Below are 71,257 nucleotides of genomic sequence, written 5' to 3'. Positions count from 1 at the left end.
ATTCATTGTTACCAAAATGAACTCAGCCACAACCCAGTAGGATTTTATTGCACCAATAGGTGGTTTTGTTCACATTTCACAAGGCCTTTATGATTAGTATTTAGTTCAACTGTTTTACGCTGTATGTGGCTTACTTTGCAAAACTCGGCTTTAGTAACTTCTTCATATAGTCATGGCTGTCTTGACAGTTGCCTTTTTTTGTTTTTTTAGACAAATTTTAAGGATGTATGTGGTATTTCATTTCACACAACACGACAAATTTGTTACATCCAACCGGACCGTACTTGCCATACCAGTGTTTCATTAAAGCAAATGGAACATCTGAAAATTTTCCTAAAGTATTATTCTTTAGGAAAGTTTTCACATGTGCCAGGACACTTTACTGATATATTGCTATGCCATAATGCAGAACCGTTGAGATATATATTAAAAAATTATAAAGGTGGAGATAGATTGGTAGAGTTATATAGTAGAGTAAAAAGACAGAGGGTGTTGGCTGTTCTTCTAACAGGTTGAAACGTGAACCAAATTAGAGTTGGTAAGAATTACATAGTGGGCAGTTGAATGTGTTTTTTGTCTTTTTGTGAAGCCATTGTTTGGAACCAAGCCTTGGGAGTGTTTTGGCTTTGTGGGAGCCGATGCAAAGATTGGGAGAATGAGTAACACTATAACAACGAGAATGTGAGATGGAACCATTAAATTTAGATGTGATAACAATAATATATGTGACTATTTCAACAAATAAAATTTATATCCCGACCAAAAAAATAAATAAAATTTATATTAAGATGTTATTTTTTATTGCAACAAATAAAATATAAAATAAATAAATTATATTTTAATTTACGATATATGATAGATAGATTATTTTATATAACTATTAAAAATATGTTAAATAACTATGTTTGTTAAAAATATTAGTAAAATAGATTTTTATTTAAAATATTACATGTATAATTACATACCATTTAAAATATTTCATGTATATAACGGTAGATACATATATTTCATAATGAATTTATAATCATGTTATATTTATTTGTTTATAAGAGCAGGTAAAAAAAAGTAAATTTGGTTTAATCAAGATAAATATGAGCATTTTCAATATATATAAATACAGCAATTATTTTTTATTATTATTTTATATGTTATTTATTTATATTTTAATATGTTCTATTATTAAGGTCATTAATATTTTTTAAAAGATTTTTTATTTTTATTTATTAAAACTCAAATTTTATAAAAAGTGATATATTTAATGTGTACAAGTTATTTTGACCCATTTTAAACACTCTTGTAATTTGTATTAATTGAATTAATTGATTATTAACCTATTTTTGTTTTAAATCTTTGAATTTGGTAAAAATCATACACTCTAAGTTTAACTTATTCTAAAGAATTATTTGTAAAATCGAATGCTAAGTTGATGCTAAAATGAATTAAATTTGGAACTCTTGTTTACCTCAATGAAGACTTGCAAAAACATGTCTACCAAACAAAATAATATGTTTTGTGTTGTTCATAAGTCAGCGTTCAAGTCCAAATAAATGTGATGTTAATTGTATAACATTGTTGTGAAATCAATTTATTTGAATTTGTAGAAGTTTATAATTTGATCCGAAACAATGTTAGGATAGTTTTCCATCTGACGAACATATAGATTTACATATTAAAATTCTAGTTTTACCATTGCCGACCACCATCATCCATGTGTTACTGCCACGTTGGAGGCCGAACGGCTCAGCGCTAGTCGTTCCTGGTTTTTCGCGGCTCCTCCAAGTCGTTTTTGCTTTTTTGTCGCTTGGCGTCTCATTTTTTTTCACACTGAACCGCCTCTTATTTCGCCTATGTTCTGCTTCCCTTTGACGGTTGGTTTTGCCGTTTCAGTCTCTTTATCTGTTTCTAGATCTGGTTCACTGAGTTGCCGTGGTTCTTCTTCCTTGTTGCTGCTCCTCCTCCATGATAAGAGGTTTTGGCTTGCAAAGGTCCTCCTTGGCTAATGGTACACCATCATTTCTACTTCTACCTAAGCTTTGTAGTTTGACCGTAGTTTTTCCTCACTTTTTCTTCTACTTGAGTCTCTTTCCTCCAAATATCATTTTGTGTCTCTTAACCATTTACTAGAATGTCTCTAGCATGATAATCCAAGTATGGGTGAACACGGGTCGAGTTGGTTCGGATTTAGGGTGAAATTAGAACCGAACCAATTGAATTGTAATTGGTTCGATTTGGTTCGGATTTACATATTTTTGTGTATGTACTCGAACCAAACCAAATTGATTAAGAACGGATTGGTTCGGGTCGGATAATTAGGTACCCGATGAAACAAAAATTCATAAAAAAAATGAAACTTTTATCTTAAAAATTCTGTAAGTACAATAAACATGTAAAATCAATAGAAATAATCTAATCATGTTAAACACCAAATATATTAAAAATTAAACACATTAAAATTAAAATATATTAAACACTAAAGACATTAAAATCCAAACATGTAAAACACCAAACACATTAAAAGTTAAATATAAAAATACAATAAAGAGAAACTCAAAATCATTAAAAGACACACACATATATATATATATATATATAATTTTTATTTTTTTATTTAATTAATATATGGTCGGATCTGCGGGTTGGTTCGGATTCCGCACCCTCAGAACCGTTATTCGGACCAATTACTCTTGGTTCTAAAACCAATTTAATTGATTTGGTTCGGGTTTGAACGAATAATCGGGTACCCAATATCCGTGCTCACCCCTAAATCTATGACGGGATCAATTATCACAAAACCAAGACCTTTACATGTTCAACAATTTCATCATTTCAAATATCAATTTCATGTATATATATCATAAAAACAAAAATAAAAGTCACATATATAATTACTCAAAATATTATATATTCTAATATTAGCAAAATCATATAAAAAATCATTCTCTCTCACACACATATTCGCTGCCAAGAATAACAAAAACTTGAAAAAAAAATGATTTGTTTTATTTTTGCTGACAGAAAATGGAAAAATAAAAAAATAATTTTATCTCGTTTTTGTTGATTATGTTTGCGTTACCTTTTAAAAATTATTTTTGTATTTATTGACTACGAAAATGATACTAAATATATAAATTAGTAAATTTTTATATTTTGAATTAAATTAAATTGACAAATAATTTTTTTTAAATTAAAAAATCTCTATTTTAATTAACATGCATTATAATGTAATAGTAGATAAAAGGAAATTATTTTTTAGTGGTTAAAAAAATTATGTGGTATTTATATGGTGATTAAAATGAGCCCAGTAACTCGGCTATTTTCCACTTTAACTACCCATCTAAGCAGCTACTACTTTTAGATGTTTTTGTCTTTTCATCTACTATGTGCTTAATTTATATTTGGCTTAAATTCATGTAAGTTATAAACTTGTATATTAATATTAATTTTGATATATAAAAAAAGTATGTCAAATCATTTTTAATTATATTACATCAGCCATTAACTATATAAAAATACATATTTAATATTTATGAAAAAGTTTAATTATCTGGTCATAACAAATTTGATTCTTTTTCTATACTAAATATGATTATTCAGGTGATAATAATTTTATTAAAAAATTAAATAAAATATATATATATTTATATATATAGTAGCTGATTATTTATCTTTATAAAATATTTTTGTATGTAATATACACAAATATAATAACTATATTTTTGTCACATATTTTATTTTATTTGAAATCAAAATAAATATAATTAATAATAATAAATTTAATCTAATGATTATTCCAATAAAAATTATTCAATTTTATAATATTACAACAATATCATATATTTTTTTTAATTAATAAATTTTTTACAGTCTTTTTATTTAGTAAAGTCTTTTTACTATATTTGTGCCCAATAATTTCAACCACATTAAATTGTAAAATTTTATCCAATTTTCATTACTTATCTATTATGTTTTCAGGCCTGTATTTTAATAGGTCATCAGCTCCCAGCTGATTTACTACAACAGTTGTCTGTAAAGCCGCACAGCCCGCACTATATGAATTGCCTTTTATCGTCTTTTTACGGTCATTTCATGGACATTAACGACATTACACACCTAATAACACGACAAAATTCTTATGGGTTACCGAACCGTACCTGGCACATTGCTATGCCAATAAAGCGGCTGGCACATGTGAAATTCTTCCTATTCTTTATGTAGCACAAAAACCAATCAAGAGAACCACCTACTTGTTCACCTACTTTTTTGTCTTTTTCTCCCTATAATTTCCTCCATTATTTTATCCGTATTTGCACAACCATCAATAAAGTATAGTAGTATTATTCGTTATTATTATAAGATCAATCAAAACATCTTCAAGACACACTAATCAAATTAATTGTGAGGAAGACTAAGTCAATATCTTCTAGTTTGTCGCAAACTGCTACCATTTCTCACTAACTTGGTCCTTGTAAAAGTAATAATCTAATATCCTAAAGCATCCACTCAGAAGGATCAAGGTAGGTTCCCATCTCATTATATCAGCAAGTTCATGAAGGAGAAATTTGACAATAAAGCATGAATTTGTGTTGCCAAAAAAAATTGATGTTCTTAATGTTAAGAAGATTGTATTAGTAGCAATAACTTGTAGTTCTTGAGACATGAATAAGGTGAACAGAGAAGTAATTTACATTATTTTTCTTTTCTGTTTCATGAATTACCAATTTGCCATAAAAAGATAAACGTTGAACCATTCAACATTGCTGAACATAATCATAGTAAAAGTTTAGATTAATACTCAAAGTCTGAATATACATTTAGAAAGATATTACTGACATATTATTATGTAAGCAGTTCGAGCCGTTTATTATCTTATGTCCTTTGAGTGCATTTCTTATTTAAATTGAAAGAGGCAGCCACGTAATAATGGTAGGTGTGAAAGTGGCATCATGTGGAAGAAAAAATCAAAAGCGTTCTACTAGATTATCACTATGTGTATTAATGTATTATCATTATCACAAGGGACAAAAACAAAAGCCAAGTTATTAGTAGTTGCTTTGTTTTGGAGGAATTTTAAATTTTTGTATGTGGAGACAAGGTCTCACAAATCATTGAAATCAACGAAAACTATATGTTTAATTATTTATTAAATTATTATTTTATCTGCAAATGGTTTTAATTATCATGAAACACCGTTCAAAGAAGTGTTAAAAAAAAAATAAAGATGTGTGGGACGAAATTTCCTAAATATAATACTAAGGAAATAATTATCATAATTAGCAGACAACCAACAATCAACTATATTAGTTTATGAAATTTGATAAAATTAATTTTAAATTAAAAGATTTTAATGCTTTAAAATTCTCTTTTAATTAGATTTTAGTTTGATTTAATTTAATAAATTTATTATATTACAAAAATGTTTAATAACAAAGAAAATCAGTCAAAAACAACCATAACTTTTCTTATTTAGTATTTATTAATTATTGCAATAATTAATTAATGCTAAATAAGACATGTTCTGACTATTTTTTTTGTCTACCTAGCATTACTTAAGGTACTACCTCAGCAAATTTTATTATCATTAATAAAAAAAGTGATAGAAAGACTAAGGTAGTTAACTTAAAATATTTAAAAAATAAATTAAATTAAAAATTTTGTTATGATAGGGAGTTATTCATTTTTGAATTTGGATGATCATGCCAAGGTATAATTCGTTCTTCCAATGTATTAGGAATATAGCACAATTTGTATATCCAAATCAATTATTTGTCACACCTAATTTGTCAAATACAAAAATCTTCATTCAATCACTAAAAAAATATATTAATTTTTTCGTGATTTTTGTTACATTTAAAAATATTTTGAAGATATCTTTGTTACTTTGGAAAATACTTCTACGATTGCTTTGATAATTCTAAAGTATTTTTGGTAATTTCGGTTCATTAATCTCTAACCCTAGACCAATTATTGATTCTGAAATGTGCTGCAAACACTAATCCAAATTCACAAGGTGGCAAAACTACTGCAATGTTTAACATGATTCCAAATCTATTCCATTAACACATACAAGCTCCTACATCACAATTGTGCATTCAATTTTAAACTTGAACAAACAAGAGAGAGATAGAAATAGCAATTTTTTCTAGCTGATGCCTAATGGCCTTTAGCTGCATAATGTGTCTGCTTAGCTGAATAAACTGTCTGCATAATAATAGTGAGAACCACCACCAAAGTGGCGGCGACAACGGCAATGAATTTCCACACGGTAGGGATATGATCGCGTATCAAAATCCTGAAGCCATTTCGCCCATAGTACACAACATTCTCAAGAAGATGCCTGCAGTTATGCCCAGTGATTATAGGCCATTTGCAGAACGCTTCCGTGACTAACGTAGGTCGTTTCTCCTTATTAAGTTTCTCACAGACTTCGCTATAACTCGAATCCATGTGTTCAGCACCAGCACAGATTGTGCGAAACATTGTCATAAGTTCTTTCTTGCTTTTCTTAGGCATATTATTTACTATCACTCCCTTTTTTAGGAGCAGGTCAAGGTCGTGCTCGCAGCATATCAAACTTTTGAAGAAGAAAGCATATGAAGTGTACTTACCTCTTACCCAAATCCTGCTCTGTTCCCAAGCAATCAAGTTTCTCCATCTCACATCAGTTGTTTCCTTAATATGCAGAGGCTGTATTTTTAGTTCCTTTTCAGCAGCTTGGAAGATTATATTAAAATCAAATATATCAACAAGCTCATCATAGTTAGCATTGACATTGGGATTGACATTACCGCTAGGGTTACCGTTAAGGACATTGTTAGTTGTTGCTGCTGTAATGGTTATCCCTGCAGCTTGAAGCCTCGTGGCGCATCGTTTAGCTCTGGGCGTGCTTCTCTCAATCGACTGGTTTCGAAGCTGTTTTCTCCAATTGTGGACAAGTGCATTAATTCAAGCAAATGAGCGAAGCCACTTTGATCTTGTGAATCGTAACCAAAGGCTTTGCTCATGAGGTTGGCCACACGGTGGTCCTCACCTACTTCCCGATGGTTGACAGGGAAGAGATTCATGTACAACCTCTTGAGAACAACGAAAGGGATCTGATTTTCCAGCATGGAGATATCATTCAGCACACACTTGATCGCTTTCGTTGTCTCCAGGAATGGATCTCTGGAAAAGTTAGGTTGCAGATCCCTGTACTGGCCAAGCTTGTGGAGAAGCTCTAGCAAGAAACAACCATCCACCTGTTACAATAGTATGTAGTAGAGTAATTAGTTATTAGGGTGCCTTTAGAAATTCGTGAAGAAGCAACTAACTCATTATTACCATCATGATTTTCGCGAGGTCGTGGGGATGTAACTCCATGTTCCCGCCGTAGGAAGCGCGAACCACACTGTCCAGCTTGAGAATGTCGTTGCCCAAATTTTCCAGCGTCGAGGCGGCATTTTTGGTTGTTTGTCTTGATCTGTTGTTGGTGTTGGTTTGATCACTATCACTACGCTCAAGTAATTCCCTCATGTAACGCAATTTAGGTTCTTCCACGAGGAGGATTTGCCTTGTGGCTCCCCTGTGTAAGGGTCCAATGGATACCACTTTTGGCTTGTAAGATTCTTCTTTGGGCTCTCGAATCTCTTCTGGGATTCTTGAAATGCTGCATGCTTTAACTTCTCCGTGGTCAATAGATCCCAGAATCACTTTAACGGGAACTATCCAGTCAGATGTCATCTTGAATTTGAACAACAATACGAAAAAGAAACTAACAGAGAATATGATTTTTCTTCCAAGGATCCAAAAACCACGAAGAAATAAAGAAAGGGTCACAAGTCACAACAAGTCAATCTGAAGTCAATGTGGAGAGAGAAACACCAGGTGACCAAAAGAAAGAAAGAAAACGAGGTCCTTCAATTTTGCCAAGTATATTTTTCGTCCCAAAAAGATTTTATTACAGTGAGATTTTTGAATTTTAAGAAGTTATTCTATTAAAATTAATTAAATTAAATTTTTATAATTCAAATTTAGATTAATTAAAATTTATATACATTTTATAAGGATTAATAAATAATGTTTATTAATTAAAAAATAGTAAAAATTTATTAATTTAATTTAAATAATTAAAATTTTAGTTTAATTTAATATGAAAATATTTAATAATATAAAATTATTTATATTTTAATTAAAATATTTAATTAATTATTATCAATATTTTTAATAATATAAAATAATATTTAATACTATAAAATTATTTATTTTTTATAATTAAATACTAACTAAATTTCAATAAAAATACTAACCCTCTAAATATCCTTATTTATAAAATTCTTGCACGTCTCTTTTCCGAGGTAGGCATCAGAGTAGTCCCTGAAGTTGTCCTCGAGGATCAAAGTAATCCCTGAAGTTAAAAATTTGTCTGGATCGTCCCTGAAGTTGATCTCCGGTACTCATAGTGGTCCTTCCGGTGAATTTCGTCCACCTGGCGCAACCGGAAAGCTGAGGTGGCATCGTTGGTGACACGTTAGCACGCCAAAACGACGTCGTTTCATGGGTGGCGCCAAAAAGACATAAAACGTCGTCGTTTTATGCGGAAAAAACCCCACCCTCAACGTTTCACTAACGTCTCGTCTCCCACACTCAAACACACAAACACAACACAAAGCAGAGCTCCCTTCTTCTCCGTTACCCTCTTCACTGGCGCCAGTGCTGTTGCCTTCACCAGAGAGTATTTGGGTGGAGAACATAAGCTCCAGAGGATCGCATTCATCATCTGCATCAGGCAGGGAGTTGTGAAGACAGGTTTCTCTGATAAAGGTACGCCAAAAAAATTTAAATGTGTGGTGAAGCTCTGTTTTTTGAATTTTGTTGTTAATCTATTCTTCAGAAGGGGAAAAAACGTTTTCTTGGAGTGTTTTGTCTAGGAATGCATGCTTGTGTTTTGAGGTATTGGCTAGGGTTTGATCGGGAGGAGGTTTCTTAGTGGCTAGGCTAAGTAAGGGGGTTTTTGTTAAGATGAAAACTTGTTTTTTTTTGTCCAAGGGTTTACTGCTGTTGTAGTTTTAGTTATGGAGGTAGTAAGTTGGTAATGTGGTTGAAGTTCAGGGAGGCTGATATAAGATAAAAAAAATTTTAAATTGCAGATGGGTGATGATTTGCTTACCATCCTATTTCACCATGGAGGATCATTCATCACTGATGATAGAGGTGTGACTTACAATGGTGGAGATGTCTCTGAGTTGCCAGGACTTGATCCAGACAAACTGGACGTCTTCTTTGTCCGAGACTACCACAAGGATCTTGGATATGACAAGGTCACTCAAACATGGTGGCTGGTTCCTAATAGGGCGTTGCAAAATGGTCTAAGGGCTCTAACAAATGACAAGGAGCTAATGGAGATGTGCTACCTTGGTCAGCAGAACAAGGGGGTTGTTCATGTTTACTATGAGCATGGAGTCTCAGAACCTCTTTACATTGAGGAAGCAGAGGCAGTTTCATCTAAAGGGAAGGAGGAGGTCTTGGTGATACAGGATTTGAATCCCACCCCAAACCCCACCACCAATGATAATGCAGAGCCAATTCCCACCACAGCAGCATCTACTACAACCTCTGCACCAATTCACAGCACTATTCCCACTGAAAAACCAGACTCAACTACAAAGCTTTCACCTATTTCAGTTACTGTTAGTAAACCAGCCAAAAAAATACACCACCACCCCACTGCAACTCCTATGCCAAATCCCAATCTACCCCCAAAAACAGTGACTCAACCCAGTAAAACCAAGCCAAAAAACCCACCCAAAAAAATGTCGTTACCAACTGAAATGCCTAAACCATGGTCGAAATCAAAAGAGAGCAAGAAGTCTGCTGTACCAAGGAGAGGGACTAGGAATGTAAAATCTGCAGCACCAAAACCATGTGGAAGGAGGCCATTAACAAGAGCAGCTGCTAGTGGAGCTAGTGTAAGAGGTAATGGTAAAGGAAAACAGCCCCAAACAGAACATGTTGCATTGTCTAGTTCAGAGGATTCCTCAGAGAGTGAAGCGAGTGATGGTTGTGAGGAGGATGAACCATATCGGCTTGATGATGATTTAGTGTCTAGTGAGGAAGATGTGGGTGTGGAGAGATTAGCAGGAAAGAAAAAGATAGATGTGAAGGAGAGAACCAGGAAAGCTAAGAAAACTTCTAAACAAAAGAGGGATGTAATGGTTGAGGATGATGGTCCCGTGTGTGCTGACTCAGGCTCTGAGGATGATGCACATTTTTTTGGACCAGTTCCTAGGTTCGGGTCCATGGGAGCATATGATGATGCCCAAGATGAAGGTTATGAGGAATCTGATGGTGGAGACTCATGGCACTCAGAAGAACTGAAGACTCCTCCAAATTCTGAGGATGAATTGGAGGAGGTTGATTCGGATGAGGTTTTCCCTGTGTTCAGAGATGGAGGTAGGTTTGGGGAGCTTAGGCTTGCTGTTGGAATGACTTTTACTACAAAGATGGAGTTCAAAGAGGCTGTGCGTGAATATTGTATACAGGAGGGTCGGAGGATTTGGTTTAAAAAGAATGATAATGTGAGGATGAGAGCAGTGTGTAAGGATGAAAACTGTGGATGGCTTGTCTATGCTGCTAACAACATTGAGAACAATTACTGGCAGATCAAGACGTTCAATGATGATCACACTTGTGCAAGGGAAACCAAAAATAGGTTGGCTAATAGGAAGTGGCTGGCGGGGAAATTGGTAAAGAAGCTACGAAAATATCCTAACTTAAGACACTGTGAGGCTGCTCAGTATTTTAAGACAAAATGTGACTTGGAACTAAGCAAGTGTTCACTGACTAGGGCCTTAAGAGATGCTAGGGCTGTTGTGTATGGTGATGCTGCTGCCCAGTATGGGATGGTAAGGGATTATGGGCTGACACTGCTTAGGAGTAACCCAGGCTCTACTGTCACAGTTGGAGTTATCCCTCAGCCCAACCCTGATGATGAACCAATATTTGAAAAGATGTACATCTGCTTGGATGCCTGTAAGAAGGGATTTTTGGCTGGCTGCAGACCGCTCATAGGCTTGGATGGAGCTTTTCTGAAGACCCAGCATGGTGGCCAGATCTTGTCTGCAATTGGACAAGATGCAAACAATCACATATATGTGATTGCATATGCAATTGTCCCTATTGAAAATACTGAAAACTGGAGGTGGTTCTTAGAATTACTTCATCAAGACTTGGGAGATTATAAGCAAAACAAGCTCTGTTTCATTTCAGATATGCAGAAGGTACGTTTTATCCATTTTTTATTTAAATTTTGTTGTTGTATAATTTGTATAGGCTGCTCTGATATTAACATGACTAATTGCATGGAGTACATAACTTGTATAGGCTGCTCTGCTGCTCTGATATAATTTGTCTAGGCTGGTCCATGTTTTCTTTGTTTTGTTGTTGTATAATTTTGTTTTACATATGGTGAACTGCTGAACTGCTGTGTTATAATGAACTGTTGTGTTGTTGTATAATTTTGCTGTAATGTACAAATGCTTTGACTAAATAGATGGACTACTGCTGGGTGAACTGGTATATATATATTGAACTGATATGTACTGCAACGAACAGGGACTAAATTGATGTCACTTATGAAACTTCAGGGACTAAGTTGATGTCACGTATAAAACTTAGGGGATCAAATTGATGTCACTTATGGAACTAAAGGGATCACTTTGATGCTCGATAACTTGTATGTAACTGTTTTCTTTTCTGAAATCAGGGCCTAATCCATGCTGTTAAGGAAGTTTTTCCTGGTGTCCATCACAGATTCTGTGTGTGGCACTTATGGAAGAACTTCAATAAGCAGTGGAAAGATCTCCAGTTGAGAGGGTTGCTATGGGAGTGTGCAAGGTGCACCAGCCAAGATGGGTTCCTAGAGAGTATAAAAAAGATTGAGAGGGTTAACAAGGAAGCTTGGGAGTATTTGAACAAGTGGCCTAGAGATTCTTGGAGTCGGGCTTTCTTCAGCAACGCACCTAAAATAGACAATATCTGCAACAATGCTTGTGAAGTCTTCAACTCAAGGATCAAAGAAGCTAGAGCCAAACCTATCATTACACTGTTAGAGGAAGTCAGACTGTATGCAATGAGGTCAATCGCTAGGAACAAAGTGAAGCTTAATTCCAACACTGGTCTTCTGCCACCTATACAGCGCAGCAGATTGGAAAAAGTAAGGAAGGAGTCAAAGAGTTGGGTCCCGATGTGGTCTGGTGACTCTGAGTACGAGAAATTCGAGGTTCACGGGTGGCCGACAAACATGGTTGTTGATCTGGGAAAGAGGCTCTGCACATGTGGTTTTTGGCAATTGAGTGGTGAGATACTTTTACTAGTTTCTTCCTTTGTTATTTTTTTTCTTGACTGTTGGCTTAATATTGGTAATCTTTGGACTTATGATAATGTTATTTAGGGATGCCGTGTGTGCATGCTTGTGCTGCATTGGCAAGGGTTGGTAGAAGACCAGAGGAGTTTTGTCATCAGTGGTTGACAATGGAGGCATATAATAACACATATGCCTTCCATATCAACCCAATCCCAGGTCAAGCCCTATGGGAAAAGTCACCACATAACAGACCACAAGCACCTAAATTCAAAAAGAAACCAGGTCCACTTACGAAAAAAAGAAGAAAGGATGCAGATGAGGAGCCAAGTGGGGGTAAAAAGGAGAGAAAGAAGATGAAAAGAATCTATCAAAAGGGTCACTGTCGTTATTGTGGTGAATTGGGACACACCAAGAGAAACTGCAGAAAGAGAGCTGCTGATGAGGTGGCTGCTGCAACTGCTAAGGCTGCTGCAGCAGCTAAGGCTCCTGCTGCAGAGGCTGCTGCTGTCCAACCTCCAGCTGCTAATGGTGGTGAAGCCAGCGTTGTCCCAGAAGCCCCCACCGAAATTCAACTTGAAGCCACTCAACCACCATTGTCACAAACCGATGACTCTCAAGAGGTTACAAATTTATATCACATTCAATCTTATTATCTGCATGTTCTTCTCCACTTTTAGTAACTATTATACATGTCTTCACTAATAGGTCTTGCCTCCTCCTGTGAGGCCACCAAAACTGCCTCCCAAAAGGAAGTCATCCAAACAAGAAAAGGCAACTCCAGGAAGCAGCTTTCAAGCAGCAACCACTCCACCTGCTGCCACCCCACCAGCAACCACTCAACCCACAACTCTTCCTCCGGTTCATCCTATGCAAGGTGCATCACAGGGGACCGTAACAAGACTTTTTAACTTCATGAAGTTTGTTCCGAATCCTGGATTCAGACCACCAAGAAACCAAAAATGAAGACTAGGTTTATTATGTTTAGGAGAACATTATTTTGTTTAACTTTTTTGATGAAGCAGTGTACTTTCTGCATTTAGAACCCAAGTGTTGGGGATCTTTTTTGTTCAAAACTTGTGTTCTCAATATGTTGAGAACTGCTGACAGATTTGCACAATATTGCCATGGCTCTTCCTTGCCTATTTTGTATATGTTTACTGCATTAATATATGATTAAAGATTATTATGGCCTCATTGATTAGAGGATTCCATTAGTCCTGCAGGAACAGTTATTTCTACATATAACCTCTACTTTATTCATATTCCAAATTACTCTTGGATAGTCATGTAAAACAATTTAATCTGCATTCCTTTCAACCAAAATGACAAGTTAAATTACATTAACAGAACAACATATGCATATCACATTTCACTTAGTTTTTGGCTACATACAATTGACTCTGCTGCCTATCCAATCTTAAGACAAGCACAACAACTGTAACCAGCAGCAGCAGCATACATGTAAACAAGAAAATTCCCCCCATTTTCAGAACTCTAACTTCAGACTCTAGTCTTCCAAGTTTCCAAGCAATCTTCATCTTCCACTCTTCGTTGTCATTTGAGGAGCTTGTTCTACCATCACATGTCACCGCATCTTCTTCCAGAATTTTGTCCACCCAAAGAAACAACCCACACCACCTCTTTCCTGCAGTCTAAACCCAGGAAAGTGAATCAACCAACCTCTAGATTTACCACAAGGAACAGCATCAAGCACTTACATTGTAGTTTGGGCAACCCACAAACGGTCTCCCTGGATTAGAATCCGTCGCTGACCATCGCAGCACTGGCCTCGCCCCGCATGCACACCATTCTGGCAGACGTGCATCTCTGTTTCTATTCATCTTCCTCATGATGCTTCCAAATGATCTTGGGTTGTTGGAGCTCCCAGCTGCGTTGCTTGCGCTAGCCATCAACACTGGTATTCGATGATGAAGACAACACTCAAGACTCACCTCTAGTGCGACGGAGAGGATCGGAGAGAAGACAAGAAAAGCGTGTGCGACGGAGAAGAAAGGAGAATAGAGTCAATTTGGGGGTTAGGGTTTTTAAAGTTAAATTAGGGACCAAATTGACTCCAAAACGTTTACTAGGCCACGTCAGCTAGCCGTTGGGCTGCTAACGTGTCACCAACGACGCCACCTCAGCTTTTCGGTTGCGCCAGCTGGACGAAGTTCACCGGAAGGAACACTATGAGTACCGGAGATCAACTTCAGGGACGATCCAGACAAATTTTTAACTTCAGGGATTACTTTGATCCTCGAGGACAACTTCAGGGACTACTCTGATGCCTACCTCCTCTTTTCCAAACCAAATCTTAATCCGAACTTTCTAAATTACCAACACACCAATCAATAAAAAAAAAGGAAAAGGATCGAGAGAGAAACAAAGGAGGAGAAGAGGACGAGGAGAAAAGGGAAGGGCGGCGCTGGCGGATGAAGGACTGCTGCTCGCCGCCGCCGTTGCAGAGAGGGGAGCCAGAGGAGGAGAGAGAAAGTGACACGAGAGGAAGAGAGAGAGACGAACGAGGAGAAAGATGGATCGAGAGAAAGGCAGCGCCGCTGTCGTCGCTGGAGTTGTTGACAGCCGCTGTGACAGTGCATGGAGAGAGGGCTTTCGAAGGGAGAGAAAGAGTTCGCAGAGGAGAGAGAAACACGACTAAACACGAACAAAGAGGGGAGGAAGAACTTGCCGGAGAAGGAGACCTCGTTGTCGTGCCTCTGGTCGTTGGAAACGGCGTTGATTTCGTCGGAAACCACCATCGGACCCACTGTCGCTTGTTCAACCCTGCCCCTGTTTTGGGTTTCCCTTTGTTTGCCGAAGCCCCTGTTGCCATGGTGGTTGCTACTGGAGTTGGTTGATGCCGTCGTTGCTACTGCTGGAACCACTGTGCTTCCGCTTGTCCGAAATTGCTATCGGACCAAAACTGTCGCCAGCTCCACCTTGTTGCTGCCCCAATCCAAATTCTGTGCTCTTTTATTCCATTCTACGTTGACCTTCCTCACCTTTTAACTTGGCACTCCGAGTTTGGTGTCTTCGGTCCCTTATGACCAATTTGTGAGTAGGCTTTACATTTATAATTGTTTGATTTTGCATCTATAATTATTTTGATATACATTTATTATGATCTTTGAATTATATTCACTATATTTGTCTTAAATGATTTTAATTTGATTAGAAAAAATTGATTTATCGGAGTTGAATAATTTGTTTTTGTGAAGCTTATATTTACGAACTTTACATGAAGCCATATATATTTTTTTATGAAGCTTTGTATTATTCTAAAATATTCGATTTTGCTTGAATATTTTTTTTGAAACATTGAAGTATAGATAGTTAGATACTCATTTACATACTTTGAAATTGTGAAATACGTTTGAAATTTTTTATGATTAAAAAAATATGATGAGAAAAGATTCAATTAGAAAGTATTATTTGATTTGATTTCATACCGCATAATGTGAAAGATTAAAGAATTTGTTGCGTTTGAAATGATATGTTTTAAAGAAAACCATAGTTAATGAGAGTCATGATTTTAAGTTAGAAACATCTTACTCAGACCTTAGCTAGCATGGGCATTGCTAGCGCCACAGGTTCGATCTGTTATTTTGTATGGACACACGAGAGAAAAAGGCTACCCTTAGAGGTGGAGCAGCCCAAGTGTCCATTAGCTATTTGATTTGATTTTTGTATTGAGAACTCCCTTATTGATTCACTTATTAAGTATCAACTACTATTTTTTTATTAAAATTACTTTGATAATAATGTTTATATAGTCTCATGTGGATTATAGATGTATTGTCTAATCACTGAGTTACAAAACTCACTTCGTTTTGCTAAAAATATTTTTCAGGAATAAATACACTAATATGTGAGCCTTTTCTATTCAAGAATAATGATCTGCAATGGGTAGCTATTCTTTGTTGAATTCGTAGACGCTATATGCTCCATATATCACAGGTAAGATCCAACCATATTTATTTATTTTAATTTTTTTGTTAAAAATGTGTGACTATTCATTCTTCAAATTGTAGATATATTAAAAATATTTGTAACTTTCTTATTTAACTTATATTCGAATATGTTAGGCTTGCTAGGGACTATTTTCCTAAGTGCCAATCATAGCTCTTTTGGGGCCGTGACATCCCTGAACTTGCAATTGAGCTTCGAACTCGTCCTTGAACTTAAAATTGTCCCAAATTTATCCCTAATCGTAACAATGGTTGTCCCTGATGCGCTTTCTGTCCATCGCTTGTCATCAGAAAGTTGAGCTGGGCTGATTCCTGCCAAGCTGACACTATAATAGCTAGCTGACATGGCAAGGGAAACTTTACTTTTACAATTTGGTCTCTTTCCCCGTTTAAGACCTTAATCCCCAAATTATTTTCACCGGATTCTCTTCCTCACTCTCTTATTCTTCTTCTTCAACTACTCTCACCTTCCTAAATTAATCAACACTGCAACAATAATAACATCACCTTCAATACTTGCATGCTCATAAAATTCATCGCTGATCCTGTTCCTGACATAGACATAGCAACCTAAACAGAAACAATCAGAAAAAACCAACAATTACAGAATAAACAAAAAAGCAAAAAATTAACCATTATAGCTATGTTAAAATAGAATCAGCAGCAACAATTACTCAAAATGTTAAACAATAATGATTGTATAACTAAAAAAAAAAAACTCACATTGGCCGCACGCAGAAGGGGAAAACCGATCGAGCCAGAGGAGAGAAGAGGGAGGTAGATGGAGACAGAGAGGAGACAAGAGAAGAGCATAGACGCGCGAGCAATGGTGGCGACGAGTGGAGGGGGAGTTGCCGTGAGTGATGGATAATAAGAGCGACCAGTAGAGAGGGAGGTAGCAGCGAGCAGTGAGGGTAAGAAACGAGACGATGCGGTGGCGTAGATGGACCGGCGATGGCACCGCGACTAGATGGAGGTTGGCGAGAGGCGATGACAGGGAAGGTTGAGGCTTTGTGCTCTGCCTCTGTTGTGTTTGAGTGCTGTGAGTGTGAGAGACTAGGTTGGGGAGGGGAGGGAGCGGCGCGACGTCGAGAGGGAGGCCAGCGAGAGGCGGCGACAGAGAAGTTGAGGAAAGCTCTGCCTTTGCAGTGTGGTTAGTGTGTGAGTGTGAGAAAGTAAGGTTGGGGAGAGGGTCTCGAGGACCATTAGAGTTTTTTTTTTTATATATATAAATACAAAACGACGTTGTTTCAGTGCCAACGTGGTAGGAATCATGCCAGTTCAGCTTTTCAAATCCAATGACAAGCAATGAACAAAAAATACTTTAAAAATGACCGTTGTTAAATTCAGGGACAAAATGAAATCGAAACTCAATTGCAAATTTCCGAACCACTTTGAGATTTAACTCTTTATTTAGTTATTAATTTACCTTCAAACAACAAAAAATAAAAGGTTGCTGTTTGATAGAAATCATGGAGGGAAAAATTACAAAAGCATATATACTTGTAGATTCACTCCAATGATAAGTCATCTATTCTATAATAAACCAAGCCCATATAAATAGTTTAATTTTAAAAATTAGTAGTTACATATATTTATTTATGTATCCCTACCTAATAATAATTTAATTTATTGGGATAAATGATGATTTGATGATATAGTACAAACAAAATTTATAGCTCGATAATTGCATGAGAAAAATAAATCCATTGTTTCGTGCCAAAAAATATGTGGTAGCATGCATGAAATCTAAAATCTAAAATCCATTGTTTCTATTTTGTAACAGTTTTCTGTTTTCTTTTCTTTTTTTTTTTTCTGTTTTGTAACAGTTTTCTGTTTACTTTTTCCTTCTTAGCTTCTCTTTTATTTGCTATAAATAGCAACCCTTGATAGTATGTAACAGATTGATTCCATATTGAATTGCTGTTTTGTAACAGTTTTCTGTTTACTTTTTCCTTCTTAGCTTCTGTTAAGACTTAAGAGTTATTTCCTATAAATAGCAACCCTTGATAGTATGCAACAGATAGATTCCATATTGAATGCAATTCAGTATTACCCATCATATGATTTTGCATAACAACTCCGCTAGAGAGATAATGGGAAATCTAAACAATGTGAACAATGAACTGCAGATTTAGCCCAATACATGTAAAAAATAAAAAATATTCCACAAATTACCTAAATAAAAAAATCTATTTAGTTATTCCAAAAGAAATAATAATTCCAAATCCTAATTTACCAAAGCATTTCACTCCAATATCCTCTTCTTTTCCAACTGGCTGTCACCCCCACCTTCATCCCACTTCACTGTCGCTGCTTGAGAAAAAAAATATCATTCACTTTATGACTGTAACGATATCACCACCACACAAAACACAATAAATAATTAAAATATGTAACACTAAGCAATTATATATCATAATAAGGACACTGCAAATTGCCAACACTTACCTGTGCTTGAGAAAACCAGAGATTTTGAGTGCATTGCAATCTACCCACAACCACTTCCTGAGTCACCTTTCTTTCTTTCTTTTCTTTGTTGTGATCTCATCATCTCCTGAACTTGAGCCTCAATCATGGCTGCAAAACATCAGGGTAGAGCTTATCTCTCTTCCTATGTTGATGCTGTTTTGAACAAGCTGTCTTCACTTGATGTCAACTCAACCCCAGAAGCAAAAAAGTTAGCTGACCAGAAGTTGTTTCAAAGATTGAAAGCGAGTCTCCGTGCCACTCGACCTGTGCTTGATGATGCTGAGCAGAAGCAGATCCGAGACCAAGAAGTCAACAAGTGGCTTGTTGATCTCCAAGATGCTCTTTATATGGCTGATGACTTGCTCGATGAACTCTCCACTAAAGCTGTCACTGCCACTCCCACTCAGAGGGATCCAGGTAACTCTTCTTCCTGGTCTCACTCTGTTGATTCAATTTTGGAAGATGGTGATGACGATGAGATGGGGGTAGTAACTAGGATGCAAGACATAGTTGACAAACTAGAGTCTATTGTTGAAGAGAAAGATGATCTTGATCTGAAACAAGGGGTTGCCAAAGATCTGGAGGACATGTCATGGAGAATTCAATCATCTCTGCTTGAAAGTCCTGATATATATGGCAGGAACGATGACAAGGAGGCCATCATAAAATTGTTATTAGATGAAACTTGTGATGATAAATTGTCTGTGATCTCTATAGAAGGTATAGGTGGAATTGGAAAGACTACTTTGGCTCAGTGGGTTTACAACGATGCCAGATTGAAGGACAAGTTTACCATTAATGCATGGGTGTGTGTTGCAATAAAATTTGATCCTGTTAATGTTACCAAGGCTATAATTGAAGACATAGCTTCTTCTCCTTGTAATATGGTTAACTTGAATTCAATTCAAACAGAATTGAAGGAAAAGTTAACGGGAAAGACATTCTTAGTAGTTTTAGATGATGTTTGGGATAATCAGCAAAATTTGTGGGACAATTTTCTAAAACCTTTTTTGAGTGGAAATAAAGGAAGTAAAATTCTTTTAACTACTCGTAATAAAAACGTTGATTCTATAGTGTCAACTTCAAATCTACATTATAAACTAGATACATTGTCTAACGAAGATTGCTGGTCTTTGTTTTTGAAACATTCAACTATTTCTACTAGTTCTAGACAATATGTAATCTTAGAACAAATTGGTAAAAAAATTGTTGAAAAATGCAAGGGATTACCTTTGGCTGTGAAGACACTTGGGGGTTTATTGCGCAGTAAGGATAAAGTAGAGGATTGGGAGAATATACTGAGAAGTGAAATTTGGGAGCTTCCGGAAGATGAGAGTAAGATTGTTGCTGCATTAAGAGTTAGTTATCACTATCTTCCTTCAAATTTAAAGCGGTGTTTTGTTTATTGCTCGTTATATCCCCAAGATTATCAATTTGACAAAGATGAATTAATCTTGCTGTGGATGGCTGAAGGTCTCTTACAACCAATGGAAAAAAACACATTAGAAAATATTGGTTGTGCTTATTTCGATGAATTTGTTGCACGATCATTTTTTCAACTTTCTAGTGCTGATGCTGGATTATTTGTAATGCACGATCTCATGCATGATCTAGCAACATCAGCAACATCCTTTGCTGCAAAATTCTTTTTCAGAGTCGACAAATTTAGCAATCCACACATGGCAGACAGCAAAACCCGTCATTTGTCATATAATCGGGGTCGAATCTCAAAATTTCCAGAGGCCTATAATGGAGCAATCTATATGAGAACATTTCTACCTATTGATGTTCAATCAAATGATATTGAAAGTGATTTTTGGCTACAACAATTAAAGTGTTTAAGAGTTTTGTCATTTCGTGGCTTTAAAATCCTGTCATTGCCTGATTCAATAGGTGAGTTGATCCATTTGCGTTATTTGGATCTCTCTGAAACACCTATTGTCACATTGCCTGAATCGTTGTGTAGATTATACCATCTCCAAACATTGAAGTTGAGGGATTGTGAGAAGCTAGAGATGCTTCCTAGCCGCATGCAAGATCTTGTGAACCTACGCCATCTTGATATCAGGGGAGCTTATCGTTTAGAAGAGATGCCAAAAGGAATGAGTAAGTTAAAGCATCTGAACTTCTTAAGTGGTTATATTGTAGGGGAGCAAGTGGAGAATGGGATAAGAGAACTGGGAGCACTTGACGATCTTCATGGCTCACTTTGCATTTCCAAATTAGAGAATTTGAAAGACAGCGGTGAAGCCTTGGAGGCAAAGATGGGTAACAAGAAGCACATCAACATTTTAGAATTGAAATGGATTTCAGATGATGATGATGTTTTTCAAAAAGAGAGAAACATACTTGTGGAGTTACAACCTCACCGAAACTTGAAAGAGTTATCAATTGATGGTTATAGGGGTGAAATATTCCCCGATTGGTTAGGCTTTTCTTGCTACTCCAATATCACTGAGTTGAGTCTGATTCGTTGTAAGAATTGCGGTCAGCTTCCTTCACTGGGACAGTTACCGTCTCTGCAGCATCTCAGGATTTTTGAACTGGATGGTTTAGAGAGAATTGGTGATGAGTTTTACAACAACGCTGGATCATCTCATCATGGGACACCCTTCAGATCTCTTGAAACTCTGGAATTTTGTGATATGCCTCGCTGGCGGGAGTGGCATATTCCTAATGGGTTTGATGGATTTCTGAAACTTAAAAGCCTTTCAATACAAGACTGTCCGGTGTTAAGTGGAGATCTGCCTGCTGACCTACCGGCTCTGGAGAAACTTACCATTAGGAATTGCGAAGAGCTTGCATGTTCACTGCCGCGAGCTCCCAAGCTTCACCAATTAATTGTAATGGGTTCTGGGCTGTTCTGGTATGGGTATGTGGCACCGCATGATGTAGTAATTAAAAATACTCAGCTGGCGAAGTCCATATTGGAGTGGCTGCCCCACTTCCAATCGCCGTGTCTCGAACGTTTGAAAATCCACAAGTGTTCGTCAGCCATATCAATTTCAGGAGACTCTTTGCCGGATTCATTACAATTTCTGAAAATCTCGGGTTGTTCAAACTTAACAATCTCAGAGCCACTGCAACACAAGTCCCTAACGGAGATAATTGTATCGGGGTGTGATTCACTGACGATGTTTCCATTGGGGGCCCTTCCAAATCTCAAGACACTCTATATCTCAAGTTGCCGCCGTTTAGTATCCGTGCCGGCGCTAGGCTGTGCTGCACCCCACCTAGATATACTGGAAATACATGAATGCCCAGAAATGGATTGTTTTGGAGAGGAGTGCCTCCCGCCGAGCTTGACAACTCTTCGGATCAGAAGATGCCAGAAACTAGAGAGGTGGATAACTTGGAGGGGTTTGCAGAGTGAAGGCCTTACACGTCTTTTGCTTCATCGATGGAATGAAGTTAAGTGGTTCCCAAGAGAGGGTTGCCTTCCTGCTTCCCTCCAGTATCTACATTTGTCGTCTTTTTCAAATCTGGAGACGCTAGACTGCAGGGGCCTTCACCAACTCACCTCCCTCAAACAATTAAAAATTGAAAACTGTCCAAAGCTGGAGAATATCACACAACAAAACCTGCCTGCCTCCATATCAAAACTCCGCATCAAAGGAGAATGTCCATTGGGGAGCAAGCTGGAAGAGATGAACGACCCACGGATTCAATGCGAAACAGGTAATTGTTTTTGCTCTCATCTTCCCTAAACTCACTGCACGCTCTCAGTTACAATGCTAATAAATTATGTGTGCCAATTTTTCCAATGTTGTTAAAGATAATAAATTAGATGCTTAGCGTAGAAGGGAAAAAAAAAAAAAAAAGTAAACTTTTTCATGATCACGTCTTTTCTGCTTACAATAGTATATGCATGCTTGATTGCAGACTCAGATTATGATTCAGACTCGAGTCATGATTGCTAGAAGAGATGAACGACCCAGGTAATTGTTTTTGCTCTGATCTTCCTTAAACTCACTGCATGCTCTCCAATTACAATGCTAATTGTTCCCACCAAACATTCTCATTCCCTTGTTAATATGCCAAACCAATTTTTCCCCTTAATTTTTAGTATATCTTTTCACTCTTAGATCTTAGCCATAATTTGTACTGGTTACTCACTATTTGTATGGTTGATTGTAGACTAGGAGGATGAGTTTCGTGCATTCTGATTTTCCACCATTTCTTCACGGACTCTTAATATGTTACGTAGCAGGTGCGTTCGTACTTTATGAAATACATTATTCTCTTTGATTTGCAAACTCATACCAATTTCGAATTACCAAAACAGAACATACTTTAGTTATGCCATTCAATTTCACTTTTCTATTTCTGTCAGATTTGACTTCATAGAATTTTGCTTTTCATTTTAAAACTTTTGGGCTCTGTTTGTCTTATAGAATTCTGTTATGTGTTGCTTGTCAGAATTTTTCATCTTTAATCCATATTTGATTAAACCAAGGTTCTTGAAGAGAGAAAAACCCACAAATTCAATCCAAAAGTGATGACAAATGTAATTAGGAAGCAAACGGCTTACTTTACTTATATCATCTTCTCTGTTTCTTACATTTGTGTCATTTTGGGTACTTCCTAGACAAGTTTTAGATTTCGAAGATGCTCCAGTTTTTAATTCAATTTGACAAGTTTTTTTTTTCTTTTTTTAAAATTTTCCCCACATACTCTTGCATTGGGTCTTCCTCATTTGACCTCATCAAATTCTATTATGTGTTGCTAATCTCACTTTTATTATCATCTTCAATCGAAATTGATCTGCCCAACATTCTTGCAGTTAATTCAATTTGCAGTTTTTTGTTTTTTCTAGTTATGACTAAGAAAATATATTTTTTCGAGTTATTTTTTTTCAAAGATCTTTTAGAAAAAGAAAAATAATTTTATGTTTGGATATCTCATTCAAATTATTCATTCAAGTTTCATGGTCAACCATCACTAGTTCATTCCGTCCAAACTCAGTTTTACCAGGGAATACGGTGAGTTTTACTTGGGAACTTAGGAACAAGATTATAAGAGTTGATCGTAACTCAAATTTAGTTAGGGTTTTAATTTCTTCTTTACACTTTCTGTTTGAGTCTGTTTTGAATCTCTTTCTCTATTGACTAGTTTCCTCACATATATAAGATTGATATGAAATGGAATTGATGATCCAACATTTTCAACGGGTAATTTGTTTTATTCTCTCTAGAAGTTATTGCATGTTGTCCAAATGTTTACTTTATGTACCAAGATTTTCTTTTGCATAAGAAAATTCATGTAGATTTTTTTAATTTTATTTTCTTCAAGTGTTTAATGCCTGAGCATGTGACTGAATTGTGATGATTAATTCAGACACTCAAACTTTGTTGATAAATGTGGTGTTTTTTGTTTCCTTAGTGAAATCGGCATTATACTTATTGTATGAATTATTTGTTGATGTTGTAATAATCTTGGATTTCATCGAGCTAACCTGATATTACATCAGAGTAACTTGAATTTCTCCGTTCAACCATGGGCTTGATCTATAGCTGAACTCACAAATGGAACATCAAAGTGGATTATCCTAGTAGACATGCTGTGCCTTCTCATTCTGCTGTTTTAATGGAAGCCGAAGAGAGAACTTCTGTGGTTTCACTTTTGCTGCGTGCAAGGGCGTAAAAGTCAATCAATTTTACATTGTATAAATGTGTGCTGGTGTTTACCATAATCTCTCCAATTTGAATTAATCAATCAAGGGTGACAAGGGGCATCACATTGACTGAAATAGCAGCAACAGTCTAATGCCTGAGAATGTTGAAGATGTTCACCACTGAAAAGTGGTCAATGGCACATAATCCAGTCTTACAGAATATATCTAAACATTTTAATTTTTAAATTCGATTTTCTTTTTGCGAGGGATAAAATAATTAAGAATAAATTGCTTGTGTCTCACATGAAACCAATGTCAAATCTGTTTCTGAAAATGGTGAGTTTTTACCAAGGAATACCCTGAGTTTGAGGTGGGGATGTTAGGACTTTAGAGTTCCTTTGTAACTTTCTATTCTGTATTTTTAGTCAGGGTGTTAGTGTCTTTTTTACACTTTCTGTTTGAGTCCTGTTTGAAACTCTTTCTACATATGTATCTTGTGCATAACGAATGAGGCCATTCAGTTTCATATCATCTACTGTCTCACAAAGTCTTTAAGCAATTTTTTTTCTACACATTTTGGTTTACATTTTTATTTTGCAGCTCCTTCAACAATGCCTAGTGTCAATAGGGGCATCGAGATATCGAAGTGAGAGATAATATAGTTTCTGTTTGCTTAGTTTGGTTATGCAATTTTTATTTACTCACTATTTGTGATGTAAATTTGTGTTCTCTACTTTATTTGTAGAAATGTGAGCCTATATGAACAAACATTATTATATATTTCTATCATATGTGGCAACTGAAGTTTCATGTTTACAATAGTTACATTTTACTGCAGTAAGTTAGTTTCCTCTCTGCACTTGGCAGATCCTCTAAATCAAGTTTGAGGGTGATGAATTTGGAAAACTCTAATTTCATTTGATGATGAACAAACATTATTAATTTAATTAAATTACAAATTTGTCAATTTGATTTTTAGTTCATATGTATTAATTAATAATTTTGTTGTGCAGGTTATATGTATTCTGGTAAAAAGGCCAAATTGTATTAAGAAAAATGTTTTCAGCCTTGTGCATTATTGATATATTTATTGGCTGAATTATGATCATGTTATTTGGGTCGAAAAGAAAAGAAAAATGATGCAAACCCAAATGTGAATCTTACATTCAGCATTGGTTCAAAAATGTTTAATGTGGCTGAATTTATATTATTCTTGTTATTGGACTAGATTGAATTATTGTTATTAGTCCAAATTAATTTTGCTTGACACTAGCTTGATTGGTCCGAAATGAAGAAAAGAGAAAAAGCAATTGCCTCTTGCTTCCGACGGATCTCTCTCTTCAAATTTAATTCAATTATCATTAATCACATGGGAACAATGAGAGAAATTGGCAATTGATTTGACTGCTGCCTTAATGGTACATGCTACTCAGCAAAGGGAAGAAACAAATTCAATTAATTTCATTCTCTTTCCTAATTCAAAGCTTTTCAAATTTTTCTTTTTTCTCTCTCATCTCTTCTTCGTTCAGTCACTTCACAGAGAAAGCATGGAAGTTTTTGCAAGCTATCAGAATAATGAAGAATAAACTAGAAGCAAGCTAAAGACCATTGTAATGATGACAAGAAAAGGAAAACAAAAAGTATGATGTGGTTAAGATCTTCACCAAAAAGGGGTAAGATTTGGTGAAGTAAGCTCATGCTCTCCATACCAAAAATGGAAGAAGATGATCTCGGTCAGAGGAAGAAGATCTCAAAGGCATGGCTCGTCTCTGCTTTATGTTCACTTATCACAGGAGGTAGCTAAGGAGGCTACGTGAAGAATGAAGCAAAAGTGGAGCAGGAAGAGCTGTCATGCATCAAGAGTGCATCAAGGGCTAGGGATTCTTCTTGAAGTGCAAGTCAAGATGGATGGCTCGGATTGGTGAAGCTTGGTATAAAGGGAAGACACATAGGTAATTGCATGTTGGGTTTTACATTCGGTTATCTCTCTTCTCTCTCTCTGGCCGAACCGGTTTGCATGAAGAAGAAGAAGTTTAGCTTTGTTCACCAGTTTCAACCATGGAGGCTTCTCTTTCTATAAATAAGAGAGAACAGTCAGGGCTTGAAGTAAGGAAAAGAGTGAAAGCACAGTGTTTCTATAGCTACATAAGTTAACAGAAGTTCTTCTCCTTCAATATTTTCTGTTTTGTAATTTTCTGTTTAATTTTGTCTGTCTTGAGTCTCATGGAAAAAGACAAACAGTAAGATTTGTAAGAAAAAGTCATGAGCGAAAAAAGGCAGAGTATACAAAGTTAAAAGAAAAAGCCATAGATGTCCTAGAGATCCTTTGTACATCTGTGTTGTGTTTCATGATTCTATGGAAATCCTGTTACAAGTTGGGTTAGCACTTAGCAGTTGAAAGCTTGACAGTAACCAAGTCAAGTTCAGGATTGGGGTTTAGATTCTGGACTTGTCCCAGATAGGAAGGGTAGTTCCTAGGAAGAATTGGTGTATGTAACATGATGAGTATAGTGAAATTTCATCATTGTTGTGATGGAGACTGGATGTAGGCTGCATCGCACTTGGCAGCTGAACCAAGATACTTCGTGGTGTGATTTTCTATCTCTCTTCTACTCCATTTTTGTTTCTGCTGCATAGGAAATAAAACTGAAAAATATCTTTTGTTTGGCTACGAGATAAAAAGAAAAAGTCTCATGGCTAAGTACGAAACAAAAAGTAAAAAATCTCTAGAAGTTATTTCAAGGTCAGCAAGTTTTATTAAGTGAAAAAGGGGACTAAGATTCAACCCCCCTTCTCTTAGCCACTGATAAACCATCAGAAGGCACCCAGATTTTTTTCAGGGAACCTTTTTAAACTAACTACAAATGCAAAATTTGTTTTGTAAGTTAAGAATTGTACCCTCTAGGCATATATTACTACTTAGTCTTGTATGATGTGTAATCCATGTACTAGCTATTATACTTCATAGTGAAAGGAGACCAATTGAAATAGAAGCGTTGGTGAATTAATCAAAACAATCTCAGACATTTTACCCTATCATATATAAAGTATTATTCTTTATGTAGCACAAAAACCAATCTAGAGAACTACCTACGTTTCTACACTTTTTTTTTTCTTTTTCTCCCTATAATTTCCTCCATTATTTTATCCGTATTTGCACAACCACCAATAAAGTATAGTGGTATTATTCGTCGTTATTATTATAAGATCAATCAAAACATCTTCAACACACACTAATCAAATTAATTGTCACAAACTGCTACCATTTCTCACTAACTTGGTCCTTGTAAAAATAATAATCTAATATCCTAAAGCATCCACTCAGAAGGATCAAGGTAGGTTCCCATCTCATTATATCAGCAAGTTCATGAAGGGGAAATTTGACTATAAAGCATGAATTTGTGTTGCGAACAAAATTTGATGTTCTTAATGTTAAAGATTGTATTAGTAGCAATAACTTGTAGTTCTTTAGACATGAATAAGGTGAACAGAGATGCAATTTACATTATTTTTCTTTTTTGTTTCATGAATTACCAATTTGCCATGAAAAGATAAACGTTGAACCATTCAACATTGCTGAACATAATCATAGTAAAAGTTCAGATTAATACTCAAAGTCTGAATATGAATTTAGAAAGATATTAATGACATATTAGTCATTCATATAATATGTTCAATTATGTATTATGTAAGCAGTTCGAGCCGTTTATTATCTAATCTCCTTTGAGTGCATTTCTTATTTAAATTGAAAGAGGCAGCCACGTAATAATGGTAGGTGTGAAAGTGGCATCATGTGGAAGAAAAAATCAAAAGCGTTCTACTAGATTATCACTATGTGTATTATCATTATCACAAGGGACAAAAACAAAAGCCAAGTTATTAGTAGTTGCTTTGTTTTTGGAAGGATTTTAAATTTTTGTATGTGGAGACAAGGTCTCACAAATAATTGAAATCAACGAAAACTACATGTTTAATTATTTATTAAATTATTATTTTATCTGCAAATGGTTTTAATTATCATGAAAGACCGTTCAAAGAAGTGTTAAAAAAAATTCCACATGCACGTCTTTGATTAACAAAATTTCCACACACTTCTCTTAATTATATTATTTATTCACAAGTTGTTTTAATTTAGATTGAAATACCACAAACACACTAACAAAGTGTTAAACAAATGAAAGGACAACACCAACAATCATTGCTTTGTTTTGGAAGAATTCTAAATGAAAGGACACTTCCCATAGCTTCTGTTTGAGAAAATCCAGAGACTAAATTACACTGCAAAGTGCGAACCCTTTCCATATCCATCGCCTTTCTTTCTTTCTCATCTTCTGCTGCAGTTGAGATTCAATCATGGCTACAAAACTTGATGGTGGAGCTTATCTCACTTCCTTTGTTGAAGCCGTTTTAGACAAGTTGTCTTCAATACTTGAAGATGACTCTGTCCTTGAAGGAAACTACTCTGCCCAGGAGTTGCTTGGAAGGTTGGAGAAAAGTCTGTATGATGTTGGACCTGTTCTTGATGATGCTGAGCTGAAGCAGTTCACTGACAAGAGAGTCAAGAAGTGGCTTGTTGATCTCCAAGATGCTCTCTATATGGCCGATGACTTGCTCGATGAGCTCTCCACTCAGGCCGCTATCGCTGCCACTCAAACGGATCCAGGTAACTCTTCTTCCCAGTCTCGTGTTGTTGATTCATATATTGAAGACAGTGGTGATATGGAAAAAATAGTTGGTACACTAGAGTCTGTTGTAGCAAAGAAAAATTATCATCGTCTGAAAGAATGCGCCAAGGTGGACATGTCGTCATGGAGAACTCCATCTACATCTCTCGTTGTAAGTTCTGACATATTTGGTCGGGACAAAGATAAGGAGGAAATAATCAAATTGCTGTTAGATGATACTCGTCATGCTGAATCACCTGTGACTGTGATCCTCATTGTGGGTATGGGTGGAATAGGAAAAACTACTCTGGCTCAACTGGTTTACAGTGATGTCAAAGTGGTGGAAAAATTTGACACAAGATTATGGGTGTGTGTAGCTGAAAATTCCGATCCTGTTCATGTTACAAGGACAATAATAGCGGCACTAGATTCCCGTCCTTGTAGCACGGACAATTTTGATTTTCTTCAATCTGATTTGAAGAAAAAGTTGTCAGGAAAGATATTTAGTTGTTTTGGATGATGTCTGGCATGATCAACGAGACACATGGGAGGATTTCTTGAAACCTTTTCGGGATGGAAATACTGTAAGTAAAATTCTCTTAACAACCCGTAGTGAAAAGGTTGCTTCTGTGTTCGCAGCTCCTAATCGACATTATCAACTAAGTTTATTGTCAGATGAATATTGTTGGTCAGTGTTTTTGAAGCATTCATGTATTTTTACTAATTCTGAACAATATGCAACTCTAGAACCAATTGGTAGAAAAATTGTTGCAAAGTGTAAGGGATTACCTTTGGCTGTGAAGACACTTGGAGGCTTACTGCGCAATAAGTATAATGTAAGGGATTGGGAGAATATACTTGAAAGTGAAATTTGGGAACTCCCGGAAGATGAAAGTAAGATTGTTCCTGCATTAAGAGTTAGCTATCACTACCTCCCTTCACATTTAAAGCGGTGCTTTGTTTATTGCTCATTGTATCCTGAAGATTTTCAATTTGACAAACATGAATTAATCTTGTTGTGGATGGCTGAAGGTCTCTTACAACCAATGGAAAAAAACACATTAGAAAATATTGGTTGTGCATATTTTGATGAATTAGTTGCAAGATCATTTTTTCAACTTTCTAGTGCTGGTGCTGGGTTATTTGTAATGCACGATCTCATGCATGATCTAGCAACGTTTTTTGCTGGAAAATTCCTTTCCAGAGTCAACAAATTTGGCAATCCACACATGGCAGACAGCAAAACCCGTCATTTATCATATAATCGGGGTCGAATCTCAAAATTTCCAGAGGCTTATAATGGAGCAATTTATATGAGAACATTTCTACCTGTTGATGTTCAATCAAATGATATTGAATGTGATTTTTGGCTAAAACAATTAAAGTGTTTAAGAGTTTTGTCATTTCGTGGCTTTAAAATCCTGTCATTGCCTGATTCAATAGGTGAGTTGATCCATTTGCGTTATTTGGATCTCTCCAAAACACCTATTGTGACATTGCCTGAATCATTGTGTAGATTATACAATCTCCAAACTTTGAAGTTGAGGGATTGTTATGACCTTGAGATGCTTCCCAGCCGCATGCAAGATCTCGTGAACCTATGCCATCTTGATATTAGGGGAGCTGATAGTTTAAAAGAGATGCCAAAAGGAATGAGTAAGTTAAAGCATCTGAGCTTCTTAAGTGGTTATATTGTCGGGGAACAAGTGGAGAATGGGATAAGAGGATTGGGAGCACTTGACAATCTTCATGGCTCACTTTGCATTTCCAACTTAGAAAATGTGAACCACAGCAGTGAAGCTTTGGAGGCAAAGATGGGTAACAAGAAGCACATCATCATTTTAGAGTTGAGATGGCTTCTAGAAGATGATGATGACAATGATGAGGATGATTGTGGTGATGGTGGTGGTGATACTGTTGATGTTGAAAAAGAGAGAGATATACTTGAGAAGTTACAACCTCACCGAAACTTGAAGGAGTTAGCAATTTATAGTTACAGGGGTAAAACATTCCCCGATTGGTTAGGCCTTCCTTGCTACTCCAATATGACTAAATTGAGTATGCATTTTTGTAAGAATTGCCGTCAGCTTCCTTCACTGGGACAGTTACCCTCTCTGCAGCATCTGGTGATAGGTGGACTTTATGGGTTGGAGAGAATTGGTGGTGAGTTTTACAACAACGCTGAATCATCTCATCAGGGCACACCCTTCAGATCTCTGGAGACTCTGGTATTCGGTTTAATGCCTCGCTGGCGAGAGTGGCGTATTCCTGATGACTTTGATGGATTTCCGAAACTTAAAACCCTTTCAATAGAAGAGTGTCCGGTGTTAAGAGGAGATCTGCCAGCTCACCTTCCGGCTCTCGAGGAATTGGAGATATGGGAATGCCCAGAAATGGATTGTTTTGGAGAGAAGTGCCTCCCGCCGAGCTTGACAACTCTTCGGATCAGTAAATGTGAGAAAGTAGAGAGGTGGATAACATCCAATGGTTTGCAGAGTGAAGGCCTTACCCATCTTATCCTTGAAAAATGGAAAGAAGTTAAGTGGTTCCCAAGAGAGGGTTGCCTTCCTGCTTCCCTCCGGTCTCTAGAATTGTCGTACTTTTCAAATCTGGAGACGCTAGACTGCAACGGCCTTCACCATCTCACCTCGCTCCAACAATTAACAATTTCAGACTGTCCAAAGCTGGAGAACATCACACAACAAAACCTGCCTGCCTCCATATCAAATCTCCTCATCAAGGGAAAATGTCCGTTGACGAGGAAGCTGGAAGAGATGAACGACGACCCACGTATTCAATGCCAAACAGGTAACTGTTTTTGCTCTCATCTTCCCTAAACTCACTGCACACCCTCCAATTAGAATGCTAATTCTTCGCAACATACTTCCTCATTCCCTTGTTAATATGTCAAACCAATTTTTTCCCTTAATTTTTAATTTCTCTTTTCATTCTTAGCCATTTATCTGTGCCTTAGCTATGATTTCACTTAAAATTTGTACGGTTGATTGCAGAATGGTACGACTACGATTATCCTGATTTCTGATTTTCCACCATTTCTGCAACATGCAAGGATTCTGTCTGTGAGTATGTTATGGAGGAGGTGCGTTTGTACTTTATGAAATACATTATTCTCTTTGATTTGCAAACTTATACCAATTTTCCAATTACGAAAACAGAACATAGTTTAGCTATGCTATTGAATTTCAGTCTTCTATTTCTGTCAGATTTGAGTTCATAGAATTTTGCTTTTTATTTTTTAATTTTTGGACTTTGTTTATCTCATAGAATTCTCTTATGTGTTGTTTATCTGATTTTTTGGACTTTGTTTAAACCAAGGTTCTTGAAGTGAGAAAGACCCACAAATTCAATCCAAAGCCATGACAAATGCAATTAGGAAGCAAACGGCTTACTTACTTATGTCATCAAATTTCAATTCTTTATTTATATTTTTGTGTCATTTTGGGTACTTCCAAGACAAGTAATAGATTCTGAAGGTGCTCCAATTTTTAATTCAATTTGACAAGTTTTTATTTGTTTTCTCCCCGCAGACTCTTGCATTGGGTCTTCCTCATTTGACCTCATCAAATTCTATTATGTGTTACTATATGGTTTGTAAGTGCTAAATGAAATGTTGGCTTTCATTTATAATAGGGAAGAATCAAGAGTCAATATTAATACATGACCAATGCAAGTTGAGAATTGGGGTGCACTGATATCAAAGGTAACATACGGAAATTATAATTGTTTCTTTGCGTTGATGTTACTTAAGAATGCCTCCTACTTGTTCATTGTTTCCATCTAATTATACTTGTCTGTGTTTGAAATGCAGAGTCTAAAATTGTAAGAAATTCGTAGATATGGCAATGCAAGCATTCAATCAAAACCTGTGCTTGTTTTAAAACGCCTCCAGATGTATGTTGACTTCATCTATTTTAAATGGATAACTGCAACAGAATTTCTCATCTCTAGTTTAGAAGTCATAACATGCAAAACTTCCGTTCCCATGCTGTAGTACAAAAATTAAATTGATTGAATATATGTATATAAGCAAATGTTCTAGTTCCATTGCTTGATGCTTTCATCTTTCATAAAACAAATGTGCTACTTGCTAATCTGGCAGCATTGTGCAGCACTATGCTTCCTCTTATAATACAAATCCATTTTTGTTCTATACAGGTTTCTCATTATCCAGACCCGGAAATTCAATATACATTTCTTCTCTGGAATTGCCCTTCATTCAAGCTTCGTGATCAAACACCTCAGGTTCCCAAGTTTGTTTTATTCTCTGACTGGCTTGGCTGCATTTCACTGAAAGCCTCTTCCATACAGCACGGCCAAGTTTTCGTTTGTTGAAGGAGGTTTGCTGCCTAACTTGATGGAGCTTTGTATTAGAGAATGTGAAAAACTAATTAACCCCCTACTCTGTATTATATAGTAAGTCAGGGTGTTAGTTTCTGTTTTAAACTTCCTGTTTGAGTCTGTTTTGGAATTCTTTCTTTATAGGCTAGTTCCGTCCCTTATACAAGGTTCCCCCTTTGTATCTTGTGTGTAATCAATGAATGAGGTTATTCAGTTTCATATCATTTCTCTCACAAAGTCTTGAAACTCTTCCTTTCTACACATATTTTGTTCTACCTAAGTTAATAATTTTAGGCATTTATCATCCTCTTAGTCTTTTTTGCTGCAATTCATATGCTAATTCTTAGAATTCATAGTGACAGGAGGCCAATTGAAACAGAAGCTTCCAAACCACTACCCAAACTTTCTAAGGTTGAATTCAGAATGTTAAGACAGAAAATAAATAAATAAAGGATAAGAAAAAGTTGGTTGTCATTGCACATTTTATATATTTTTATATGCTGGTACACATTTTTTATTTTAGTAAATTTAATTTTTTTTTTAAATTTCAGAAAAACTGTTGTGTTTCAAGTGTAAGTAAGTAAATCTCATATCAGTAAACTTGGATTAAATAAAATACATATTTAAAAGATTAATAAACCCATTACACCAGAGTTTTTCCTTCCTAATCATATGAAGTAATCCTCAGCTGTATTGTAACAACTGTTTCACATTTAATTTACAATTAACAGTGAAAAAATTGTATCACTCGATCAAACCTGTCAGTAATGTGTTTGGTCTAATTTGTATTTCGTAGTCCAATGACTACTGTTTCATCTAACCACGCTCAAGTAAAATAAAATAACATATACTGAACTCAATTCCTTTCACATTAACTAAATTTTTAAAAAACATATTCAAACCTATAATTGTCTGCCCTAATTCTTAATCAGTTTATAAACTTATTAATTAAAATTTAACCAAACTATATGAGGCCGTCCACTAACACCCTAAACAACCCTAATCAATAACTAACTGAATCCTAATTATGTTTCTTTCTAATCTAACCTAACCTAACTAATTATTCCATTAATTACCTTGTAATTCACAACTTAAATTAACAACTTATACGAATTAACATGTTATAAACAATAAAGAGCATCTATAAAAACTAAAAGGAGGAACAAAGTGATTTTAGAAGAGAGATTTGGAAGGAGAAGTACAAATGAAAATGATTCCACCAGGTTTATATAGTTTGCCGAAGGTGCGACGATCTTGCCTTAATGTAAAAATAAAAAAAAAATCGTATTTCAAAAATTAAAGCTCAAATATCTTGTTTTGCGAATTATTATTTTTTTTATTTTATATTAGAAAAAAATTCCGCCTCCCTCTCTTTCGCGCGTTCTCTTCTATCTGCTCGGGCTTCCTCAGCGACGGCGACAGTCCTCCACGCGCAGCCACGACGACGACAGCGAAGGCGGCGTGGCCCTCACCGGCGTCATCCTCCTTCTCCCCCTCTTCCTTTCTTCTCCCTCTCCGTTTTCCCTCTCTCTTTTTCTTTCTTTCATTCTCAGCGGTGTGTGTTAGTAGAGGGTTAGGGTTTGGTTTGGAAAAAAGAGGAGTAAGAATATTGTAGGGAGTTTACAGATATCACCACCACACACTGCAATTATATTTCATAGTAAGGACACTGCAAACTGCGTACACTTACCTGTGCTTGAGAAAACCAGAGATTTGAGTGCATTGCAATCTACCTACAAGCACTTCCCGAGTCACTTTTCTTTCTTTCTTTTCTTGTGATCTCATCATCTCCTGAACTTGAGCCTCAATCATGGCTGCAAAACTTGAGGGCAGAGCTTATCTGTTTTGCTTTGTTGATGCTGTTTTGAACAAGCTGTCTTCACTCGATGTCAACTCAACCCCAACAGCAAAGAAGTTAGCTGACCAGAAGTTGCTTCAAAGGCTGAGGAACAGTCTCCGTGCCACTCGACTTGTACTTGATGATGCAGAGCAGAAGCAGATCAGAGACCAAGAAGTCAATAAATGGCTTGTGGATCTCCAGGATGCTCTCTATCTGGCTGATGACTTGATGGATGAACTCTCCACTAAAGCTGCCGCTGCCACTCCAACTCAAAGGGATCCAGGTAACTCATCTTACCATTATCACTATGCTGTTGATTCTGTGGTGGAATATAGTGATGGTGATGAGATAAGGATAGTAGAGAGCATGCAAGACATAGTCGATAAATTAGAGGCTAGTGTTGAAGAGAAAGATTATCTTGGTCTAAAACAAGGGGTTGCCAAAGATATGGAAGACATGTCATGGAGAATTCAATCGTCTCTGGTTGAATGTTCCGATATCTATGGCAGGAATGATGATAAGGAGGCCATCTTAAAATTGTTGTTAGACAACACTTGCGATGATAAGTTGTCTGTGATCTCTATAGAAGGTATAGGTGGAATTGGAAAGACTACTTTGGCCCAGTTGGTTTACAACGATGCCAGAGTGAAGGAGAAGTTTGCCATTAAAGCATGGGTGTGTGTTGCAACAAAATTTGACCTTGTTAATATTACCAAGGCTATAATGGAAGACATAACCTCTTCTCCTTGTAATATAGTTAACTTGAATTCAATTCAAACAGAACTGAAGGAAAAGTTAACAGAAAAGACATTCTTAGTAGTTTTAGATGATGTTTGGGATAATCAACAAAATTTGTGGGACAATTTTCTAAAACCTTTTTTGAGTGGGAATAAAGGAAGTAAAATTCTTTTAACTACTCGTAATAAAAATGTTGATTCTGTAATGTCAACTACGAATCTACATTACAAATTAGATATATTGTCTCCCAATGATTGTTGGTCAATATTTTTGAAACATTCGTTCCTTTCTACTAATTCTAGACAATATGTAATCCTAGAACAAATTGGTAAAAAAATTGTTAAAAAGTGTAAGGGATTACCTTTGGCTGTGAAGACACTTGGGGGTTTATTGCGCAATAAGGATAATGAAGAAGATTGGGAGAATATACTGGAAAGTGAAATTTGGAAGCTTTCAGAAGATGAGAGTAAGATTGTTCCTGCATTAAGAGTTAGTTATCACTATCTTCCTTCACATTTAAAGCGGTGCTTTGTTTATTGCTCATTATATCCTGAGGATTATCAATTTGACAAAGAGAAATTAATCTTGTTGTGGATGGCTGAGGATTTCGTACAACCAATAGAAAATTACACATTAGAAAATATTAGTCGTGCATATTTTGATGAATTGGTTGCAAGGTCATTTTTTCAGCCTTCTAGTAAAAATGTTAGCTTATTTGTGATGCATGATCTCATGCATGATTTAGCAACATATTTTGCTGGAAAGTTCTATTTCAGTGTCAGAAGATTTGGAGACCCAGAAAAAATTTGCAGCAAAACGCGTCATTTGTCATATATGGTAAATCATCATGATGGAATCTTAAGACTTGGAGAGGCTTAAAAGGGAGCAATACATATGAGAACATTTCTAGATGTACGTTTGCTTTATTGGGAAAGATCAATTAATTTAGAAAGTGATTCTTGGCGCTTACAATTATTAGAATTGAGGTGTTTAAGAGCGTTGTCATTTAAATGTTTTTCTATTGAGTCATTGCCGGATTCAATAGATAAACTGATCCATTTGCGTTATTTGGATCTCTCTCACACACCTATTTTGACATTGCCTGAGTCATTGTGTTAATTATACAATCTCCAAACATTGAAGTTGAGTTATTGTGAGAAGCTGGAGGTGCTTCCTTGCCGTATGCAAAATCTAGTGAACCTGCGCCATCTTGATATCACAGGAACTTATTCTTTAAAAGAGATGCCAAAAGGAATGAGCAAGTTAAAGCATCTGAACTTCTTAAGTGATTATATTGTGGGAAAGCATGAGGAGAACGGGATAAGAGACTTGGGAGCACTTGACAATCTTCATGGCTTACTTCGCATCGCCAAATTAGAGAATGTGAACAACAGCCGTGAAGCTTTGGAGGCGAAGATGGATAACAAGAAGCACATCAACATTTTAGAATTGATATGGCCTACAGAAGGCGATATTGTTGATGTTGAAACTGCAAGAGATATACTTGAGGAGTTACAACCTCACCGAAACTTGAAAGAGTTAACAAGTATTGGTTATGGGGGTGAAATATTCCCCGATTGGTTAGGCTTTTCTTGCTACTCCAATATAACCAAATTGAGAATGAATGGTTGTAAGAATTGCCGTCAGGTTCCTTCACTGGGACAGTTACCCTTTCTGCAGCATCTGGAGATACTAAGATTTGACGGGTTGGAGAGAATTGGTAGTGAGTTTTACAACAACGATGAATCATCTCATCAGGGGACACCCTTCAGATCTCTTCAACGTCTGACATTTTTTGGAATGCCTCGCTGGCGAGAGTGGCATATTCCTGATGACTTTGATGGATTTCCCAAACTTAGAAGGCTTTCAATAGAACGATGTCCGGTGCTAAGTGGAGACCTGCCAGCTCACCTTCCGGCTCTGGAGATCCTGTGTATAGGGGAATGCCCAGAAATGGACTGTTTGGATTGTTTTGGAGAGGAATGCCTCCCGCGGAGCTTGACAACTCTTTGGATCAATAATTGCCAGAAACTAGAGAGGTGGATAACATCGAAGGGCCTTTTCAAATCTGGAGACGCTAGACTGCAAGGGACTTCACCAACTCACCTCCCTCCAAAAATTAACGATTGAAAAGTGTCCAAAGCTGGAGAATATCACACACGAATACCTGCCTGCCTCCATATCAAAACTCATCATCCTGGGACAATGTCCTTTGAGGACCAAGCTGGAAGAGATGAACGACCCACGGATTCAATTTGAGATGGGTAATTGTTTTTGCCCTTATCTTCTCCTAACTCACTGCACGCCCTCCAATTACAATGCTAATTCTTCGCACCATACTTTCTCATTCCCTTGTTAATATGCCAAACTAATTTTTTCCCTCAATTTTTAATTTATCTTCCTCCTTTGACCTCATCAAATTCTATTATGTGTTACTATATGGTTTCTAAGTGCTACATGAAATGTTGGTTTTCATTTATAATAGGAAAGAATCAAGAGTCAATATTAATACATGACTGAGCCAAGTTGAGAATTGGGGTGCACTGATATCAAAGGTAACATAAGGAAATATTGTGTCGATGTTACTTAATAATGCCTCCTACTTGTTCATTTTTTCCATCTAATTATACTTGTCTCTGTTTGAAATGCAGAGTCTAAAATTGCAAGAAAATTCATAGATATGGCAATGCAAGCATTCAATGAAAACCAGTGCTTGTTTTAAAAGGCCTCCGGATATATGTTGACTTCATCTATTTTATATGGATAATTGCAATAGAATTTCTCATCTCTAGTTTAGAAGTCATAACATGCAAAACTTCAGTTCCCATGCTGTAGTGCAAAAGTTAAATTGATTGAATATATGTATATAAGCAAATGTTCTAGCTCCATTGCTTGATGCTTTCATCTTTTATAGAACAATGTTCTACTTGATAATCTGGCAGCATTGTGCAGCACTATGCTTCCTCTTATAATACAAATCCATTTTTGTTCTATACAGGTTTCTCATTACTCAGACCCGGAAATTCAATATACATTTCTTTTCTGGAATTGCTAAATCTATGACTGGGACCGCCCTTCATTCAAGCTTCATGATCAAACACCTCAGGTTCCCAAGTTTGTTTTTTTCTCTGACCGGCTTGGCTGCATTCCACTGAAAGCCTCTTCCATAGAGCACGGCCTACAAAGTTTTCTTTTGTTGAAGGAGGTTTGCTGCCTAACTTGATGGAGCTTTGTATTAGAGAATGTGAGAAACTAATTAACCCCCTATTCTGCATTATATAGTAAGTCAGGGTGTTAGTTTCTGTTTTAAGCTTCCTGTTTGAGTCTGTTTTGGAATTCTTTCTTTATAGGCTAGTTCTGTCCCTTATACAAGGTTCCCCCTTTGTATCTTGTGTGTAATCAATGAATGAGGTTATTCAGTTTCATATCATTTCTCTCACAAAGTCTTGAAACTTTTTCTTTCTACACATATTTTGTTCTACCCTAAGTTAATAATTTTAGGCATTTATCATCCTCTTAGTGTTTTTTGCTGCAATTCATATGCTAATTCTTAGAATTCATAGTGACAGGAGGCCAATTGAAACAGAAGCATCCAAACCACTACCCAAACTTTCTAAGGTTGAATTCAGAATGTTAAGACAAAAAATAAATAAATAAAGGATAAGAAAAAGTTGGTTGTCAAATGCACATTTTATTTTTATATGCTGGTATACATTTTTTTATTTTAGTAAATTTAAAATTTAGTTTTTTAAATTTCAGAAAAACTGTTGTGTTTCAAGTGCAAGTAAATCTCATATCAGTGAACTTGGATTAAATAAAGTATATGTTTAAATGATTAATAAACCCATTGCACCAGAGTTTTCCCTCCCTAATCATATGAAGTAATCCTCAGCTGTATTGTAACAACTGTTTCACATCTAATTTACAACTAACATAGTTATATTTCGAATGTTTGCTGCTCTATCTAAATGAAGTTCACAACAACATTGTCTTACCTATTCTCAACATGGTTTTTGAAAGACTCATATTTCTTTTGCTGTTCTTTTCTATCTCACATTTGCCAGTTCTTCTTTCTTGCTTAGAATAAAAACATAGATGATAATAATAATACTAACAAAAAAGTAAATAGTCAAATACAATGTTACTTTTTCATTTTCATATATTTATTGTTAAAATGATGATCTTATTGGTCAATATATTGTGGCTATCATAAGCTAATATATATTTCGTTCTTGCTGATGATTCTATTAAATCTTTCAATTACTTGTCTCACACATATCAGCTACTATTTTAGCTTAATTATTGCTAATAAGCAAGTGAAATGTTGGTAATTTTCTATATTTCATTCCTTTTATTGAAATTGCATCTTTAGGGTCTTGCTAACAACTTGTATCTTGATTTTGATAATCTAAGTCATATTTAACCTCAATGTTCAATACAGTATTCTTAATGTAAATTTTGCGATTTCATCTGATTTTTCGCATGTTCTGATTATAAGATGATAAATCCACCATGAACTCATATTGGGGAACTCAGGACATTATATATGAAGGGAAAAGTGATAAGCTAAGTAGATATCCAAGTAATAAGAAAGGTAAAATCTGTTGGCCTGAATTTTTATCTATAATCAAAGTTAAGATATATTGATTGTAAAGGCCTTACATAGTGGATGATAAACCTAGTAATGAAATTACGATGAAATTAGTTTTAGATTGAATGTAAATTCCAGCTTTCTGTTTGACTGTTTTGGTTCTGCTTTCTGTTTTGCAAGAGTTTTCAATTTTCTGTTTACTTGCCCTTCTTAGCTCCTGTTAAGTATTATCTGCTATAAATAGAAACCCTTGAGAGAATGTAACAGATTGGTTTCATATTAAAAACATTTGAGGAAATTCAGTATTTTCTTCACTTTCTTCTTTCACAATCATCTTCTTCATCTTCAAATTCAATTAGTCTTCACTTGATTCTGCAGAATTTAACAGTGGACCTCAAATGGTCTGTAGCAACAACAGGATTTGGGCTTCCCAACAAAACCAAAAAGAGATAAATTAATACACAAAATTACCAACATAATATATATACATAATAGATATACACTTTCCTCGAGTAGATTACATAATTAATATTGTGACCATGTCCGTGTGAATGTTATAACATGAAGCTTTTTCTTTTCTTTTCTTTTTATTAGTTCTTTTGAATTGTTTACACCATCTTCATGGGTGTCGAGACTTACCAAAAAACATAAAAGAGTAGCGTATAATATAATATATAGGTGTATAACATAAAAGAGACAGATTGAAAAGGAGAGAAAGAAAGAAGAGAGTTGACTTTTTCCACTAATTACTAATTAGCTAGACATGCGAGGACTGAGGAATATATTAAATAAATAGAAATAATATTCTGCAGACAGAGTAATGTGATTTTGCGATTATGCTATCGGTATGCCAACTACTATATTGTTTATTTAATTACATGTATATATTTTGTTGAGCTATGTACGTAACTGGTATCACCTAATTTATGCGTCTCATGTTTTCAATTAATTATTATACAATATTCAGCATTGTAACAAATGTCTTAGCACTACATATTATTTAAGACTCGGCAAAGAACGTTGTTAGTTCACTGTAAACCTTAAACACTTGAGATCCTTTGTGCTTGAGAAGTTCATCTACATTTAGCAATCTAGCTCCAACAATTTTCCTCATTACCATACAATCCTTCTTTCTTTCTCTCTTTGTTGTGATCGCATCATCTCCTGAATTTGAGATTGATCATGGCTGCAAAACTTGTGGGTGGAGCCTATCTCTCTTCCTTTGTTGATGCTGTTTTGAACAAGCTGTCTTCAATCGATGTCAACGCAACCCCAACAGCAAGGAAGTTAGCTGACAAGAGGTTGCTTCAAAAGCTGAGAAAGAGTCTCCGTGCCACTCGACCTGTGCTTGACGATGCTGAGCAGAAGCAGATCAGAGACCAAGAAGTGAAGAAGTGGCTTGTTGATCTCCAAGATGCTCTTTATATGGCTGATGATTTGCTCGATGAACTCTCCGCTAAAGCTGCCACTCCCACTCAAAGGGATCCAGGTAACTCTTCTTCCTGGTCTCACTATGTTGATTCAATTTTGGAAGATGGTGATGACGATGAGATGGGGGTAGTAACTAGGATGCAAGACATAGTTGACAAATTAGAGTCTATTGTTGAAGAGAAAGATGATCTTGATCTGAAACAAGGGGTTGCCAAAGATTTGGAGGACATGTCATGGAGAATTCAATCATCTCTGATTGAAAGTTCTGATATATATGGCAGGAACGGTGACAAGGAAGCCATCATAAAATTGTTGTTTGAGGAAACCTGTGATGATAAATTGTCTGTGATCTCTATAGAAGGTATAGGTGGAATTGGAAAGACTACTTTGGCTCAGTTAGTTTATAATGATGCCAGAGTGAAGGAGAAGTTTGCCATTAAAGCATGGGTGTGTGTAGCTACTAGATTTGATCCTATTAGTGCTTCGAAGGCTATGATAGAGGAAATAACGTCTTCCCCATGTAACATGGTTAACTTGAATTCACTTCAAACTCAATTGAAGGAAAAGTTAAATGAGAAGACATTCTTAGTTGTTTTAGATGATGTTTGGGATAATCAGCAAAATTTGTGGGACAATTTTCTGAAACCTTTTTTGAGTGGGAATAAGGGAAGTAAAATCCTTTTAACTACTCGCAATAAAAATGTTGATTCTGTAGTGTCATCTACGAATTTACATTACAAATTAGATATATTGTCTCACAATGATTGCTGGTCAGTATTTTTGAAACATTCATCTCTTTCTACTAACTCTAGACAATATGTAATCTTAGAAAAAATCGGTAAAAAAATTGTTGAAAAATGCAAGGGATTACCTTTGGCTGTAAAGACACTTGGATGTTTATTGCGTAATAAGGATAGTGAAGAAGATTGGGAGAATATACTAGAAAGTGAAATTTGGGAGTTTTCAGAAGATGAGAGTAAAATTGTTCCTGCATTAAGAGTTAGTTATCACTATCTTCCTTCACATTTAAAGCGGTGTTTTGTTTATTGCTCATTATATCCCGAAGATTATCAATTTGACAAAGAGGAATTAATCTTGTTGTGGATGGCTGAGGATTTCGTACAACCAATAGAAAATTGCACATTAGAAAATATTGGTCGTGCATATTTTGATGAATTAGTTGCAAGGTCATTTTTTCAGCCTTCTAGTAAAGATGTTGGCTTATTTGTAATGCATGATCTCATGCATGATTTAGCAACATTCTTTGCTGGAAAATTCTATTTCAAATTAAGAGAATTTGAAGACTCACAAAAGATTTGCAGCAAAACTCGTCATTTGTCATATACTGCAAATCCTGATGATCGAATCTTAAAGCTTGGAGAGGCCTATAAGGGAGCAACACATATGAGAACATTTCTAGATGTTCATTTGTTTCATCGTTATGGATCAATTAATTTAGAAAGCGACTCTTGGCTCTTACAATTACATTTGAGGTGTTTAAGAGTTTTGTCATTTAAATATTTTTCTATTGAATCATTGCCTGACTCAATAGAGAAATTAATCCATTTGCATTATTTGAATCTCTCACACACACCTATTGTGAGATTGTCCGAGTCCTTGTGTAAATTATACAATCTCCAAACGTTGAAATTGTGTTATTGTAAGAAACTAGAAATGCTTCCTAGCCGTATGCAAGATCTTGTGAGCCTGCGACATCTTGACATAAAAGGAGCTGATTCTTTAAAAGAGATGCCGAAAGGAATGAGTAAGTTAAATCATCTGAACTTCTTAAGTGGTTATGTTGTCGGAAAGCATGAGGAGAACGGGATAAGGGAATTGGGAGCACTTGGCAATCTTCATGGCTCACTTTGCATTTCCAACTTGGAGAATGTCAGCAACAGCCGTGAAGTTTTGGAGGCAAAGATGGGTAACAAGAAGCACATCAACATTTTAGAATTGAAATGGCTTCCCGATGGTGATATTGTGGATGTTGAAACTGAAAGAGATATACTTGACAAGTTACAACCTCATAGAAACTTGAAAGGGTTATCAATTGTGGGTTTCAGGGGTGAAATATTCTCAGATTGGTTAGGCTTAGGCCTTTCTTGCTACTCCAATATGACCAAATTGGGTCTGAGTTCTTGTAAGAATTGCTGTCAGGTTCCTTCACTGGGACAGTTACCCTCTCTGCAGCATCTAGAGTTTTTTGAAATTGATGGGTTGGAGAGAATTGGTTGTGAGTTTTACAAAAACAATGAATCATTTCAGCAGGATACACCCTTCAAAGCTCTTCAAAGTCTGAAATTTAAGAGGATGCGTGGTTGGCGGAAGTGGCATATTCCTGATGAGATTGATGTATTTCCGAAACTTAAAAGCCTTTCAATACGCGACTGTCCGGTGTTGAGTGGAGATCTGCCAGCCCACCTTCCGGCTCTGGAGCAACTCACCATTTGGAATTGCGAAGAGCTTGCATGTTCACTGCCGAGAGCTAACAAGCTTCACCAATTAACGGTATTGGGTTCTAGGTTTGATCTGGGACAGCAGAGGGGAGTACTAATTTCAGAAACCCTGCTGGCGAAGTCTGTATTGGAGTGGCTACCCCACATCCAATCGCCTCGCCTCCAACATTTGGAAATCAAGAAGTGTTGGTCAGCAATATCATTTTCAGGAGATTATTTGCCCGATTCATTGCAATATGTGAGTATCGAGGATTGTTCAAAATTAACAATCTCAGAGCCACTGCAACATAAGTCGCTAAAGGAGATACACGTGACCCGGTGTGATTCACTGACTTTGTTTCCATTGGGATCCCTTCCAAACCTCGAGGCACTCTTTATCTCAAAATGCCACCGTTTAATATCCATGCCGGGGCTAGGCTTTGCTGACCTAGAGACACTTGTAATAGCGGCTTGCCCAGAAATGGATTGTTTCGGAGAGGAGTGCCTCCCGCCGAGATTGACAACTCTTCATATCGCTGGCTGCGAGAAACTAGAGAGGTGGATAACATCAAAGGGTTTGCAGAGTGAAGGCCTTACCAAGCTTACCCTTGGTCAATGGAATGAAGTTAAGTCCTTCCCCAGAGAGGGTTGCCTTCCTGTTTCCCTCCAGTCTCTACAATTGCTGTTCTTTCCAAATCTGGAGACGCTAGACTGCAAGGGGCTTCGTCATCTCACCTCCCTCCAAGAATTAAGTATTACTGGCTGTTCAAAGCTGGAGAATATTACAGAAGAAAGAGCGCCTGCCTCCATAGCAAAATTTGTCATCGGGAAAGAATGTCCTTTGAGCTGTAAGCTGGAAGAAATGAACGACCCACGGATTCAATTACAAAGTTCCTTCATTGGTAACATCAAATTTCAATTCTTTACTGTTTTTTTTTTCTTCTTCTGTCATTTTGGGCACTTACCAGACGAGTCATAGATTTAGAAGGTCCTCCATTTTTAAATTCAGTTTGATAATGTTCTATGTTTTTCCCCATATTCTTGCATTGAGTCTCCCTCGTTTGACCTCATTGAATTCTTTTTTATGTATTGCTGATCTAACTTTTATTATCTTCAATCCAAGTTGATCTGTCTAACGTTCTTGCAATCTTTTTTTTTGTTTGGTCCGGAGGGGGTTATGAAAAAAAAAAAACTTTATGTTAGTATCCCATTATGCTTCAATATCTACAATCTTTAATATAGTCATGGGATCTCACATGTTGGTTTCTATTTATAATAGGAAGTCTGATCCGTCAAGCTTATAGACAGATGACTGAGGATCGGAGGAAACGTGAGAATTGGAGTGAACTGGAATAAGTTTTAGCATTTGTTCAGGTTTATAAGAACATTTAGAGCAACTTGCTATACCAGTGAATCTCTCTAGAACCACCGACTATTTCAACTACAGAATTTGCTTCTCCTGTAAAGGAAGCAGATAATTAAAGGTAAATAGCAGAAGTATAATTGTCTTTTTGAGTTGATGTTATGTATTTATTGGAATTTTTCTATAATGTCTCCTACTTTTTCCTTGTCTTTGTCTGAAATGCAAAGTTTAATGTGCAAGAAATTTATAGAGAGATATGGTAATGAGAGCATTCGTGAAAACCAGTGCAAGGATGCTTTTTTTTCAAGCATCTTGTGAGTGCTTGGCACAGCACACACTTCATCCATTTTAGATGGGTAACTGCAATAGAATTTCTCATCTCTAGTTTTGGAGATATAAATGCAAAAGTTCAGTTCCCATGCCCTAGTGAAGAAATTATATTGACTAAATATACGTATATAAACACAATTCTAGCTCCATTGGTTGGTTGATGTCTTTTTCATGAAACTTCGATTCTTTTTCTAATTTATCAGCATTTAACATCAGTATCTCATATTCTCATTATGATTCTTATGGCAAAACTTGTCAAATTTTGTTCTATACAGGTTTCTCATTATCCAGACCCTGAAATTCAATATGGTTTTTTTTCTCAGAATTGCTGAATCTATGAACTGCCCTTCATTCAAGTTTCATGATCAACCATCTCTGGTTCCCACTTTGCAATTGTTCCCTTGAAAGCTAAACTGATATGGGGAGCTCAACATAACATGAAGACAGTGTTTCTCAACCCAAGGTGGAAAAGGAAGGCTGAGGCGTCAAGGTTGCTTATAGCTGACTGCTTACTATAAGCAAATAGAAGAAACTTGACTATGAAAGCAAGAGAAATGAGGAGCTCTTGCATTGAGTGAAATTAGCAGCAAGAGGTTAATGGCTGAGAATTCCAGTGGGAAGTGGTTAATGGCACACAATCCATTCTTAGACAATAGATCAAAACATTTTAAATATCAGATTCTTTTTTATTTTATTTTTTTGTGAGAGGGATAAAATCATTAAGAATAAATTGTTTTTGTCTCACATTCCCTTAACTATATCATCAAATGGTATATTTGCTCACAAAACCTGTGTCAAATTGTCTTTGTGAAGTTGAGTCCAAACAGAGTTTTCCCAATGAATACTCCGAGTATGAGGGGGGAAAGTTAGGAATAATAGTTTGTTTGTAACCCCCAATTCTGTATTAGATAGTATGTTAGAGTGTTAGTTTCTGTTTTAAGCTTCCTGTTTGATTCCATTTTGGATATCTTTCTATATAGGCTAGTTCCCTCACATACACAAGGTTCTCCCTTTGTATCTTGTTTGTAATCACAGTTTCATATCATCTCTCTCAGTCTTGAAAACTCTCTTTTTAAATCAAAGTTAGTTCCCTCTTCGCACTTGACAGCAACTAACTCTAAATCAAAGTTTGATGGCACCAAAAGTTAGTTAGGGTAACCCTTTGGGAGTATATATATATTGTGGTTCTCTAGTTTGCAATTTTTAGTCATTTACTAGATTCTCACTCTCTGTACATTTAGTCATTTACTCGTTGCTTTGTTTTGGAAGGACGTTAAATTCATGTATGTGGAGCCAAGGTGTCACAAACAATTCAAAAAAAAAAGGTAGCTGGAATATCATTATAATTGCTTTTACTAAAGTTTTATGTAGAGAAGACAAGAGCTCTCAATGTTTTATTATTTATTGAATTATTATTTTATTCGTAAATGGTTTTAGTTTTTATTAAACAATAAAAAAATATGTGAACGAAATCATCCAACAAGTAAAGTAGATTCGCATTATTAACTTTCTATCTCTAAGAGCAGTTGTCCTTGGTTAATAAAATTTGTCTAGACCTTTTACATTTTTAGTCTTTTTTTAATATGTAACAAAACTCCCTTAAAAATCTTTTTTTGAAAAATTAAAGTACTTATCCTAAGTAACTAAAATAATCATCACTTAGCACATTTTTAGTTTATTTTATAAGTCAAATCATTAATATTTTATCTATTTTAAATAGATTTAAACCCATACAATATACGAAAAACTAATGTTGTAAACTTTTTGTATAAATTTTTTAGATAATTAAAATGATAATAAAAATTGTTTTGAATTTTATTGTTAGTTATAAAACAATCAATATAGCTCTTAAAATAAATATAGTAAATTTTATAATATAATACAATGATAATGATATAATGGAAACTAATTTGATCAAATCTAATACCTAATATATATTGAAGTATTTGTCTAGATAGTATTTTTTACTCTTGAAAGAAATGTATTATTAATAACTTTTATATTATAAATGTATAATAAAATCTACTCTTGTCAATGACAATTTATAGTGTATATATATTAAAGTAATTTTTTTTAATATTATTAAATATCAATTGACTTTACAACTTATAATTTTTTTAAAAAAATTCAAAGATCTATGAAAAAAAATTAATAAACCGATCATTTTATCTATAATGTAAAATATATAAGAATGGAATAATATTGTAATAATAAGAATTAATGATAAATGGACACTATGACAGTTTTTTTAGGAAATGTCCTAATAATGATATTAAATTTATTATTAGTTAGAAGATAATGTTAGTAAAGGTATTAAATGAGGAAGAATAGTAAAAGAAAAAAAAATTAAAATTCTATAAAAATTATCACTTGGCAAAAGAATTTATATAATAATAAAATAAGATATAAGAGATGTTATTTTTTAACTGTAGAAAAACATGTATATCAACTTTTAAATAGATAAAATAGATAAACTGTGTATTCAAAACCTAATATAATAAAAACTATATATGCTACAATCTAAGGTACTCAAAACTAAAACCTAGAATTTGTTAAATGAAATATTTAATGTAATTGTTTCCTTTAGATTCATTCTATTTGCAATTTTAAATAAATAGTTGCTGAAAGATTATTTCCTATTTTTTATTATTACATGGACTTATTGGTTTGTACTCTTAGAATAAAAGAATCTATTTATTTATGGTGTTTGCAAACACCTTTATTTATAATATATAAAAGTTGATACTAACTTTTTTCACAATGAGTTTAAGCCATCTTTTCTTTGCTAATGATGCCATATAAGCAATTCTAATGACTTGGCAAGAAATGAAAATCAACCAATCACTATTTAGTAAAATATTTAAAAAAAATAAATAATTTTTATATATTATTATTCAATTGAAACATCAAGTACTAATTAAATGCAATAAACATACATTAAAAGTGTCATAATAATAATAATAATTATAAAAAATTTCAGTTACAAATATTCAAATTCTACAACTTATACATATTAAGGCTCTTACTACTCTTTATTTCTAAATCTCTCATACTAATTGTCAAAAATTTTTTAAATTTAATATAATATTTTTATATATTTTTCATTCTCATTCATTCATTTTTTTTATTATTTACAAACAAGAAAACTTAAGAAAAAACAAAATATAGCAATTAATGCAAATCAAAAAATAAAAAAAAATTAAGATGCAGTTTTGTATAAGTCTAATATAAATAACCTGTGTTATTTAAAAAAAAATAAATTCAAAATCTATTTATAATATGTTCTGCAAAATATTTTTTATATAACATTTATTAAAATACATTATATAATATAAATAATCTACCTCTCCGTATATTGCGCGGGTCTCACTCTAGTATATAAAAAAGGGGTTAAATTTTTATCTTATCCTTTTACTTGTTTGTTTGTCCTAAAAAACGAAAGAAGAAGATAAGGAGATTTTCTAAGTTTTGTAAGAAAGATAGCAATAAATATATCTATTTTCCAAGTTTAACAAGTACTAACAAAAGGCCATTAGTTGGGTATTAAGATTTTCTCCAAAGAAATAGAAACCATAAAAGCTAATGTTAAACTCAACAAAAGACTGTATAGTTCATTTGTATTTGTTGTAAGACTTAAATAATGCAAGAAAACTAAAATTTCCAAGCCACCAATATGTGTGGCTCTTGTTGCTTTGATCACACCACAATCCAAAAATCTAAACCAATGGCTCTCCAACTTACACCCAAATATTCCCTCCTTCACAAACCCAATATTTGGTAGTAATAATAACAAGACATTGAGGTATTTTCTGATTTCTCTCAATTTTCAAACCTCCAAGGTTCTGAAACAAATAGCAACATCATTTTTTTATTAGTTACATAAGAAGAAAAAATACACACACAAACACAAAGAGTGTAATCAAATGGCTACTTCAGTTTCTGCAACTGGGTGTGTTGGTTCATCGTTCTATGGAAGTTGGGGAAGTTCCATGGCAGGTGAAGAATATAGTATGCTGGCAAAATCGTCGCAAGTTCGATTTGGAAGGAAAAAAGGTTTGAGGATGCAACCAATGATGAAGAATGTGAATGAAGGGAAAGGAATCTTTGCTCCTATTGTGGTTGTCACACGCAACATCATTGGCAAGAAGCGTTTCAACCAACTTAGAGGCAAAGCCATTGCTTTACACTCTCAGGTCTAAATTCAACTCTCTTTACTTAATTGCATACATGTTTGTTTTTATTAGAATTAAAAAATCTTTATATTGTATCATTATTTGTTATGATAAAAAGTAGCATTTAAAAAAATAAGTAGAACTTAAATCTATCCTTAGAGAGTATTGGAGAAGGGATAATAGTCGAACACTAGATATAAACTCAATTAAAGAAAAATGAAAGGAGACTAACTCTAAGCTGTAAGTACAAGTGTACAACCATAAGATGTATGTTTAGAAGAGTGGTTAAATTAGAATCTTTGAATAGTAAGTGAGTTTAAAAAATAGCAGCATGTTTGGGAATATTAAGATAACTAATGGATGGGACATAAAATTCCAGTTTACACTCATAACTAAATCATAGTTATTTAGAATACAATACGTTACAATATGAAAATGAATACCCAATACACTATATGTAAAATATTTTGTGAAAGATATATATGATATTTCGGTAAGTAAATGAATTGGTATGGAGTATGCGGTCTAATTAGTAAATTTATGGAGTCAAAAAAAAATTTAGTGAATGTATATAACTATAAATTAAACTCTATTTGATGTTGTTCAACTAATATGACTATGTGAGATTGCTTAAAAATCAATGAATTTGAAATAACTTTGAAAAATATTTAAAAAAGTAACTTTAGTTTGAAGTTAACGGATCAAGTAGAATTTAAAACAATTGAATCTGAAGCTGTTTTCTTACCCTTAACTCTAGAGTAGTTATCCTGCAAAATCTTAATTAAAATAGGCTCCAAGACTCTGTAATTTGAGAAGTATTAAGAATCTTGTTCTAAGAATTGTTCTTAAAATTTGGTCCTTTTAAGCCATTTATTTGAAATAAAATTAAAGTGAATATATATGGCTTAATTCAGTATGATTGTTTTTGAAATATTAGGTAATTACTGAATTCTGCAAATCAATAGGAGCTGATGCAAAACAGAGACAGGGATAAGGTTAGCCAAGAAGAATGGAGAATGGCTTGGATTTCTTGCATGAAATATTTAACAAATGTTTCATACATTTTGTAATTATCATGTGAGAAGTTAAAATTTCAATGTCCAAACTTGATGGCTTTTAATTTTGACAGTACAATGTAAACTAGGAACATATATCTTCTAGTTGTGATTTTTCATTTTTCGTTAATTTTTCTCTTATTTTGTTCTTTAAACATATATTAAAAAGAATAAATAGGAATTGGATATCAATTGCGATCCAAGGAATAGTTCAATGCTACTATTACATAATATTCTTCACTTCTTTATTTTTTTTCCTGTAAAATCATTTATTAAATATTAATTATTCTGCATAGACTACAAATTTTAATGATATGTGATTGTGAACCACTGATAATAATTTTATCGTATTTCAATTTTGTGTGGCCAGGATTAAAGGTATAAAATGACCAGTATGAATTAATACAACCACCTTACTATCATTTATAAAAAAAAAAAAAAGTGTATGACTGTATGACCCCGTGATACAATATCACAAATTTATTTAAGTTCCACGCCCTTAAAACCATGAGATTTATATAACTCTACAAATTTATATTTAACTTTTTCTTAATTGACTTTTCACCAATTATAGAAAATATCATTTACAATATGCTATTGGCTATAATTTTCAACAATGAAATATTTACCACCTTCAATAGTGATTAGTACTAAACTGATGATTCAATTATTTAAAATTGAATCCTAATTGATAATTCCAAAATAAAACTAAATTATTGCAAAAAAAAAATTATTGACTTCATATTAAATATTTAATTGGTAATTTAGTGCCAAATAAAATTATATATTCAAATACTACTTAAAACATTAATTTTTGTATTTTTATCTGCAGATATAGATTATAATTTTAATTTTTGTTATTATTACTGTTTGTATAAATCATTCTTTAATGTAATTTTTTTTATTATAATAACATAAATTTAGTATTTGTTAGATGTACGCCAAAAATGTGCCATGCATATTTAACTGGAAAAAGACTAAAATTATTATAAAATATTTTTGATATAAAATCGAATTAATTTATTTTACAAAGATAAAGTTTAATTTCTTTGACCGATCTCTCAAGTAAAACAATTTTTTTAAATATCTTCATATTTGCTTTATAAACTATGCAATATATAACGAATAATTTTATAGTTATTTGGGTTATATGAAAGCAAACTTGATTTAGTGCAATATTCAATACCACGTGTTGCTATATATGTGGTTAAAATGGAATATCTGTATATCTGTACAAATTTACTTCTATACCGTATAATTCTTCACCTACAACTCATGATCATACTGTATCTTTTCATGAAAAAGTCTTCCATTGAAAGAGTAGTGCCAAAGTCTATATATCAAAGATAGCTTCTTGAGGTGGTTGACATAGTATGCCAGAAGGGAGAGTTGACAATCCACACTAATTAGATAATCTATATGACAGCATCAATGCCAAGAAGCATAGAACACTTCATAACATGTGAAGGAATTTCTTCAGCTTGGTGCAGAACAAATTATAACAAAAGTATTCTAAAGCAAGTCATGTGAAATTGTCTAATGAACTTTTGAATTCAATTTTCCTCAGCTAGAAAATTCTTAGTTGTGCTGCAATACTGGAATAAAAATCAAGACTATTGGAATGGACTTGTTAAAACTTTTTATATTTATAGGGAATTGAGGAAAATAAAATTCTTATGACAACTAGAAGTAGACATGTTACTCTGTGGTGCAAATTATTCCACCTCATGAACTAAGTATTTTAACTTAATTATTATTGCTAATAAGCAAGTGAAATGTTGTTGGTAATTTTCTATATTTCATTCCTTACATGCAAGGCATACCTTCCGGTTTGTCTTGCTTAGAACTGGTAACTTGATTTTGTTAATCTAACTGATGTTTATCCTTAATGTTTATTACAGTATTCTTATTTCCGATTCCGACAGATATTTCTTATGTTCGGATGATAAGATGATGAAATCCAGCATGAGCTATATGTTCCTTAGAAAGCTAGAAGCCTAAAACTCATATATATGGGGACAATATATATAAAAAGAAGAGTGTTGAGTAGATTCCAGACTATGGTTGTAACCCAGAATGTGGTCATATGCCTAATATGAAGAGAGATCATTGAGATTTTCAAGTAATAAGAAAGATAATTTCTGCTGGCTTTTTTGTTTTTTAATTAAAGTTAAGATATATTGATTGTGAAGGGCTTACGTAATGGATGACAGAGCTAGTAATGAAATTAGGATGAAATTAGTTTTAGATTGAACTGTAAATTCAGTTTTCTGTTTTTCTGTTTTGCAACTGTACTTTCTCTTCTTAGCTTCTGTTAGGTGTTATCTGCTATAAATAGCAACCCTTGATAGAATGTAACAGATTCATTTCATATGGAATGCAATTGAGGAAATTCAGTATGTGTTTCCCTTTCTTCTCTCACAATCATCTTCTTTTTTACTCTTCATATAATTCTGTAGAATTTAACAGTGAGCATTGAGCAACAACAGAATTGGGGCTTCCCAACAAATAATTCACTTTTGGTTATATAAATAATACATATGGTGGATCGTTTTGGGATACTTAGGAGTTTGGTTAAATAATTACTTGTTCACCTAATAACACTTATTTTTTAATAACCAATTCTCCATACACTAAGTTAATATTTATTTGAATTAAATTTTGAGGCACTGTCAACGTAAAATAGTTTCAGAGTATATCAAGTTATGAAAGGACACGTTAACAAAAATAAATTGAAATTAAACTCTATTTATTTTTACAACTTTTAAATTTTAGTATGATTTTCTTTTTAATAGTCACACTTTCATTTAACACATTTTAAATGTAACTAATGTCAAGTCACCAAAAAAAATGTACCTAATGTCTATCAAAAAGAAAATGTCTATTTGACATTCACTTTTAGTTATATAAATAATACAACTCAGGATCATACTATATCTTTTCATGAAAAAGTCTACCATTAAAAGAGAGTTGACTTTTCACAGAACAGAGATAACTTCTTGAGGACGTTGGCATAGTACGCCAGAACAGAGAGTTGACATTTCACAATAACTAGATAATTTATATGACAGCACCAGTGCCAAGAAGCATTGATCTTCCGTTTTGTGAGGACTGAGAAATATATAAAACACAGAAATAGCAAATTCTGCACATGCAGTAACGTGATTTTGCGGTTATGATCGTATGCTTACTACTGTATTGTTTATTTAGAAACATCTTATCACATGTTATTAATTAACTAATTATTATACATATTATTTCAGCACTGCTCAAATATGTTTAATAACACTCTTGCTACTATTACTTGATCTCATGATCGTTCTAACAACTTGTCCATGGTCATTGGTCAACATTAATATTCTACACTGCACAAATTTTTTCCCTTAAAAAAAATCCTTGCGGGGCTGGATGCCTGAATCGTTTATTTTATTGCTTCTATTATAACAAAATTGTGCATTATTGGTATTACCTAATTTATGCTTCTCATGTAATTAATAATTAATTATTAATTATGCATATTGTCAGCACTATAACAGTATATAATCCTTAGCAAAGAACATTGTTAGCGCATTGCGAACCGCAAACACTTGAGATCCCATTGTGCTCGAGAGAACCCATTGAGATCTGAATAACGTTATAGCATTCTAGCTACAACAACTTTCCTCGTCACCTTTCATTCTTTCCTTCCTTCTTTATTTCTTTTCTCATCATCTGCTGCAGTTGAGATTCAATCATGGCTGCAAAACTTGAAGGTGGTGGAGCTTATCTCTCTTCCTTTGTAGATGTTGTTTTAGAGAAGCTGTCTCCAGCTCAAGACGACGACTCATCCTATGAAAGGAACAACTTGCTTGGAAGATTGGAGAAAAGTTTGTATGATGTTGGACCTGTTCTTGATGATGCTGAGCAGAAGCAGTTCACTAACGAGAAAGTCAAGAGTTGGCTTGATGATCTCCAAGATGCTCTCTATAAGGCTGATGACTTGCTCGATGAACTTTCCGCTGAAGCTGCCATTGCCACCCAAAGGGATCCAGGTAACTCTTATTCCTGCTCTCGTGTTGTTGATTCATATATTCAAGATAGTGGTGACATGGAAAAAGTAGTTCGAAGACTAGAATCTGTTGTAGCACGCAAAAATTTACTTCGTCTGAAGGAGAGTGCCAAGGTGGACATGTCATCATGGAGAACTCCATCCACATCTCTCGTTGTAAGTTCCGACATATTTGGTCGGGACAACGACAAGGAAGAGATAATCAAATTGTTGCTAGATAATGCTTGTCATGCTGAATTACCTGTCCCTGTGATTCCCATCGTGGGTCTGGGTGGAATAGGAAAAACTACTTTGGCTCAACTGGTTTACAGTGATGCCAAAGTAGTGAAAAACTTTGACACTAAAGCATGGGTATGTGTTACTGAAAATTTTGATCCTGTTAGCCTTACACAGATTATACTAAAGAAAATAACTTCTTCTTGTGACTCTGATGATTTTGAATCACTTCAGACTAATTTGAAGGATGAGTTGGTAGGAAAGAGATTTTTAGTTGTTTTAGATGATGTCTGGGATGATCGAAGAGACATATGGGAGGATTTTCTAAAACCTTTTCGGTACGAGAATAATGGAAGTAAAATTCTCTTAACAACCCGTAGTGAAAAGGTTGCTTCTATGTTCACAGCTATTAATCAACAATACCGACTAGGTTTATTGTCTGATCAAGACTGCTGGTCTGTGTTTCTGAAGCACTCATCTCTTTCTATTAATTCTGAACAATATGCAACTTTAGAACCAATCGGTAGAAAAATTGTTGAGAAGTGTAAGGGGTTACCTTTGGCTGCAAAAACACTTGGAGGTTTATTGCGTTATAAGTATGATGTAGGGGATTGGGAGAATATACTTGAAAGTAAAATTTGGAAACTCCCAGAAAATGACAGTAAGATTATTCCTGCATTAAGAGTAAGCTATCACTATCTTCCTTCACATCTAAAGCGATGCTTTATTTACTGCTCATTATTTCCTCAGGATTATCAATTTGAAAAAAATGAATTAATTTTGCTGTGGATGGCTGAGGATCTCATACTACCAAAAGAAAACTCCACGTTAGAAAATATTGGTTGTACATATTTTGATGAGTTAGTTGCAAGGTCATTTTTTCAACCTTCTAGCATTGATGTTGGTGTATTTGTAATGCATGATCTCATGCATGATTTAGCAACATTTTTTGCTGGAAAGTTCTATTTCAGAGTCACAGAATTTGGAGATCTGCAAAAGATTTACAACAAAACTCGTCATTTGTCATATATGGTAAATCCTAACGATGTAGTCATACGACTTGGAGAGGCCTACAGGGGAGCAATTCATATGAGAACATTTCTGGTTGTTCATTTGCTTGATCATTATGAATCAATTAATATAACAAGTGATTCTTGGCACTTACAATTATTAGAATTGAGGTGTTTAAGAGCATTGTCATTTAAATGTTTTTTTATTGAGTCATTGCCTGATTCGATAGATAAACTGATCCATTTGCATTATTTGGATCTCTCTTACACACCTATTGTGGAATTGTCTGAGTCATTGTGTAAATTACACAATCTCCAAACGTTGAAGTTGACTTATTGTGGTCATCTAAAGATGCTACCTAGCCGCATGCAAGATCTTGTGAACCTGCGCCATCTTGATATTGAAGCAACGCCTTCGTTGATAGAGATGCCGAAGGGAATGAGCAAGTTAAAACATCTGAACTTCTTGAGTGGTTATATTCTCGGCAAGGAGGAGGAGAATGGGATAAGAGGATTGGGATCACTTGACAATCTTCATGGCTCACTATGTATTTCCAACTTAAAGAATGTCAACAACAGCCGTGAAGCTTTGGAGGCAAAGATGGGTAACAAGAAGCACATCAACGTTTTAGAATTGAAATGGATTCCAGATAATGATGACGACGACGATGGTGTTGATTTTCAAAAAGAGAGAAACATACTTGAGTTGTTACAACCTCACCGAAACTTGAAAGAGTTATCAATTGATGATTATAGGGGTGAAATATTCCCTGATTGGTTAGGCCTTTCTTGTTACTCCAATTTAACTGACTTGAGTATGTATAGTTGTAAGAATTGCCGTCAGCTTCCTTCACTGGGACAGTTACCCTCTCTAAAGGATCTCAGGATTTTTGGATTCGATGGGTTGGAGAGAATTGGTGGTGAGTTTTACAACAACGCTGAATCATCTCATCAGGGCACACCCTTCAGATCTCTTCAAACTCTGATATTTTGTGGAATGCCTCGCTGGCGAGAGTGGCATACTCCTGATGACTTTGATGGATTTCCGAAACTTAAAAAACTTGACATAGCAGAATGTCCGGTGTTAAGTGGAGATCTGCCAGCTCACCTTCCGGAAATGGAGCAACTTACCATTTGGAAGTGCGAAGAGCTTGCATGTTCGCTGCCGAGAGCTCCCAAGCTTCAAGAATTACTTGTAAGTAGTTCTGAGTGCTTGGAGGATGTGAAACCGCACGAGGTAGTAATTGAAGAAACTCAGCAGGCGAAGTCCGTATTGGAGTGCCTGCTCCACATCCAATCGCCGTCTCTCCAACGTTTGAAAATCCAGAAGTGTTCGTCAGCCATATCAATTTCAGGAGACTATTTGCCGGATTCATGGCAAGATCTGAGGATATCTGGTTGTTCAGAATTAACATTCTCAGAGCCATTGCAACACAAGTCCCTAACGGAGATACATGTGTCCCGGTGTGAATTACTGACGTTGTTTCCATTGGGGTCCCTTCCAAATCTCAAGAAACTCTCATTCTCAGAATGCCCCCGTTTAGCATCCGTGCCGGGGCTAGGCTTTGCGCCGCCACACCTAGAGATACTGGAAATTGATGCTTGCGAAGAAATGGATTCTTTTGGAGAGGAGTGCCTCCCGCCGAGCTTGACAACTCTTCGGATCAGTAAATGCGAGAAACTAGAGAGGTGGCTAACATCCAATGGTTTGCAGAGTGAAGAATCTCCTTTGAGGTGCAAAGTGGAAGGGATGAAGGATCAACAAATTCAATCCTAAAGTTATAACACAGGTAATTAGAAAGAAAACTGCTTACTTTACTTAAGTCATCAAATTTCAATTATTTTTTTTTATTTCTGTCATTTTGGGCACTTACATGACAACTCATAGTGACATTTTTTATTTGTACAAATGCAGTGTCTCATTATGCTTCTTATGGAAAAACTTGTCAATTTTTGTCCTATACAGGTTTCTCAACACAATATGAAGACAATGTTTCTGAATCCAAGGTGGAAAAAGAAGGCTGAGGCGTCAAGGTTGCTTATAGCTGAATGCTTACTATAAGCAAATGGAAGAACGTTCACTATGAAAGTAAGAGAAATGAGGAGCTCTTGCATTGAGCTAAGCTGAGAATGATGAGGAGGTTTGCGATTCCTGAGAATGCCACTGGCAAGTTGTTAATGGCACACAAGAATAAATTGTAAGAATACATTGTTTTTGTCTCACGTTCCCTCAACTGATCATCAAATGGCATATTTGCTACAAAAAATGTGTCAACTTGTCTTTGTAATATGTTTTGGACCAACACAGTTTTCCCAAGGAATACCCCGAGTTTGAGGGAGGAAAGTTAGGATAAGAATTTGTATGTAACCCCCATTCTGTATATTATAGTAAGTCAGGGTGTTAGTTTCTGTTTTAAGTTTCCTATTGGAGTCTTTTTTGGATTTGTTTCTTTATAGACTAGTTCCCTCACATATACAAGGTTCCTCCTTTGTATCTTATTTATAATCAATGAATGAGGTTATTAAGTTTCATGTCATCTCTCTCAGAAAGTCTTGAAACTCTCTGTTTCTACACATATTTTGTTCTACTTTTTTACATTGCAGCTCCTTCTAGAATGCCTAGTGTCTATTTAGGGTATTGAGATTCCCTAGCAATAATAATAGTATAGGAAGCATTTCAAGTGCACCGGGAGTACCGGTGTACCAGTTGTTTTAACCGTTGATCTGAATTATAAAAAATATATATAATATATATTAATTAAAATCAACGGTTAAAACAACTGGTGCACCGGTGCTTCCTGGTGCACTTGAAATGTTTCCAATAGTATATACATAGTTAAAAAAGAGAGTCTATAAGAACAAGCACTTGTTATAATATATTCAAGGCATTATATTGCAGGGGGGCACTTGACAATAAGGACGGGGAAGTTGTGTCTTATGGGAGATAAAGTTGATGGAAGAACATATTATAGGGCTACAAATGGCTATACAGTTCTTGTTCGAAGAGGTGAGTGTGAAGGAGGAGGACTTGAAGGTGGTCTTAGCAAATAAAAAATGATGGTTGAATGGATAGAAGGAAAAATTGAGTCCAATTGGGAGAACCGGTTCTTGAGAAACAAAGTAATAGATATGAAGGAGTTGTTCAAGAATTTACAGGTGAAGTGTAGAACTGAAAATGAATTTAAAGACAAGCGAAGATGGGAACAAGAGGCAATGAACAAAGCATATAGCTGGGTGGAATGGGTGCAATAAGGAAAAAGTAGGCGTGCAGCATCTTACTCCATATCGGCATGATTAGTTGGAGCTTATACATGTAATAGAGTCCTTTTTGTTTGCTCATGCGCTCTTGTTGTGTACCAAATGGAGAGTTATTAATCCTTGATGGCAAGGTCGAAAGGGATTGTGTAACAACTCAATAAAATAAAATAAAACAGGGAAAGATATGCAAATGAATAAAATTGTGGGCCACATTTCTTTTTCTTTTTTCCTAACCCTAATCACACACAAACACACTCTCTCAACCTTCAGTCCCTCGCTAGCCGTCACTCATAGGCTCATAGCCAAAGAAAGAATGGAACGAGAAGATAGGGAGGAATGAGGAAAGAACATGAGAAGAAGAGGAAAGAACATGGGAAGAAGAAGGAGAGGAAGATGGCGCCGGTGAAGGGGAAACCGTTGAGCCACAGAAGAGGAGACAATGAGAGACAGAGAGGGAGGGTTTGAGCTCGATGGTGAAGAAGGGTGGTGCCGCTGTGTCGTCGAGCACGTCGTTGCTGGCGCTCTGTTGTCGGAGTCGCCGCCAGAAGCCCTAACCTTGCCATCCCCTAATCTGATCGCTGCAGCTGCCGAGAAGGGTGGTGGTTGCTGCACCTCTGTTGTCATTGTTGTGTGGTGTTGCTGCTGCTTGTTTTGGGTCGCTGTATTTTGTTCTGACCTTGTTTCCCTGCCTTATTTGGGACTATTCTCCCAGGTTGAAACTACCACCTTCAACCTCACTTGGATTCTAACTTCTAATCTCTATATTGATGGCATTCCGGTGTTGGTCTTGGGTCTTTTAGGACTAATTTGGGATTAGGCTTTCCAATGATAACCGTTAACCTTATACTTGATGCTATTATGAGTTTTTAATTATATTTATAAAATTATTATTGAAGAATTTTGATTCGATTAGAATAACTGATTTATTATAGTTGAATAATTATTTCTATAAAGCTCATATCTTAGAAATTTTATATGAGATTATGTATGTTTAATGAAACTTTTATATTATTTTAGAATATTTGATTTTACTCGAATATATACTTTTGAAGTTGGTATTCACTTACTTTAAAATTGTGAAATATGTTTGAAATTTTTTATGAGTGAAAAAGTATGATTGAAAAAGATTTCTAATGAGAAAATATCATCTTATTTGATTTGATTCGATATCTTATATATTTGAAAGATTAAAGATTTGTTGTATTTAAAATTATATGTTTTGAATTGGTTTGGGATGCTCGTATTAGAAAATCGTAGTTAACTGCGGTTATAACGTTAACTTAGATGCATCTCACTCAGATCCCAACTAGCAGGGTGTTGCTAGCCTAACGTATAGGTCACGCGTTACATTTGTTATTATGTTAGAACACACAAGAGGAAAGGCTACCCATAGAAGTGAGCCGCCTAAATGTGGACTTTTGATTTGATTTCTGGAGAACTCCTTTATTGATTCACTTATTCATATAAATTATTATGTTCTAAATAAAATTATTTTTAGGATAATGTTTATATGGTCTTATGTGAATTATAGATGTACTGTCTAGTTAGTGAGTTGCAAAACTCACTCCATTTTTTTTTAAAAATATTTTTTAAGAATAAATACTTGAATATGTGAGCCTTTCTATGGTAAGAGTAATGATATGCAATAGGTACCTATTTCTTGTTGAGTACTTAGACGTTATTTGCTCTATATGTCGCAGACATAATTCATTCATATTTATTTATTTTATCTTTTGTTAAAAAAATGTAATTATTCATTCTAGAACTTGTAAATTTATACAAAAAAAATATTTGTAATCTTATTTATATCATATTCGAATCTGTTAGGCTTGACAGGGGACTATTTTCCTTAGCGCCAGTCATGACTCATTTTAGACCATGACAGATTGATTATTTGACGTTCGGTGCATGACTGTTTCTCTCCCTGTTAAGGGTCGAGTTGTACTAAACTGATCTGAAATAAAGAAGCAACTGAAATTTCATGTTAATAAATTCTGACTAAGTTTTTATTCATATGTGGTTTCTTTGCTTTTTAAATGTTTTCTTTCCTCCATTACTTGCAAAAGTTAGTTCCTCTTTGCACTTGGCAGCAAATCAATAGCACCAAAAGTTATTTAGGGTAACATTTTGAAACTACTACAAATGCAAAGTTTGTTTTCTGTTAATTTTTTAGGCATTTATCATCTTCTTAGTTTTTTATGCTGCAATTCATATGCTAATTTTTAGAATTCATAGTGAAAGAGACCAATTGAAAGAGAAGCTTACAAACCACTGCCCAAACTTTTACAGTTGAAATCAGAATGTTTAGACTGATAAATAAATTTGGATCAAATAAATATATATTTAAAAAATTAATGAACCCATTGCTTAAGTTTAGTGTCAAACTCATTCTGCTATTTCTCATTTAATCAGATAATTTGAATTCTTCCAAATTTGGGTTCCCTCTAATCATTTTAAGCTCAACTGTTTTTGCATGGCATGCTTTTCAGTTTTCACTTGAAGAGAGAAAACTTTATAGCTTTTTATTTATTTATTTATTTAGAATCTTCAACATCTTCCTGTCAAAGTTCTTCAAGATAATAAAATGCAATACTTGGGATGAGAATTTTTTTTATTGAAAAACAAAACTTCATACTTTTAAAATAAGGCACACCACAACTAAGAGAAATATTATCTAAAAAAAAGCATGGTTCATTTGCTGTTTAAATTAGCTTCAATTTTATTTTCTGTTTTTCCACCCTATCTTGTAAAGAAGACCAAGAAATATGTAAATTGCTAAGTCCAATATTTATGTTGAGCTATTATCTTTATGTATTGCAGAAAAATGACCAAGGAAATAGAAGTTAGATATGAAAGTTTGTGAAATATGGTGGATGGCACAAGATTTTTGAGAGAGGAGCATCACTGTTCCCATGTGCTTTTCATTTTAACTATCAGATTTAGTTAGCATACCCAATAGTTATATAAAATCTGATTGTTTTTAATTTACAAAAATTAAAGTGTATTATTGATAATGCCAGAGTTTAGAAATTCCAGTAATTATTTATGTTGAAGCATTATGGAGAAGATGCATTAAACAAATACTATATGATATGTGAAGGAAACATATCTTCAGCTTGGTGTGGAAACATATCTTCACAAATTGTCTATTGAACCTGTGAAGGCAATTTTCTTTAGCTAGAAAATTCTTAGTTGTGGTAGATGATGCTGGAATGAAAATTATGATAATTATAATGGGCTTCTTAAGCCTTTTTATTTTAGTACGGGGTAAAGGGAAGCAAAATTTTTATGATAACTAGGATCAGAAAGGTTATTTCTGTGGTTCATAAATTTTTATGGGGAATGGATCCTCTCCAGTGAATAAAAAACTGGATGGTGTGCAGTGTTTAATCTAACTATTCACCATACTCTCTCTCCTATTTATTTCTGGTCCCATTATTAAAATCAAAGGTGAGAGATTGCACTATATTTTGTCAAGTGTTGAAAAAACTGAAGAGGATCCATTTCCATTTTTATGTTTGGGAATATTAAGATAACTAATGGATAGGACATAAATTTCCCATCCATTAGTTAAATAAATTGGTACAGAGTATGCTGTCTAATTAGTGAATTTATGAAGTCATAACAAAAATTAATGAATTTATGTAACTATAAATTAAACTCTATTTAATGTTGTTCAACTAATATGCTATATGAGATTGCTTAAAAATCAACGAGTTTGAAATAACTGAAAAATATTTAAAAAGTAACTTTAAGTAGTTTGAACTTTGAAGTTAACGGATCAAGTAGAATTTAAAACAATTGAATTTGAAATTGTTTTCTTATCCTTAACTCTAGAGTATTTGTCCTGAAAAATCTTAATTAAAATAGGCTCCAATATTCTGTAATTTGTAATTTGAGAAGTATTAAGAATCTTGTTCCAGAAACTGTTCTTAAAATTGGTACTCTTAAGCCATTTATTTGAAATAAAATTAATGTAAATATATATGGCTTAAATTGAGTATTATTGTTTTTGAAATATTAGGTAATTACTGAATTCTGCAAATCAATAGGAGCTGATGCAAAACAGAGGCAGGGACTGATAAGGTTGGCCAAGAAGAATGGAGAATGGCTTGGATTTCTTGCATGAAATATTTAACAAATGTTTCATACATTTTGTAATTGGTGGGTACTCCCATGAAGATATTATAATTGTCTTCATGTGATGATTTTTCTTTTTAACCTTTAGATGATGAAGTGTAGGGTTAGATTTTGATATATTATAAAAGTGTTGTTTTTATTTGAAGTGTGGCCAAATCAATAAATCACACTTTTATACAAAGCATCTTCGTAAAAAGATGTTTTTTGCATCTTCATTTGAGTAGCTCCCTTTGTAATTACCATGTGAGAAGTTAAAGTTTCAATGTCCAAACTTGATGGCTTTTAATTTTGACAGTACAATGTAAACTAGGAACATATATCTTCTAGTTGTGAATTTTCATTTTTCGTTAATTTTTCTCTTATTTTGTTCTTTAAACATATATTAAAAAGAATAAATAGGAATTGGATATCAATTGCGATCCAAGGAATAGTTCAATGCTACTATTAATTTTGATGATATGTGATTGTGAACCACTGATAATAATTTTATCGTATTTCAATTTTGTGTGGCCAGGATTAAAGGTAAAAAATGACCAATATGAATTAATACAACCACCTTATTATCATTTATAAAAAAAAAAATGTATGACTGTATGACCCCGTGATACGATATCACAAATTTATTTGTTTTTCACGCCCTTAAAACCATGAGATTTATATAACTTTTTCTTAATTGACTTTTCACCAATTATAGAAAATATCATTTACAATATGCTGTTAGCTATAATTTTCAACAATGAAATATTTACCACCTTCAATAGTGATTAGATTCAATTATTTAAAATTGAGTCCTAAATAATTCCTAATTGATAATTCCAAAATCAAACTAAATTATTCCAAAAAATTTTATTGACTTCATAATAAATATTTAATTGGTAATTTAGTTCCAAATAAAATTATATATTCAAATACTACTTAAAACATTAATTTTTGTATTTTCATCTGCAGATATAGATTATAATTTTAATTTTTGTTATTATTACTGTTTGTATAAATCATTCTTTAATGTAATTTTTTTATTATAATAACATGAATTTAGTATTTGTTAGATGTACGCCAAAAATGTGCCATGCATATTTAACCGGAAAAAGACTAAAATTATTTAAAATATTTGATATAAAATTGAATTAATTTATTTTACAAAGACTAAAAATATTGATTTAGTGCAATATTTTAGTACAATATACAATGAATAATCATAGTTGTTTGTAAACTACGCAATAGCCAATATTTTTCAACAGCATTTTTTGTTATTGCTTATGTTCAATTTTCATTTTTTGTTCAATCTTATGGTCCCACCTCTTTCCCCAAAAAACCCCAAAAAAAAAAAGACTTCCAAGTTCCAAGCTCATTATTCATATCGACTTCCAAGTTAGTTTTGAGCCACCTTTAGTATTCTCTATCAAGCTCCTGCTACACTTCATACCACGTGTTGCTATATATGTGGTTAAAATGGAATATCTGTATATCTGTACAAATTTACTTCTATACCGTATAATTCACCTTTCATGAAAAAGTCTTCCATTGACATAGTATGCGAGAAGGGAGAGTTGACAATCCACACTAATTAGATAATCTATATGACAGCATCAATGCCAAGAAGCATTGAACACTACATAACGTGTGAAGGAATTTCTTCAGCTTGGTGCAGAACAAATTATAACAAAAGTATTCTAAAGCAAGTCATGTGAAATTGTCTAATGAACTTCTGAATTCAATTTTCCTTAGCTAGAAAATTCTTAGTTGTGCTGGAATACTGGAATAAAAATCAAGACTATTGGAATGGACTTGTTAAAACTTTTTATATTTATAGGGAATTGAAGAAAATAAAATTCTTATGACAGCTAGAAGTAGACATGTTGCTCTGTGGTGCAAATTATTCCGCCTCATGAACTAAGTATTTTAACTTAATTATTATTGCTAATAACCAAGTGAAATGTTATTGGTAATTTTCTATATTTAATTCCTTACATGCAAGCCATACCTGGTTTGTCTTGCGTAGAACTGGTATCTTGATTTTGTTAATCTAACTGATGTTTATCCTTAATGTTTATTACAGTATTCTTAATGTGGAATTTGCAATTCCGACAGATATTTCTTATGTTCCGATGATAAGATGATGAAATCCAGCATGAGCTATATGTTCCTTAGAAAGCTAGAAGCCTAAAACTCATATATATGGGGACAATATATATAAAGAGAAGAGTGATGAGTAGATTCCAGACTATGGTTGTAACCCAGAATATGGTCATATGCCTAATATGAAGAGAGATCATTGAGATTTCCAAGTAATAAGAAAGATAGTTTCTGTTGGCTTTTTTCTTTTTTAATTAAAGTTAAGATATATTGATGTGAAGGGCTTATGTAATGGATGATAGACCTAGTAATGGAATTAGGATGAAATTAGTTTTAGATTGAAATGTAAATTCAGTTTACTGTTTTCTGTTTTTCTATTTACTTTCTCTTCTTAGCTTCTGCTAGGTGTTATCTGCTATAAATAGCAACCCTTGTTAGAATGTAACAGATTCATTTCATATGGAATGCAATTGAGGAAATTCAGTATGTGTTTCCCTTTCTTCTCTTGCAATCATCTTCTTCAATTACACTTCATATAATTCTGCAGAATTTAACAGTGAGCAATTGAGCATTGAGCAACAACAGAATTGGGGCTTCCCAACAAATAATTCACTTTTACTTATATAAATAATACATATGGTGGATCGTTTTGGGATACTTAGGAGTTTGGTTAAATAATTACTTGTTCACCTAATAACACTTATTTTTGAATAACCAATTCTCCATACACTAAGTTAATATTTATTTGAATTAAATTTTGTCGCACTGTTAGCGTAAAATAGTTTCACAGTATATCAAGTTATGAAACGACAAGTTAACAAAAATACATTGAAATTAAACTCTATTTATTTTTACAACTTTTAAAGTTTAGTATGATTTTCATTTTAATAGTCACACTTTCATTTTACACATTTTAAATGTATCTAATGTCTATCAAAAATAAATTGTCCATTTGACATTCACTTTTAGTTATATAAATAATACAACTCAGGATCATACTACATCTTTTCAAGAAAAAGTCTACCATTAAAAGAGAGTTGACTTTTCACAGAACAGAGATAGCTTCTTGAGGACGTTGGCATAGTACACCAGAACAGAGAGTTGACTTTTCACAATAACTAGATAAATTATATGACAGCACCAGTGCCAAGAAGCATTGATCTTCCGTTTTGTGAGGACTGAGAAATATATAAAACAGATAGAAATAGCGAATTCTGCACATGCTGTAACGTGATTTTACGGTTATGATTGTATGCTTAGTTGCTTACTACTGTATTGTTTATTTATTTAGTAACATCTTATCACATGTTATTAATTAACTAATTATTATACATATTATTTCAGCACTGCTCAAATATGTTTAATAACACTCTTGCTACTATTACTTGATCTCATGATCGTTCTAACAAATTGCCCATGGTCATTGGTCAACATTAATATTTTATCTACACTGCACAAAATTTTTCCCTTAAAAAAATCCTTGCGGGGCTGGTGCCTGAATCGTTTACTTTATTGCTTCTATTATAACACAATTGTGCATTATTGGTATCACCAAATTTATGCTTCTCATGTAATTAATAATTAATTATTAATTATGCATATTTTCAGCACTATTAACAGTATATAATCCTTAGCAAAGAACATTGTTAGTGCATTGCGAACCGCAAACACTTGAGATCCCATTGTGCTCGAGAGAACCCATTGAGATCTGAATAACGTTATAGCATTCTAGCTACAACAACTTTCCTCGTCACCTTTCATTCTTTCCTTCCTTCTTTATTTCTTTTCTCATCATCTGCTGCACTTGAGATTCAATCATGGCTGCAAAACTTGAAGGTGGTGGAGCTTATCTCTCTTCCTTTGTAGATGTTGTTTTAAAGAAGCTGTCTTTAGTACTTGATGATGACGACTCATTCACCAAAAGGAACAACTTGCTTGGAAGATTGGAGAAAAGTCTGTCTGATGTTGGACCTGTTCTTGATGATGCTGAGCAGAAGCAGTTCACTAACGAGAAAGTCAAGAGTTGGCTTGATGATCTCCAAGATGCTCATTAAAAACAGGGAGTAAATTATCATATTAACAATTACTTATCTCTTGTCTAATATTTTTAAAAGGACTCTCACTGGTTGTATGTACCGAGTTATTTTCTACGTTGAGTGAAGTATGTTTGATGGCTCCATTTACTTGCTCTGTTTGAACAGTTTTTGGATAACAAAGGTTATTTAGCCAACTTGGTGGTTCATTATTGTTCTCCTCCTGAATGCCATGTTGGCGGCTGAAGTAAAATTCGGATTCCAAAAACTCACAATTCATGGTCACATGAATACGACGAGTGATTGGATTGTAGCACCTATACCCCTTTTGGTGTATAGCATACCCAACGAAAACACATTTTTCTGCACAAAGATCAAATTTGGTTCTATTGACTTTGAAAATATGGACAAAGACAAAACATACAAATACTCAAGGTGGTAAGGTTAGAATAGGCGGGATTGCAGTTTGAGTAGCCGAGACTTGTAAGGGTGTTTTGTGGTGGAGAACTTGGGTAGGTAGGCGCTTTATTAAGTAAGCAGAGGTCCCTATAGCTTCAGGCAAAAAAATTTTTAGAACTTGTACATCAAAAAGCATGGCTCGAGTCATCTCAAGTAACTTACGATTTCGCCGCTCAGCCACACCATTTTGTTGGGGGTGTATTTGGGCAGGAAGTTTGATGGATAAGACCATTATTCATAAAAAAATCGCGCATTGACTGGTTTATAAATTCCCCACATTATCTGAGCGAAGTACTTGGATTTTCTTGTTGAATTGAGTTTGAATCATTTGGTAGAAAGCAAAAAATTTGTCAGGTACTTCAGATTTGTGTTTTAAAAAATATACCGAAGTTATGCGAGAGAAATCATCCAAAAATAACACAAAATATTGAAAATTATTATGAGAAATAGGAGCTGGACCCACACATTAGAGTGTATTAGAGAAAAATTTGAATTGACTCTAGTGTTGGTTGGAGGAAAAGAAACTCTGTACTTTTTTGCACGAATACAAGTTTCACATTTGAGGGGTTCAGTACTACTTGTAAAAAGACTAGGAAATAGTAATTTGAGGTACCCAAATGAAGGATGTCCGAGACGCCTGTGTCATAACCAAAGTTGCCTAATAACCGTTCCGTGAGCAAGCATGGCATGACCCAATACCACGCCCAATGATCTTCTTCGTAGGAATGTCCTATAAAAGGCAAAATGTAGAGTACATGAGTACCACACAATTTAGTTCTTTTGTTACTTGGCTAACAGACAATAATTTTGATGATAGTGCAGGGACATAGAGACAATTTTTTAATTTCAATTTTTTTGAAAAAGTAATGGAGTCCCGCCTTTAACATCAATTAATTCTCCACTAGCTGTTTTAATATGGGCTTTTGAGAGTATAGTCAAGCTGTTAAAATCATGAAGGTCATCCACAATCGAAAATCCATTCATTTATCTTTTTAATTTGATTCTGATTTTGGGTCTTCCCTTTATATTGAGTCGTGGTCTGGGCTGAGCAGCCAAGGAGTTCAGTAGTCCTTGCCCTTATTATTGCCGCTGCTGCCTTGCCATCGTGACTTGTTTCCTCTCTTCTGACCTCGCCACCGCTGCTGGTGACTTCTGGAATGCTCACCGCGGCGGTTCCCTTACTCTGATTTCTTGATGACTTGGGATTGTTTTTCCACCAATCTGAGTAACCCACGATCTTAAAGCAGTTTTTTTTGTGTTTCTTCATTCTTCTTCCACCAATTGCTTTTTCCATCAGAGTTGCCCATAATAGATAATTATATCCGTTTAGTTTAAAACCGATTGACGAATTGTCAGAATTGGTTTGTGATGATCGTGTTATAACCGAGAGAGAAAAAAAAAGGAGAGAAGTTGAAGCAAGTGGGGGCACATGCCCCCACTTAAATTTTCTTTTTCCCTTTCCCCCCTCCTTCGATGACCCCCCTCCCCTCCTTCCTTCTTTCATTTTCTTTCTATTTCTTCCCAACAACTTAAAACCCTCTCTTCCTCTTCCCTTCTCATTCAACTCTTCAATCTTCTCATCTCTTCTTGCAATTACACACTATTATCAAACTCATCTTCATCATCTTACCTTCTTTTTTTTTTCTACTCTATCTCTATTTATTCAAAATTTTATTTTCTCAAAATCCCAAATCATGGAATGTCAACTTAATGAGTAAAAGAAGCATTCAACTTTGAGTTCCAATTATTAATGAGGCTTCAAGGTAACTCTTTGACTCAATAATTAGCCATATCCCCAATTTTTGCCATCTCTATATTTATGGGTATGTATAAATCCGAATTAGGGTTATTAAGATTAGGAAATTTAGGGCTTTTGGTCAAGATGAGTAAGATCATATTAATTGACAATATTAATAGCTCACAAATATCATTATTGTCATATTTCTAGAGTTGTAGAATTATTGGACATCATTTGGTAGCTCGTTGAGGCACTCAGAGTTGCTTCTGGTTCTTTGGAATCAAGTTGTGAGTGGATATTATGTCTATACTTGTTTTTAAATAAATTATTATCAATATTTATGTTGAATCATTATTTTTGTAGTTTGAAAATATTTGATTATTGTGATTTTTGAATTTTTGAAAATAAATATTAATTTGTGAAACTTATAATTTTATAAAAAAATACACACGAGACGATATTTATATATTTTGTAAAGCATACATGTTTTCTTATTTGACTTTATTGAATTTTAAATAAAAATTTTAGTATGCAATCTTATATATATTGGATTTGCTATGGAATTTAGTAGCATGTTATATGTATTAGAGATTTTTATAAGTGATTTGGTTTGGATTGGTTTGGGAGACTTTGACTAGAAAACCGTAGTTAACGGCGGTTATGACGTTAACCTAGATGCATCTGGCCTAGTTCAGACCTCAGCTAGCAGGGGCGTTGCTAGCGTAACGTGTAGGCCACACGTTGGATCTGTTATACCGTACGGGCACACTAGAGGAAAGGGCTAACTTTAGAGGTGGAGCCGCCCTAGATATGTAATATTTGATTTGATTTGACTTCTGGAATGAGAACTTCCATTTCAGTTCATCCGCTTAACTACTTATTTATTTGTTTACATAATTAATTAATA

At 34.6% G+C, this 71,257-nt stretch overlaps 6 protein-coding genes and 1 pseudogene across 19 annotated transcripts; 6 read left to right on the top strand and 1 right to left on the bottom strand.

The window, feature by feature from the left end:
- Positions 1-5,967: 5,967 nt before the first annotated feature.
- On the bottom strand, positions 5,968-7,884 carry LOC130960549 (UPF0481 protein At3g47200-like). 4 transcript variants are annotated; one of them, XM_057885968.1, is made up of 3 exons: positions 7,318-7,884; positions 6,798-7,235; positions 5,968-6,684 (listed from the first exon to the last, which is right to left on the bottom strand). In XM_057885968.1, exons 1-2 carry the CDS (start codon positions 7,714-7,716, stop codon positions 6,834-6,836), a joined length of 801 nt encoding a protein of 266 aa, XP_057741951.1. In that variant the 5' UTR covers positions 7,717-7,884; the 3' UTR covers positions 5,968-6,684; positions 6,798-6,833. The 4 variants fall into 4 exon arrangements, with proteins under 4 accessions (XP_057741951.1, XP_057741949.1, XP_057741950.1 ...); XM_057885966.1 differs by having other exon boundaries at positions 5,969-6,684; positions 6,786-7,235; XM_057885967.1 differs by having other exon boundaries at positions 5,969-6,669; positions 6,786-7,235.
- Positions 7,885-18,742: 10,858 nt separating this feature from the next.
- LOC130961418 (putative disease resistance protein At3g14460) lies at positions 18,743-25,283 on the top strand. 4 transcript variants are annotated; one of them, XR_009079535.1, is made up of 4 exons: positions 18,743-22,455; positions 22,660-22,715; positions 22,920-22,987; positions 24,248-25,278. XR_009079535.1 is itself a non-coding variant. In XM_057887301.1 (3 exons), exons 1-2 carry the CDS (start codon positions 18,882-18,884, stop codon positions 22,695-22,697), a joined length of 3,612 nt encoding a protein of 1,203 aa, XP_057743284.1. In that variant the 5' UTR covers positions 18,743-18,881; the 3' UTR covers positions 22,698-22,715; positions 22,920-25,283. The 4 variants fall into 4 exon arrangements, 2 of the variants coding, with proteins under 2 accessions (XP_057743284.1, XP_057743283.1); XR_009079534.1 differs by having other exon boundaries at positions 22,915-22,987; positions 24,248-25,276; XM_057887301.1 differs by having other exon boundaries at positions 22,920-25,283.
- A 3,249-nt stretch (positions 25,284-28,532) lies between these two features.
- On the top strand, positions 28,533-33,638 carry LOC130961450 (putative disease resistance RPP13-like protein 1; annotated as a pseudogene).
- Positions 33,639-34,735: 1,097 nt separating this feature from the next.
- On the top strand, positions 34,736-39,674 carry LOC130961840 (putative disease resistance RPP13-like protein 1). Of its 5 annotated transcripts, none has more exons than XM_057887862.1 (4): positions 34,736-36,904; positions 37,136-38,256; positions 38,478-38,547; positions 38,991-39,674. In XM_057887862.1, the coding sequence occupies exon 1, from the start codon at positions 35,225-35,227 to the stop codon at positions 36,869-36,871; it is 1,647 nt and encodes a 548-aa protein (XP_057743845.1). In that variant the 5' UTR covers positions 34,736-35,224; the 3' UTR covers positions 36,872-36,904; positions 37,136-38,256; positions 38,478-38,547; positions 38,991-39,674. The 5 variants fall into 5 exon arrangements, with proteins under 5 accessions (XP_057743845.1, XP_057743843.1, XP_057743844.1 ...); XM_057887864.1 differs by having other exon boundaries at positions 35,423-35,537; XM_057887860.1 differs by having other exon boundaries at positions 34,737-38,256; positions 38,644-39,674.
- A 2,091-nt stretch (positions 39,675-41,765) lies between these two features.
- LOC130963592 (putative disease resistance protein At3g14460) lies at positions 41,766-47,471 on the top strand. Its single transcript, XM_057889694.1, has 3 exons — positions 41,766-45,354; positions 45,732-45,936; positions 46,469-47,471. Exons 1-2 carry the CDS (start codon positions 41,766-41,768, stop codon positions 45,806-45,808), a joined length of 3,666 nt encoding a protein of 1,221 aa, XP_057745677.1. The 3' UTR covers positions 45,809-45,936; positions 46,469-47,471.
- Positions 47,472-49,887: 2,416 nt separating this feature from the next.
- Positions 49,888-64,067, top strand: LOC130960972 (protein PROTON GRADIENT REGULATION 5, chloroplastic-like). 3 transcript variants are annotated; one of them, XM_057886551.1, is made up of 2 exons: positions 49,888-50,338; positions 51,283-51,575. In XM_057886551.1, exons 1-2 carry the CDS (start codon positions 50,069-50,071, stop codon positions 51,385-51,387), a joined length of 375 nt encoding a protein of 124 aa, XP_057742534.1. In that variant the 5' UTR covers positions 49,888-50,068; the 3' UTR covers positions 51,388-51,575. The 3 variants fall into 3 exon arrangements, with proteins under 3 accessions (XP_057742534.1, XP_057742533.1, XP_057742535.1); XM_057886550.1 differs by lacking the exon at positions 51,283-51,575 and adding an exon at positions 63,929-64,067 and having other exon boundaries at positions 49,903-50,338; XM_057886552.1 differs by having other exon boundaries at positions 49,909-50,338; positions 51,255-51,575.
- LOC130960971 (putative disease resistance RPP13-like protein 1) lies at positions 54,920-60,875 on the top strand. Of its 2 annotated transcripts, XR_009079316.1 has the most exons (3): positions 54,920-58,436; positions 58,613-58,844; positions 59,546-60,875. XR_009079316.1 is itself a non-coding variant. In XM_057886549.1 (2 exons), the coding sequence occupies exon 1, from the start codon at positions 55,106-55,108 to the stop codon at positions 58,421-58,423; it is 3,318 nt and encodes a 1,105-aa protein (XP_057742532.1). In that variant the 5' UTR covers positions 54,920-55,105; the 3' UTR covers positions 58,424-58,436; positions 58,613-59,177. The 2 variants fall into 2 exon arrangements, 1 of the variants encoding a protein (XP_057742532.1); XM_057886549.1 differs by lacking the exon at positions 59,546-60,875 and having other exon boundaries at positions 58,613-59,177.
- Positions 64,068-71,257: the final 7,190 nt, after the last annotated feature.

This window comes from Arachis stenosperma, chromosome 2, assembly GCF_014773155.1.
Source record: "Arachis stenosperma cultivar V10309 chromosome 2, arast.V10309.gnm1.PFL2, whole genome shotgun sequence".
Taxonomy (NCBI): domain Eukaryota; kingdom Viridiplantae; phylum Streptophyta; class Magnoliopsida; order Fabales; family Fabaceae; genus Arachis; species Arachis stenosperma.
This window is presented reverse-complemented; position numbering and strand designations above follow the sequence as displayed.

Bases quoted from the DNA above. Each gene is read 5' to 3' on its own strand.
- LOC130960549 (XM_057885968.1), bottom strand. From the start codon at position 7,716: ATGACATCTGACTGGATAGTTCCCGTTAAAGTGATTCTGGGATCTATT. The intron at 7,236-7,317 runs GTAATAATGAGT...CTATTGTAACAG, and splicing joins ACCTCGCGAAAATCATGATG to GTGGATGGTTGTTTCTTGCT.
- LOC130961418 (XM_057887301.1), top strand. From the start codon at position 18,882: ATGGCTGCAAAACATCAGGGTAGAGCTTATCTCTCTTCCTATGTTGAT. The intron at 22,456-22,659 runs GTAATTGTTTTT...GCTTGATTGCAG, and splicing joins ACGGATTCAATGCGAAACAG to ACTCAGATTATGATTCAGAC.
- LOC130961840 (XM_057887862.1), top strand. From the start codon at position 35,225: ATGGCTGCAAAACTTGAGGGCAGAGCTTATCTGTTTTGCTTTGTTGAT.
- LOC130963592 (XM_057889694.1), top strand. From the start codon at position 41,766: ATGGCTGCAAAACTTGTGGGTGGAGCCTATCTCTCTTCCTTTGTTGAT. The intron at 45,355-45,731 runs GTAACATCAAAT...TATTTATAATAG, and splicing joins ATTACAAAGTTCCTTCATTG to GAAGTCTGATCCGTCAAGCT.
- LOC130960972 (XM_057886550.1), top strand. From the start codon at position 50,069: ATGGCTACTTCAGTTTCTGCAACTGGGTGTGTTGGTTCATCGTTCTAT. The intron at 50,339-63,928 runs GTCTAAATTCAA...TTGAAATATTAG, and splicing joins CCATTGCTTTACACTCTCAG to GTAATTACTGAATTCTGCAA.
- LOC130960971 (XM_057886549.1), top strand. From the start codon at position 55,106: ATGGCTGCAAAACTTGAAGGTGGTGGAGCTTATCTCTCTTCCTTTGTA.